General features: G+C 35.2%; 2 protein-coding genes across 2 annotated transcripts; both read left to right on the forward strand.

The window, feature by feature from the left end:
- The first annotated feature begins 9,078 nt into the window (after window positions 1–9,078).
- On the forward strand, window positions 9,079–27,641 carry LOC138702139 (uncharacterized). The gene is made up of 5 exons (XM_069829751.1): window positions 9,079–9,198; window positions 13,031–13,108; window positions 14,021–14,279; window positions 18,882–18,925; window positions 27,361–27,641. The coding sequence occupies exons 2-5, from the start codon at window positions 13,045–13,047 to the stop codon at window positions 27,438–27,440; spliced, it is 447 nt and encodes a 148-aa protein (XP_069685852.1). The 5' UTR covers window positions 9,079–9,198; window positions 13,031–13,044; the 3' UTR covers window positions 27,441–27,641.
- Window positions 27,642–48,217: 20,576 nt separating this feature from the next.
- Window positions 48,218–65,679, forward strand: LOC138702126 (uncharacterized). The gene is made up of 5 exons (XM_069829725.1): window positions 48,218–48,374; window positions 50,939–51,039; window positions 55,963–56,281; window positions 63,606–63,655; window positions 65,517–65,679. Exons 2-5 carry the CDS (start codon window positions 50,964–50,966, stop codon window positions 65,549–65,551), a joined length of 480 nt encoding a protein of 159 aa, XP_069685826.1. The 5' UTR covers window positions 48,218–48,374; window positions 50,939–50,963; the 3' UTR covers window positions 65,552–65,679.
- Window positions 65,680–66,219: the final 540 nt, after the last annotated feature.

Below are 66,219 nucleotides of genomic sequence, written 5' to 3' on the forward strand. Positions count from 1 at the left end.
TCACCTGATGGACGTGAAAGAGTTTGGAGAAGGAGGGGAGAACGATTTTCACAGTGTTGCATTTCCGAAAATGTGCCGTATGGAGGTGGTGGAGTGATGGTTTGGGCAGGAGTGTGTACGGATGCTCGTACAGAGTTGGTTTTTGTTGAAAATGGAAGACTAACAGCTGATAGGTATATAAATGGATGTTTGGCTGATCATGTTGTGTCATTTGGCCAATTTGTAGGCGATAATTTTGTTTTAATGCATGATAATGCACGGCCACATATTGCCCATGCGGTCGGAGATTATCTCCAAGAAATGGGAATCCATGTTCTTCCATGGCCAGCAAGGAGTCCAGACATGAACCCAATTGAACACGTGTGGGACATGCTGGGACGGCGTGTTAAGAATAGACGGCCGAGACCAGAATCGTTACAAGAGTTGAGACGAGCACTTGGCGAAGAATGGGAACTTATTCGTCAAGAAGACATTGCTAACCAAATTGAGAGCATGCCAAGACGTATGGATGCAGTTAGTCAAGCCAGAGGGGGTAATACCCGTTATTAAAAAGAGTTTTTAATGTTTAAGGCACCATAAAATGAGTAAACAGTTAGATCAAATGATGCCATAGTTATATGCCCTTTGTAATTTTTTGTAAATTTTCTCATCAGAGATTTTTTTTCAAATGTTGTCGTATAAGGTGCTAAATGAAACATTATTTTGTTTAAATGGGTTTTGTTTCATTTTGAAATAATAATTGGCAGCAAAATACAAGCAAATATAGAAGTGTCCGTTTTTTTTTTGTCCCTGAGTGTATTATAATATTTTTTGCAGTTTTTTAATTGAATTTCGGAACGATGCTAGTAACAAACCAAACAGCCTGAATTTAAGTAACTCAATATTCGTTATCTTGTGTATCGATGCTCTGGTCTCCGATCATGCGCAGTGTCTCACATCTGAGACTTAGGAATATTCAATCGTCTCATCCTTTTCCAGGGAAATTGTACATCCCAAATATTTGAAGCTGTCCAATTGCTCTACTGCCTCATTTAGAATTCGAAAGTTTACCTTCTTTACTTTTCTTCCTATGACCATGGTCTTCGTCTTGTTAGCATTTATCTTCATCCCCTACTGCTCACAGCTGTCATTTAGCTCCAGTAGCATATCCCTTAGTACAGGGCTGGGCATCGGGAGCGGATCCAGACTCTAAACGGGGACGCATCCGTCACTAAATGAACGCTGCGCGGTGTTCGGCTGGGAAGAAAGGGGATGAAGAGAAATCATATGGCTCCCCGTGAGAGAGTGGAATCCGCTCTTGCTGCCCAGCCATGCTTAGTATCATCTCTTCCAGGGGCGGCCCGTCCTTATGTGCAACAGTGCTACAGCACAATGACAATTTTTGCTCAAATAATGTATTTGTAATACCATAATATTGCTCTGTCATATGACAATTTCCCGTGCTTATGTTCATGACGCGTTATAGGGTATTTAGTCATAGCTCTTCTACATGAGAATGTAGACAATTATACACATGTGCGAAGCTGAAATCACTGCTCTGATTGGTTATTCTTATGCGGGAAAGTACTGTAGTCAGGTTCAGCACGACATAGCTTGGAGATTGCAAAAGTAAAGCGTGACGAAAGATTGCTTGTTTGTGGGAGAACTCGGAACTATTTACAATGTACTTGGTAATTCAAGTATCCGACTGCTGCTGCCATCTACCTGTTTGGGGTTCCTACTAAGTCAGTCAGCAAACGACGGAAAATGGAATCCCAAAAAATTGAAGCCAAGGAAGTATGTGATTGTATAACTCAGGAAGCTACGCACCGTTTCCAGTCTTTAAGCTACCTAGACGCAACGAAATTGAAAAACAGCAAAATGTTTGACAATTTTTCGCATAATTTTCCCGAACGCGAACTTGAAGTTGCCGTCAACAGCTATACTGTACTGAACAGAAGAGTGTTAAAGATACAACTTGGAGTTCTATACTGAAGACCCGACTTCCGAAATATAGATGGCTGTTCAATTGTTACAATACATAGTCTCCAACAATTTACAGAACCCATTCTGTGAAGTAACGAAGTTGTTAAATATTTTGGTTACAATACCAATGACCACTGCTGACCCAGAAAGATATTTTTCTTGCTTGAAACGTTCTAAAGGAACACTATGTCCCAGGATCGTCTCATGCTCTACCAATACTGTCAATAGAAAAGAGTATGATGTCGAAGATGGAGTGGTTTAACACCAGGGTAATTGACAAGTTCTGTAGTAGGAAGAAACGTCGCATGGACTTCATGCTTTGTTACTAGGCGAGTCTCAAATTAAGATAAATACATGTAAGTGTATACAGTAGACCGATATAGAGATTGTAGCACACTCATTATTTTGACTACCAGCCGCTACTGATCTCTTCCACTAACACCACCACATCATCAGCAAATCGTATGCACTTTATTTTTTTCCTCCTACTATCACTCCTTCCATGTTCTGAAAACAGTTCTTCACTAAATCCTCCAAGCAGAGTTGAACAGGGTAGATGATAAAGGGCATCCTTATCGTACTCCTCTCCCTATTTCACTTTCACTAAAATATCAAAAGCATGCGACATGCAGACGATACAGTCATGATCTTAAATCCATCATACAATTACTGTGACGAATACCTGGGTTTACGCGTGACGTTTCTATAAATCATATCAAAAACTGTTTCCAAAGACGCTGCCAACCAAATCCCCTAACAGTTGACAGACGTAAGACGTAAATACTAGAAAGGGAATCCCCTGCAAACACAAAACTTCTGGAGATTGGACAAATCTCTTACCCCTGAGAAGACCAGCCCCTGCAATTCGCGCAGTCTGAAAAATTAAATGCAAAATCATAGCCGTTGGAGGATTTTTGCTAAAAAAAACATAAATGTTGTACGTGTTTTATAAAAAAATGGGTATATATTTCATGTTTCAATAGAAGATGAAACTACTTGTAGATACCCAGACACTACGTTCATTGATATTGATATTTTGTCCACTATTCTCTATCGTCCACGTAATATTTATGTCCACTATGACTTTCAGTCCGCAATTATTGATGTCCACTACAATTTTGTCCACGTTATACCAACCACAAATGCATTAGTCCAGTCAATATTTTGTCCACTCGTAGATTTGGTCCACTTGTTTCTTATGTCCACTTTTTTTCTCGTCTGCGATAAACCTGTCCACTTTATTTTTCCGTCCATGACACATTTCCGTCCACATGCAATAATATGAGGCATGTATTTTAAATAAAATAAAACGTATTGAAGGAAGATTTGGTGTTCATTTCGTCGGTTTACAAGCAAAACGCATTAAGTCAAAATTGTTACTTCTGAGGAAAAGGCATCTTCTTCTGACAAAACTGAATCCTAAAAATATTATTTTTAGTAAGTTGTTTCTGTTTATGTGTATTTAATATTCCAATTCTAAATTTATAAGCATACATTATGTTCATTACATAAGACTTTTTCTCAGAAGTAATAGTTTTGACTTAATATGTTTTTGCTTGTAAACCGACGTTCTATTGTACATTTAAAATTGTATGCAAATTCGTTTTTTTAAACAGCTTTTTGATACCATGTCCTTAATCACTATCTTGACTTCTTCGGTGTTCAATTTAATTTTATAACTTGTTACCCGAAGATACATATCGACATTGTTTCCATAATAATTTTCATATCAATCAACAATATGTAAGATGAATATGAAGTTGAAGTTGGGCTATTTGTATTGGTGGACAAAATACCAGTACGTTTTTTGCTTTATGAATGAATTGTCTTTGGACATAAACCAATGGACGAAAATTTTTGGACCAACATTTTGTGAACGAAGTTGTCTAGTGGCCGGTTTTCACAATGGGTGAAATACCTGCGGACTTTTTTTCCGTGGACGAATAGTCAGTGGACATATAAATGTGGACGAAATGTCTGAAGGACAAAATTGAGTGGACATACTGTCCTGGAAGCGATACCGGATATGAAAAGAAGAAGAAATCGCTATGTATCGACAGAAAGATCGTATATATCCCTATCAATTGACATTATAGAGTAATAATGTTTGTAATTTTGAATCCCAGTTGTCAACCTTATTTGAGAAAGGATGATTTTGAATAAAAGTCTTAGTAGTAATCTAAATAGTGTGGTGGCAATAACTATAGCCGACAACATAACAAGTTGTTTCAACATTGCATATACGTATTTTAACTATGTCGAACCTACAGTATCTATATTCCCAGGCACACTGGCATCGTACAAAGTATTAATAGCTGTTCGGTTCCAAGTTATCACCCGCTGCCCTGCAGGCAACTTGCGAAGCACGACAGATAAAAAGGCACTATCACTCATTTTCAGTCAAGTTGGTCTAGAAGCTTCCGCAAATTGCAAGTCTGCCTGAGTCACGAAGCCTACTAGTCATATTTAACTGACGTTCTTACGTTTAAATCACTTTTCAAGGTCGCCCATATCAGTCGAAACTCCGAACGATGATAGTTGGCTGTGGCAAATGTTTCCTCATATGAATGAAATGCGCATTTTCTAGTATGTTTCCCCTAGTAACTAAAATGGTTTTCTTGCACCATGTTTACTGCATGACCAGGAAATTCTGCTACTTTCGGCAACATTTTCCTTACTAACAGGCAAACATTCTCAGGGGGCAAAAATAAAATAATAATTTTTTCTTCCACCATGTTATAATGTCAAAACAAGTGCTCATACAAATTTTGGCCACACGAGCGCAATTACGAGGGCCCCCAAGAAAGTAAGAGTCCCTGCCTGGGAAGGAAACTTTTTTTTGTTCCTTATTCAAATTTATTCCCAATACTTTTCGATTGCTGCGATATTTTACCACTTAACTTATTATTCCCAGAACATAAATTTTACCAGCAATCGAAAAGTATTGGGAATAAATTTGAATAAGGAACAAAAAAAGTTTCCTTCCCAGGCAAGATTCGAACCACGAAAGTCTTAGTTACCAGTCTATCGTGCTCTGGAATTAACAAGGCTCTGAAATCAGCTACAAGGGCCGGTCAGGTTTTTTTTGCCACTACAATAAGACTACACACTTCATCACTTTTCAACATAGTCTCAACTACGTTCAATGCAAGTGTTCCTGTTATACTATGTTAAAAGTGATGAAGTGTTTGTAGTCTTATTGTACATATTCAATTAATAAAACAATTATTAAGGTTACTTTTTTACTCTCCCTCGTATTTTGAATCGAAATAGGTCTATTACATAATATACGTATATAATTAATGGCCTTACTATTTTTATAGATCATGTCGTGCTGAATTCTATCCACTGTCGAACACTGAATATTTCGATCCCAATGTATTTTTTTTTAATTTTAGTTGGTTATTTAACGACGCTGTATCAACGACTAGGTTATTTAGCGTCGATGAGATTGGTAATAGCGAGATGATATTTGGCGAGATGAGGCCGAAGATTCGCCATAGATTACCTTGCATTCACATTACGGTTGGGGAAAACCTCGGAAAAAACCCAACCAGGTAATCAGCCCAAGCGGGGATCGAACACGCGCCCGAACGCAACTTCAGACCGGCAGGCAAGCGCTTTAACCGACTGAGCCACGCCGGTGGCTGATCCCAATGTAGGATCTCACTGTTGTATTCTGTAAAAAAATGATGTCATAAATTTTATTATATACGTATTTCCAAATAATGGGATTTCCCCGGAATGAAGATAAAATGTTCAATATTTACCTTTTCTTTCGGAAACGAAAGCAACATTTTCCCCCAACAGGAATTTTTTCAATCACTTACCATCACAGTATCATAGAAAATTTACAACAATAATGAGTCCTGTTACTAGAGAAAGGATCACATTTTAATTAAAAAAATAATAGATCAGAAAGTGAACAGAATTCAGCAACAGAAAGATTGTACAGACAGGCTACGGAATTAAAATTTGGAGCGAGTCTTGATGGTATGTAGGCAACAATTTCGCACGACTGTCCACAAGTAGCATATACAGTATACAGGGGCTCTGGTTTACTGCACATGCGCAGTGTGTTGTAAGCAAAACAACACAATAAGGGAGCTTCAAATTTTATTTCCGTATCTGTACTAAGTTATGCCTTAGATAAAAATTGTAGTCCCTAAAATAAGACGGAAATTACAAAGAAAACTAAGGGAACTGTTCCCAAAACAAACCACGCACTAACACTAACTTATGAATGTAAATCATAACCACTAACATCCACATATTCCAGTAGGCCTTACTTCAAGAACCGGAATGAGATATATAAGATGGAATGTAAAACAAAAGTGAACTCGGTTCTGGCACCCCGGAATACAGCAGTGGAAACGGCGAGGGTAGAGACATAAACTCTGCTGCATAAACGAGGCTCCCCAACTCATAAATGTCAGACTAAAACCACAGTGTAGTATATACAGTCACGAAGCTCAATATGTAATAAATATGCATCCATAGATTGTTGCTAACCACTAGGATCGCTACTATCGCCTCATTACAGACAATGCGAAATAGTACCTGCACAGTCTATTGTTCCTAGCAACCTCATCAACTCAAGCTTCGTGACTGTATATACTAGACTGTGCTAAAACCGTCCCGATAACCCCATTCCAATTTGCGCTGACGCAATTAACTCGATTACTGGTGACCTGGAATACAGTATCAGGAATGACTTGAGAAGCGGAAAGCACTCTTTTTCTTCTTCTTCTTCTTCTTCTTCTTCTTCTTCTTCTTCTTCCTCCTCCTCCTCCTCTTTCTATGCCCAAGCTTGCGGGTTCGATCCCGGGCCAGGTCGATGGCATTTAAGTGTGCTTAAATGCGACAGGATCATGTCAGTAGATTTACTGGCATGTAAAAGAACTCCTGCGGGACAAAATTCCGGCACATCCGGCGACGCTGATATAACCTCTGCAGTTGCGAGCGTCGTTAAATAAAAAAAAACATAAAACTTCTTCGTCTTCTTCTTCTTCTTCTTCTTCTTCTTCTTCTTCTTCTTCTTCTTCTTCTAGACTCTTGATAACGTTCCACCCCAAGTCCATCTCAAGTCAAAATTAAATTACTCTCCCTTAATTCCTGCTAACTCCCATCCTATTTGAACTGACGGGGCTGAACTCGGTATCTGGAGACTGTGGAAGAGACAAACAACTCATAAAAGTCTGACTAAAACTGTCCCGATAACCCCATTTCAATTTGCGCTGAGGTAATTAACTTGTTTACTGGTGACCTGAAATACAGTATTAGGAATGGCTTGAGAAGCAACAAGCACTCATTTCTTCTTCTGCTTCTTCTTCTTCTTCTTCTTCTTCTTCTTCTTCGAGGCTCTTGATAACGTTCCACTCCCACCCATCTCACGCCGAATTAAGTTACTCTCCCTTAATTCCTACTCTCTCTCGTTCTATTTGGGCTGACGGAGCTGAACTCGGTCTCTGGCGACCTGGATTACAGTATCGCAGGTCACTTCAGAAGAGACAGACAACTATTGTCTGTTCGAGTCTTTGGATCAGAACTTATACTCAACTCATCTTATGTCAGAATCATCCCGGTCGCCTATCTTAAGGCGAACTGTATTCTGGGCTATTAAATACACACCAAGAATCCTATCCTTCACTCCCACACATTCCCAAACTTCGGACTTTGCTTTACGGAAATGGACCGGATTTGGTCAGTCCGACATTCAGCCCGACAGATATTAATAAGCAAATGAATCACTTATGCTAAAACAGATTAATAAATACATTATTTTAAATGTGTGTTTTATGAAGATCAAAGTAGAGGTTCTGAAATGAATTGAGACTGGGAAATAGGTCTGCTAAGATAAAGAGTAGAAAAGTCGAAAATCTAACACACATCACGCAAAGTAGGAAGTATGAACAACTTCAACTCATAATCAAGGGAAAGGCTGAGGGCAGAAAAGCTATAGAACGAGAAAAGTTGTCATGATTCCGAAATGTGACACAATGGATTCGATTGCACTTACTTATTGGCTTTTAAGGAACCCGGAGGTTCACTGCCGCCCTCACATAAGCCCGCCATTGGTCCCTGTCCTGAGCAAGATTAATCCATTCTCTATCATCATATCCCACCTCCCTCAAATCCATTTTAATATTATCTTCCCATCTACGTCTCGCCCTCCCTAAAGGTCTTTTTCTCTCCGGCCTCCCAACTAACACTCTATATGCATTTCTGGATTCGCCCATACGTGCTACATGCCCTGCCTATCTCAAACGTCTGGATTTAATGTTCCTAATTATGTCAGGTGAAGAATACAATGCGTACAGTTCTGTGTTGTGTAACTTTCTCCATTCTCCTGTAACTTCATCCCTTTTAGCCCCAAATATTTTTCTAAGCACCTTATTCTCAAACACCCTTAACTTAAGTTCCTCTCTCAAAGTGAGAGTCCAAGTTTCACAACCATAAAGAACAATCGGTAATATAACTGTTTTATAAATTCTAACTTTCAGATTTTTTGGCACCAGACTGGATGATAAAAGCTTCTCAACCGAATAATAACAGGCATTTCCCATATTCATTCTGTGTTTAATTTCCTCCCGAGTATCATTTATATTTGTTACTGTTGCTCCAAGATATTTGAACTTCTCCACCTCTTCAAAAGATAAATTTCCAATTTTTATATTTCCATTTCGTACAATATTCCCGTCACGAGTCATAATCATGCTTTGTCTTTTCGGGATTTACTTCCAAACCTATCTCTTTACTTGCTTCCAGTAAAATTCCCGTGTTTTCCCTAATCGTTTGTGGATTTTCTCCTAACATATTCAAGTCATCCGCATAGACAAGCAGCTGATGTAACCCGTTCAATTCCAAGCCCTCTCTGGGATTCGATTGCACACTGTGGAAAATTTAGTACATCAAGAAATCGACACGAAATGGAAAAAAGGCTATGGTTGTAAATATCCCTTAAAGGTACTATTCAGAAGACCGTAATGAAGTCCTGAAATTCGACGCCTGCAACATTTTTATTACCCCAGTCAAGATAAATTAACGTTGACATACCCACCTACAAATTTTTTTCTTTGTTATCAGCTTAATGTCGGGAAGTTACCTGTAATTTATACGTAGGTTCCAAGGTAATGTTCGTGTCACTATAAAATAAAGTTGCAAAGACTCCCGTCCTGTCAGTGTATGTAAGAAAGCGCAATTGTTACCAGCTATCTGCTACTGCTACCTAAGGTAGGTACTGCATTCTATGAGCTAATTTGCGGTTCTAGTGTAAAAGAATAACTGCAGTGTGAATGTATGAATAACATTAATACTTTTCATTTACATCACGCAAAAAACTAAAATTGAAGGGTTCACAACTATAGTGGGCCAAACGCCATTTACCAACACCGTAGAAAGCAAGGGTTAAAATGAAGTTCCACAATTCAAAGGAAACATATAGCAAGTAATACAGGGACATCATTTTATTTTTACTAACATTTCTAATATTAACCTAGCTATACCTTTGGATTAACGGTTGAGGACCGGAAACACCGTTTGCTACCAACTTCCACGACTGGAGTTCGATGATACTGGCGTAAAATACAAACAAATCACTTTACTAGGTATAGGAGGGAAGAAAAGCAGTTCATCCATTTACGTAAACTAGGAAATATTGCGATTTTGAGTTTGATAATTTTCATTAGGTTTTTCTTTAATCAAAATAACAGTATTAACAATGTGTTTTACTCACGAACTGAGCTATCCATTCGGACGTATTCATTATGCAGTGTATATTATACTGCCTACAGCATATTAGCGTACAATATAGAGAATGAAGTTAAATTTAAAAATCAACATAATATGGATGTTAAACACATTTTTGAAAATGGTGGCCGTTCATGTCGATACAGAATTCAGTTGTTTTGTGCATATTATCGCACTACAGACTATTGTACCTAATTCCAATTACCAGTTTCGTCCTTCGCACTAGTAACTCATGTTGAAATAATTCTGTACCTACTCTATAAAAGAGTACCTTACGTACTGTAAATTCAATCTTCACTTCTGCCCGATCCGAAAAGATAAAATTACTCAGACATGCTATCTACTGTCCGTCCCAGTAGTTTTGTCGCAGAGTCGTAGAAGTCACGTGACAATTAATTACTTAACGAGGCCCTTTTATTTAAGTTATTTTAAACAGTTGTATAATATTACGTAGACGTCCAATTCATACCAGAAATTAATGTTTTCAGAAAAGAGCTAAGCCAGCCCAGCCACTAGCCTTTACAGAGGGGCGAGCAGAAGCGGGTGGGGAAACCGGGATGCGACGTAGGCAAACGGACGACAGTACCTGTGCGAAAATATGATTCCATATTGAAAGCTCTTTCGTCACTGGAAAACGCGAACATATTTCTGGAACGTACTATACTCACTAGCTCAGTACTGTTCAGGCGTCTTTTACTGCATACGCGGCCTTGGTTCTGTGTGGTGGACGGTTGTAACTTTACTAGTAGAGGGGGTGGGAGTGAAATACATCAAAAAACTCAGATAAAATGAAAATTGAAGCAAAAATAAAATGATGTCCCTGTATGAAATATATGCATTAAAACTAAATGATATGTCAATCTTCATTAAACTATGGTATTCGCTTAACTTTAACTCTTGCTTTCTCCGTTTTTAATAAATGGCGCTAGGCCCACTATGGCTCTAAACCCTTCAATTGTTCATTGAAGAACCATGCGCAAATAAAGTAATCTACAATAATTAATTAATGGCTAAGGTTTTTTAAAAACTTTAATACGTTATGAGTAACTACGGCTGGGTACTAGAAGTCCTGTCGAAATAAAATCAGATCAACATAACCGGGAAGTCGCCTTGGTAGCTCAGTTGGTGAAACATTGGCTTACGAAGATTACGGATCCGGGTTCGAACCTCGGTGATGACAGAGTCACATTTGGATGGACAAAGCCAAGATTCTTGAAGGATTTTCTCAGGGTTATGGTCACACTTCAATTCAATAGGCCTATCCATATCACCCAACTCGGCGCGCGTGATATATTGTGACTGGTGCACAGATGGCACCAATCTGAGGAGGCGTCGTACTACGTTTTCGGGGGGGGGGGGGAGTGAAAGGGTACTTTAGTGGGACCTACATCGCGGAACTGAGATGGCAGCACATGAATGTTTCAAGATATCTACCAAAAATGCGACCGTTCGGACTTCAACAATGATTTTTAAATTAAGGAGTGGTTCAAGGCTGCGGTGCTAACTTTTGGGCCTCTACTCCGTACAAAGGAGCAAAATTATTAACAAAATATTTCATACTATTTAAGAAACTCGTACCTATAGACTGAGTAACTGTGAAAAACATCAGAACAACACAATTGAAGAGGGCGAAAATTATTAATAAAATATTTTACACTGTCCAAGAAACCCATACTTTTGTACTAAATAGCTGTTATAATATCTTTGCTTCAAGATATATTACATTGTTACTAGTTAACATAAGCTTGTTTTGTTCAGGACGTATCTACGATACTTTAGATCTGTACTTCATTACGTAACTGATCGAGTTTCAATCTAGCACTTTCGAAAAAACAGCCAAAGTTGCGAACCAACGTATCGCAGTGATATTCGTATATATAAACCATTTGTATGTCCTTCTTGGAAAATCTACCCTACTGTCTGTGTTACATTAAATACATTTATATTATGTGAGCGCTTAATACAACTGTGCAGGTTAAAGGGGGCAATAGAATATGTTAAGATAAATTTAAAAATCAAGGATAACAGGACGTTATCTCTTGAAATAACGGACAGTAGAATACTGCATAGATATTGCAACACCGAACTTAATGCACGAGGAGTCTTGCGGTCCCAAACAATAATCAATCAATTAACTTATACATTATTGGGGCACGGAGGTGAGGGATAATCAAAACTCAAAGTGTACGCCGACGTTAACCCAATGAGTGGGACGATAATATGTTTTCCTATACGTGCTTTCATCCTGACTGAATGGAAGAGAAGACCATCAGGCCTCGCCAGGAAAAAAAAAGAAAGAAAACAGACACACACACACACACACACACACACACACACACGCACGCACACACAGTGAACCGTAAGTAATTTCATTAATTTCAGGGGGTTATTCTTGTTTGAGATATTTCGAACAAAAAAGTTTAATACAATTTTGCTCGTTTTTGCTTCCTTTTCGAGATAAAAATAAATGTTTTACATGAAACATTTCATTGTATATTCTGGGCAAGTCAGTGATTTAATTCTCAATGTGCTCAGTCAGTATAAGAGAGCAGTGTATTATGATAATAAATGCTTGTAAGAATTTTAGTTTTATCCTTAAAATGTGCAAAAATTTGATCCGAACAAATGCAACAGTGTAAAATACCTTCGCAGAACGAAAATTTACGTTTGTTCGGATGAAATTTCTGCACATTTAAAGGGCAAAAGTAAAATTCTTTCAATCATTTATTATCATAATGCACTGTTGTTCTCTTAAATTAACTGAGCATAGGCTATTGAGAATTAAATCACGCCATATCTCGAAAAGGAAGCAAAAACTGAGAGAAATTGTATTGAACTTTTTTTCTTTGAAATATCTCAAAGAATAACCCCCTGAAATTGACACACACACAGATATATATATATATATATATATATATATATATATATATATATATAAACGAATTTTGTATGAGTTCTACGTAATCTCATTTTCTTCTGTTCTTAAATTAGGTAATACGAACTTATATTTTTCTAGTTTTATGAACTTGCGAGTTCCTTATTGTATTATTGTTATTTTCACTTGTTTTATTGGTGAAGTATTTTAATTTAATTATTTTGTTCGCAAACATGAAAGTTATTCAGATATTTTAAGATAATCTCACGCAAGAAATTGAAACACATTCCGATATTTTGTTTGGTTATATTGCCAAATTTCCTTGCATAGCATAATTACAATAATTATGTATTTTTTTAAATTATAGCAATAAATATAATAATAAAGACTAATTCGATGTGTGATTATATTTGTTGTGCATTTAATTCTTTTATTTTTCAGCTAACATTCACAAAATGGCGTCCATTAAAGCCATTTTTGCACTTCTAGTAGTTACGCTGCTGTCCTACTCTACACAAGGTATGTTTACTGTGCCATTATAAAGTAAAAAAAAAAAAAGAAAAAGAAAAAAAACACAGATTTTTATAATTCTTTATTGAATTTGAGCCTCCATTTTATTAACAGCCGATTTATATTGACTTTAGATCTGAACCACTAAAAATTATGATGCGAAAACTAAAATGATAAGAAAAATGGTATCTAGATATAGGCCTAAGCTTCCAGAAATCGCATATACTATGTGCACTGCAACAAAACATTATCTTAAGATCGGTAATGATACACAAAAATTAACATGGAGTAAGTGGGGTTTTCATTTCCACTTACAGCATTTGAAACAGCCGCCTTAGTGCAGGAAAATGACGGAATTGGGATGTTCTTGCCTCCCACATAAGCAGGACACATTAAAAAAACTACTTTCAGCCCATAACCCAATTTGGCCAAAAAAAAAAGGAGTTAGTGGGTTTTTGATCTCACTGCTTCAAATTTATTATGTAGGTTTCAACTTACATCGAATTTAACACTTCCCAGCAGTGATTAATGTTCACACTGAACTGAAATGAATTGTGTTCCCTTGAACACTGAAACCAAAATTATAAGGAAAAACGAGACAAAGAAAAGGTTACCAATGTTTGTGTTCTCATTCGATACAACAATACGGAATGTGCGTCCATAGAAGTTGTAATGCTATGTAAAGCGTCCAGCATCCACAGACCCAGAAACAAAATTTAGGCCACACTGAGCATGCGCAGTATGTTATTATAACTGGAACTTAGAAAATTCAGGTAGCCCAAATTTTGTTTCTGGGTCTGTAAATGTACTGTATATGGATTTATTATTTATGATGCCCAGAAACTGTCTCGTAAATTACGGTTCATAATAATGAGACACTAAGTAGACTTCTATGAATGTAGTCACTATTATTTTTTCCAGGAGCAAGTATAGCAGAACCCAACGGACTGGAACCATTTGGACCTCTTGGCCAAATTATTTCTAACTTAGTGAAATTTGAGTCTGAAATATTTGGTAATGCCTTCCGACACATAAGGGCAGAGAGGGCCAAATACAATACAGAGACCTGTTCCGAGGCCGGTAACACAGGACCCTGCCTATACGAGGGCTTGGAAAGAGATGTTATCAACAACAATGCGACCTGTTTTGTGTACACCATGGGACAGTGCTCTGTTCAGAGGTAAGAGCCTAAATCTCTGTAAGTCCGGGATAAAAATAAATAGCTCCACTTACCTTTCTCCATGGTATCACTTAAACCAAATAGATTCTGATACAGAACTTTAACCATCTTACAGAGGTTTTCTCCGGGCACTCAGGTTACCCTGTGACATCCCAACAATTCTCCGTCATCATTTGTTTCTACCGCTTGTGGTGCACTTTGGATAGTCTCTGACGAACTAAGTGGTCTATACTTCTCGACACTAGCGACATCTATGAGCACGTTCGTAGAGTCGGGGCGAATAAGGCAAATTAGGGACCCTACCAGAAAAAAAAAAAAAAAACTGACATTCTTCTCACCTAACTACTTGCATTTCTTACGACATCTAATCCAACCCGGGAATTACTATTTTAAAATTAGGAATATTCACATCAATTTTTTTGACAAGAACGGAAAGTGCAATGTTATAGTTAAAGTAAAGTAAAGGCCATGGAGACCCAAAGGCTAAGGCTACCACATTTGTACACAAATGACATTAGTAACAGCACGGATGTCGGTCGGATGTTTGCCTCCTTTACCTCCAAAGAAATAGGCTACCCCTGGTACACATTTTTGTTAGAGGCTAAATGAACTCCAGGGCCATAGTACGGCCTAAAGGTTAAGATCAAAGGAGAAAATTCAGATACCATCGAGAATCGAACCCGCAGCGTAATGCCTTAAGGCTATGGATCTGTAAATTTTTAACTTCTACATTTTTACACCAATTAATCTGAAACTTCTACCACATATTTCTTACACATATGTGTATATGCAATACACAAATTTGCACTTTGATATTCCAATTAGTTTACTCATAATTAATTTTTGTTGTTTTTTTTAATACTAAAATTATAATTGTCCCAATTTTCAAAGTTTACATAATTTTTTAAATTTATATTTAATTTATTTCTAATAGATGTAGGTAAAATATGACATATGCGTTTCATATTTTTCAAATTACTTTTTGAGAAAAACATATTTACCCTTTTAGTTGTTAATTTTTCAATATTTTTAAAAACTTATCACAATACTTTCAATAGCAGAATAAGACATGTGTCAATTTACTTCACATGCTTCTGTGGACTTCTGTACAAAATTTCACTGAGATTGGAGGAAAACTGCATTCATTAGAGCATTTTAAATGTTACAAAATGTTGAAAATCGGACAATAGAGAAAACGAGTATCAAAGTACAGCATGTATATGATATATGACATATACTATCGATAGCCTACCTTCCTATACAAGTCTGCCACACACTTTTGTCCTACATAAAAGCGCGAAATATGAACTGAATGAAAAGTAAAATTAGTTAGAATGAATAACAAAGTCTGTCGGAATGTCAGCTGAGTGTCAGTTTAAAGGCTGCAGCTTCACACACGCGCTGGCCCCTTTAAATTCGTCCTGAGGGGCTTTATATTATCATAGAGTCAAAATAAGCACAGATTTAGAAAACTGAAACATCAACATCATTTCATTTTTTAGAGTTAAAAACAAAATTTAATTCCCCCCCCCCCCACCGATCGAAAGCCTTAACAGCGACCGTATCGCGCGCTCCCTGATTACTGTAGCTAATCTAATCGAAAATAAAATCTATGCCTATCTATTGTAACAATATCACTAAAACTCTAAAATTGTGCAATACCACTTACTGCCCGTCCGAGTGGTTATGTCGCATCTCGGTTTGCCCCACCTGTGTCTGCTGACATTTGTAAAGGCTTGTGCCTGGACTGTCTTAGCTATTTCCTGAAAAAAAAAATGCTGTTCGGAACTGAGACTTCTACGTAATATCACACAACTACTTAAAATAACTTAAATAAAGAGCCCCCGTTAAGTAAGTAACTGTTTCGATTACCCTGCGGACATAAATACTCCAACAGACAGTAGAGGAAGCAACGTAAGGCTTGAGTATTGAATATTTCCACTCACCAAATGTACAAGAAGAGTTCACTTTTGATAAGAAGAAATTTCTGTGGACACTCTCCTGTGAGGTGGGTCTGTTGCAGTATGTGCCCAGCCCTTAGGCAATCATCTGCGAATCGTTCAGCAGGTCCATAAATTATTAGCAACATCAGCGATTACAATTTGTTAGTTTTCATTCGGTTCCAGAGTTTGGTAGGGCTATTATTCATTACGCTGAAACCCCTTTCACGACGTTTGTCTCATTGCAGAAAGATTTTTGTGTCCAACCGGAAGTATCTACCGAACAGTGACACACGAGCGGATAAATCTCACCCTCGGCTCTCTTTACTGCGCATGCGCGGTCTTTTAAGGTATGTGACAAAGTTAGTGGGTTAGTTGAGGGAATATCTAAGAGACGTGAGGCCGAGGAATATGTGAAAAAATTTCAATGATTTAAGATCCTCGACTTCACGTCACTTAGATATCCCCTCAACTAACTTACTGACCTTGTCACATGCCTTGTAAAAGACCGCGCATGCGCAGTGAAGAGAACTGAGGGTGTCGCTGTATGATACGTACTCCCGATGAATGTGCTGTCCTTTTACAAATTCCCTGCAAATTAGCAACTACTGTACATCTGAACTAACCCAACTAGATGATTGATCGAAACGTCTTCAGAAACACCATTACTCATCGAAAAAAGACGCAGTGTTCTGAGTAACACATTCTATAGTTAATAACTTTAACTCAACAATATCATAACGAGTCAAAGTTAGGATAGGAGAAGATATGTCAAAGGGAAGTAGAATAGGGAGAAGAGTACGACAAGCATGACCTTTATCACCTACTCTGTTCAGTATCTACTTGGAGGATTTAGTGAAGAACTGTTTTTAGAACATGGAAGGAATGATAGTAGAATGAAGAAAAATAAAGTGCATAAGATTTGCTGATGATATACAGAAGAGGAGATGATGATACTAACATAAGGAATATGCTACTGGAGCTAAATGACAGCTATGAGCAGTATGGAATGAAGATAAATGCAAATAAGACGAAGACCATGTCACAGGAAGAAAAATTGAAGAATGTAAACTTGCGAATTCGAAATGAGGCAGTGGAACAAGTGGACAGCTTCAAATACTTGGGGTGTGCTATAAGTAGTAACTAATATGAGCTGCTACAAGGAAGTCAAAAGAAGGATAACAATGCCAAACAAAGCTTTTAATAAAAAAGGAGCATCTTCTGCGGACCTCTGGAAAAACAACTAAGGAAGAGACTAGTGAAGTGCTTTGTGTAGAGTTTGGCATTGTATGAGCAGAAACGAACATTACGGCGAAGTGAAGAGAAAGACTAGAAGGATTTGAAATGTGGATATGGAGAAAAATGAAGAATATGATATGAAGCTGTGCTAGAAAGAGGTGAAGAAATAATAATGCTGAAACTGATCAGGAAGAGAAAAATAAATTATTGGGTAGGCCACTGGCTAAGAAGAAAGTGCCTACTGAAGAAAGCACTGGAAGGAATGGTGAACGGAAGAAAAGTTCGGGGCAGAAGAAGATATCAGATGATAGACAACATTAAGATACATGGATCATGTTCGGAGACTAAAAAGAGGATGTTTTGGATCTCCCGACGAGAATCGTCACGAAACTTTCTCAAATGGACAAGCATGAGACCAAAGGAACTGGCGCAAAGTGCGGCATTTCGCAGTCGCCTGTAAACCTTATGACATGGCTTATGAGTGTGGTCTGTAATGTTTGCAACCATAAAGTGTCTATCACAATTTACCTGTGAGATAAGAGACATGTGAATGACGGGAGAGATTATGTACGACGTCATAAGTTACAGCGCCGAAAGTTGCCCAGTTTTTGCTCTTAATGGATTGAGGGGATACCCCGGAGAAAAATCTCAACCAGGTAACTTGTCCCAACCAGGATTTGAACCCGGGCCTACTCGTTTCATGGTCAGCCATGCTAACCATTACTCCACAGCGGTGGACTATTATTACAGTTATTACTGTGTTATTATTACGAGTATTATTGTTATTATTATTATTATTATTATTATTATTATTATTATTATTATTATTATTATTTATCGCCATTAAATCCCGCGATCGTATAGGTTTCAAAATGTAATACAGATTGTTATAGTAGGCTAATTTTAGAAATACAGGAAAACTTAAAGCAAGTTAGGCCTATTATGTTTAAATCAGTAATCACACTTTTTAAAGAAATGAAAACCCCTCGTCTTCAATATATTCGTAACATTCACACAGTTCATTTAGTACTTTATCAATGACACCAAAAACGCTTAGGTAATTGTTAAGTGCAACTATAAAGCAATCATTTATAAACATTTTGAATGGTAACGTGTACTGTTCAATCAAGTACTTACAGAGATTTTCTCGAATAAATCTCTTCTCTTCCTTTAATTAAAACGTTCATTAACACTGAAAAAAATTATCTGATCACTTGACTGTTCGCAAACAACAGTTCTTCTCATTTACATCAACATTGTTATTAATCCTTTTGACAAAAAAAAATCCTTTGATTTGAACAAAGGCATCCACATATCATAAATATTGGATTTGAAAATTTTCAGGACCGTACTTAGTATTAGAATTATCTTGTTGTATTCATTTCAAAGTTGTAATAAACGTACTTTAAATGTTGTTTTTCAGGTGGCTAGATATGGGATGTGTACAGAAATGCAGATTGCCGCCAGGTAAGAAAATGTTGCATCTAATATATTACTTACTTAAAAATGGCTTTTAAGGAACCCGGAGGTTCATTGCCGCCCTCATATAAGCCCGCCATCGGTCCCTATCCTGAGCAAGATTAATCCAGTCTCTAGCATCATATCCCATCTATCTCAAATTCATTCCAATATTATCCTTCAATCTACGTCTCGGCCTCCCCAAAGCTGTATCTAATATCACGTTGTTTAAATAAGTAGTTTGCTTCAATGATTTTGTAATGATATTATATCTATACAGTATATGTGTCTATACATATATATTCAAATACATATAAAATGCTGTACGGGCGAGTGGTCATGTCACATCTCGATTTTCCCCACCCGTTTCTGCTGACCTCTCTATAAAGAGTAGCAGCTGAGCTGTTAAGCTCTTTCCTGAAAATATCACTGAGTACCGGTAACAAATTTTAACTTTTTTTTTTTTTTTGTGCTGGGCATATGATATGTTTTCTATATGATTTGAGCCTCCTGAATACGAATATGACTATAAAAAACAGTTGTTGGTTACGGTTTTTGAGAAATGTTCGAATTTATATCTATTCAAAATACTGCTTTATATAATGACAATAAGGTTAAATATTCACTGTTCAGAAGATTACAGCTTTCTCTTTCTACATTTTCTTTTATACTGGGCATCAGGTAAATCACGAGATAAAGTTCAACAATAGTTTGCTAGCTTATTGGTACTCCACTATTCTTGGTATCTTTTTTTCCATACTTGAAATTTCTTGATGAAGGCGCTCACCATGCTCATCACTGAAATCGTCACAATTCTCGTGGAAAAAGTCAAGATGGAAGTGAATTTTCAGGCACATGTTGCAACTCAGAGTTTCATACGTCAACAATGAATTTTGCACTAGTTCTTCATAGTTCTCACTTCTACGGTTACCCAGAAAATTTAATACAACCTCCTTGAATGCAACTCAGGCGATTTTCTCTTTTCCTTGCAACGAAGATTCGAAGTGATTGTCCTTCATTATTTCTCTAATTTGTGGTCCATTGAAAACTCCCTCTTTTATTTTCGAGTCACTAATAGCAGAAAATTTTTCCTGGTTATGTTTAAATGCTTCAGTTTTATGATTAATCCCTTTAACAAAATTCTTTACTAATCCTAACTTAATGTGTGAAGGGGGTAAAATTACTTTACTTTGAGGTACAAGGTGTTGATGTATAATATTTTTCTTCCCTGGCTCTAGTGATTTTCGTTTTATTTTATAATGCTTATCTCGAGCGCGACTCTCCCATTCGCACAGAAAGCAGCAGAATTTTGTGTAGCCCAATTGCATTCCAAGAAGCAATGCTACAACCTTCAAATCCGCACATATAAACCATTCGTAATTTGAATATTATTATTAAAGCACACTTTAAAGGAATACACGTCTTACACAGAATACTAATACCATGGAAATCTCCTGGTAAACAGAAGCGATTTCATATAGCGAATCTGTTTCTCCCCCTCCAAATGGAACCGAAAAGGACAATAAAACAATTTCCGCTCCTAGAAGTCGTTTTGACAAGGTGGTCTATTGCAAAATATAAACTACAGTAATGTCATTAAAGCTCACAGTGAAAGAAATGCACATCTCAAGTAAAATTAGGTAAACTCATGCAAATTCATACCGCGAACCTATTTCCCCCCCTCCAAATAGACTCGTAAAAGAGCAATAAAATAATTTCCGTTTCTACAAGTGCTTCTAACATGGTGGCCTACTTATACTAATATTGTTTTCACATAATGGGTCATCACATTCATAAAACAAAATAGTTACATACGAAATACAGTGATTTTTTTAATAGAATGCATAGAAAATTAATTATATTGTGCATCTCGAAAACCCGAACTGATGGAACATTTTGCTTGTTATTTTTTAATTCAGAAGGTCGAAATTAGTAAGAATTTGTTAGTTTTATGTCTGACGCAAAATGGCTGTTGGCCAGTGTATTTACTGTTCGGAATTGGAAGTCTACGTAATATTATACAACTATTTAAACTAATTTAATGAATACCTGTAAAGCAGTCATGTCAGCATCACCCCGCGATGTGTTCTTCGACCGCGGTGCAAGCACTCGTGCTCCCGGGCGCCTACACTCTTCTCTTTCGATGCAAGAGAGTGGCAGGGATGAATAAGGTCACTGATAATACGAAATACAGAATTTCTTGCATTAACGACGTTTTCGACTGTATAGATCCAAATCCAACGTAACCAACAAATGGCAAACAGATTTTGCTTACAGGCCTCTATCAGGAACAGGTTACGTTTATGCGTCCAAATCTATGACTAGGAATCCAGAGATTCTTCTTTTCCGAAGGAAGCCAAGCTAAAGATTTTATCGCCCTTCTAACTCCATAGTTTTGACCGAGTCTTGGTTCCAACAGCTAAAATGGTAACCACTCTAGGCGAGGACAGTTGTAAAAGTAGTTCCCTATGTTGTCTAATGTGGAGACCCGATTCTTGCTGATTCCACGTCACAAAATTCCCATATGTATATATCTATGTTGTAGGGCTTCTGTTGCATTTTAGTAAGGGCTGATAATTTTTGAGGAAGAAGAAGAAGAAACGACGAATTAACGAAATAATCTCTCAATTATAGAGTATGTCTTACATTCTCTAATCATCTGCATCAACATCATCATCACCTTTGTCGTCTTTGTTTTCACGTCATATTTGCTGTCGTCACCGTTTTCATCGTCATTGCAGTCATAATCTCTTTTGTCGTTCTCTTTTCGTAACCATGTTTGACCTCATATTTTCCGTACTCATCGTCTTAATAATAATTATTATCATCAGCATCAACATGACCTCCATCAACTACAACTCCATAGACGTTGCCCTCGGTGCACCATGGGAGGCAAACTACATAGCATCGCATGTTGATAATTATTAGTGGAATGTCGGTAGAAGAAACGGAAGTACTGGCGAAAATCTACCACTAAACACCTTCTTTGTCCACCACAAATTATACTTGTATCCGCCAGGATTGGAACCCAGATTACCAGCACGGAAAGCTGACTCTCCAGCCGTTCGGCTAACGGTGCGCAAGCAGCAACAATATAAACAAACCAAATCTGAGAGGATGTGATGCACCGTAGGAAATAAGAATTGAAATAATACTAAACAATTATATCAGCCAATATAATAAATTGTGAAAAGATAAAAAACATATTGTCTACAATATAGCCTAGTTAAAACAAGTTGAAAGAAAATGATAAATGGAAAAACATGGCTGAAGACTTGACAGTTCTTTACAGTGGTGCCTACCGAGTGCTCCGGCCTGTAACTTTAGGTGTCTCTGTCTGTCTCTCCCGCTAGCAGTTTCGCAACAGCGTAATAGTGCTGGCTCAGTATTGGCTATCTTCTCCAGTATCACGTACCCATCGTCATATTTCTGGAAGGCGACGGTTGCCATTCACAGCGTCACTTCGCTCTAAGCTTCTAATTGACTACTCTACAGTTGCCATAATGGCATGTCGATTTCTAAAATGTACACCTCTCAATGGCCCTTTCGTGTTAAGGAAAAGATCGTAGTCGCAGGGACTCAAATCCGGAGAATACGGAGGATGCTCCAGAATTGCCTAGTTCTACCTATTATGTAAATATTAACCACTTGGCCAGACACATGACAATAAGCACTATTATGAAGTACAATGGGATGTTACTCAAGAGATTTCGGTGCTTCCGGCGCATTGCTGGACGTAAATGGTGTTCCAAAAAAGTGGTTTAATGTGCAGCATTCACGAGCATTCCAACTGGAAAAGAATGAGTGATTAATATACCTTCGTAATCATAACAATAAAACATAACGCCGCGAAACCAAGTGGCCCGGGTTCGAATCCCGGTCGGGGCATGTTACCTGGTTGAGGTTTTTTCCGGGGTTTTCCCTCAACCCAATACGAGCAAATGCTGGGTAACTTTCGGTGCTGGACCCCGGACTCATTTCACCGGCATTATCACCTTCATTTCATTCAGACGCTAAATAACCTAGATGTTGATAAAGCGTCGTAAAATAACCCAATAAAATAAAAAAAATAAAACATAACTTCGAGTGGGTCCAGCTCATGTTTACATTTTTTGGCCTTAGGTTGTAGCAGATAACAGTTTTCTTATTACAATCACTGCATACACAGTATATGAGATTGTCACCTTATTCCTTTCAAATAACACAGATCAGGCACCACTCCGTCACATGCTACCAGCTTAGTCACCTCTAGGGGAGCTGAATATTAACAGTGTTACCACTATTTTTCAAATGACGTAAGTATAATTTTATCACCTGTCAAAAGTCCCGGATTTATCCATTCTTTTGATCAATGGCCTCTTGCTCATACACCTTCACGCAAATACTATATTGCCAAGACGGGCAATATAAATTATTCTCGTTTGAAAAAGCATGATCACAAATTTATGACATTTTTTCATGACTTAACTTACCATTTTCATGAATAAAACTGAAACATAGGTAACTTAAGTTAAATGTTTATAAATATAAATATTTAAACGTACCATTAAAATTCTAGCACGTAGTCGGCCTCGGTAGCGCAGAGGGTATAGCGCTGGCCTCCTATGCTCGAGGTTGCGGGTTCGATCACGGCCCAGGCCGATGTCATTTAAGTATGCTTAAATGTGACAGGCTCATGTCAGTAGATTTACTGGCATGTAAAAGAACTCCTGCGGGACAAAATTCCGGCACACCAGAGACGCTCGTATAACCTCAGCAGTTGCGAGCGTCGTTAAATAGACCATAATTTTTTTTTCTAGCACGTTAATATATTAAAATAAATTAAGATTCTTTTGTTAAATATTCGGACTATTATTATTCACATAAAATTATTCCAGTAATATCCATAAAATCTAAACGCTCCTGCACCCTCCCTTACAATTTACCGCTCCCCTGAAAACAAAAAAGTACAACTTGAGAGGAGATAACGCCCAGATTGAGAAATACTGATTTAAATCTAAACAATCGAAACATGTCCAAACTTTTTTTGTTGGGTTTCCTCTTTCCCCATTTCCGTCTGGGACAATATTAGAACTACCGAAGAATTCGTGAATTCAATATGTGGTAGTTATCATCATCAGTAGCAGTATGATCTGCTATTTTTGTGTTCCTTGCTCTTCTTCTTGTTTCAGCCTTTGAATTTCAAGTCTGCTGTTGCTCCAGTTTCTCAAGTCTTTAGCCGTGTTTTTCATTTGTTATTTTCTTTCAACATGTCCCAACTATATTGTAGATGCAGACAATATGTTTTAATCTTTTCACACATTATATTGGCTGATATCTTCCCTTCGTATTACTGTATTTCAATTCTTACATCCTACGTTGCATCACATCCTCAGAGATTTCATTTGTTTACATTGTTGTTGCGTGGTACCCCACGTTAACCGAACGGCTAGAGGCTCGGATTTCCATGCTGGTAATCTGGGTTCCAATCCTGGCGGGTACAAGTGGAATTTGTGGTGGATATACCGACATTCCACTATTTCTTCAATAATTATCATCATGCGATGCTATGTAGTTCGCCTCCCATGTTGCACCGAGGGCAATGTCAATGGCGGCAAAAAAAACTACAAATGAGCAGATGGCGCAAAGTCAAGCACTCGTCATTTTGTAAAAAAAAAAAAAAACTGAATATGTATCTAACCTTGAAAGCCAAATAGGAGATGTTACCATTATTTCCACCTGTTGAGGGTATCCATAACCATAGTGGTATCTACTATTTGCCCTTATAGTTACATAGGGGATACGGCACCGTTATTTCCACCAGTTGAGGATATTCATAACCATAGCGGTTTTTACAAAGGCAAATACAAAATATGATTGATGTTTAGTCAACTGTCCGCGGTCAGATTTGAACCTCACATGTGATACCAATAAGGTATCACTCATCGGGTAACTAAACCAGGAGATAACGGAGTAGGGTGGCCAGTTTCTTTCTGCCTCCATTGCATACATCGTTGATTAGCTACATATTACACTAATCAAACTTCAGATGTAAGTTATACAAACAAGTGTTGTTCTTCGATACATATCGTCAAGTGAGATGTACTGCCTGATAATAGATGTACGTATCAGCCAAAAAATAGTATTGTTATTATTTCTACCTGTCGTGAGTATTCATAACCATAGCGGTATTTACTGTGAAGTTCATATTAGGGGGTTTTCGCTATGACACTAGACGACATACGATGGGATTCCCGTTATGTGGGATCACCACGTCGCCAGACCTCCACTAAGACAACACAGGACAGCATAATTTTAGCAGCTAACGTGCAGAATTTAAACTGATGACCACGATTTCCGATCACCATATTTGTTACAAACTTCGCGAGCGATAATAATCCCTTTTGCTTCCTGTGTTAAAAACCTTGGAGTTTACTTTGATACGCATTTAAACTAGAATAACCAAGTAACTTATATTATCAAAAAAGTGCTTTCCACACTACATCCCTTAAACAGCATTCGAAAATTTCTCCTGTTATCACTCAAAAAAATACTAGTGGAAACACTAGTAATGCCCCACTTTGATTATTGTGATTTTCTACTGACTGACCTCAATGTCAACCAGTCGCAGAGATTACAACGTGTTCATAATTCTTGTGTTTGCTTCGTCTGCGATATCCGTCGCGTTGACCACATTACCCCATCCTTCCAAACTCTAAACTGGCTACGGCTTAACGAACGTAGAAATTTTCATTCCCTTGTTCTCCTTTTCCAAGTCCTTCATACCTCTACACCTACCTACCTTGCCTCCTGTTTCAGTTACCTGTCATCATATCATAATCTCTTCACACGCACGCAAAATAGCCGCATACCAACACATAAGACATCATCGTATTCATCATCATACACAATCTCGCTCTCGCGCTTGTGGAATACCTTACCCATTGACATCAGAGACTGTCGGAATTTAGTAGCGTTCAAAAACAAACTTATTAAGCATTTTCTTACTACGTAGAGTAGGTTTAATTTTTACTTCATTAATAAAAAAATTTTCTCTCTTCTTAACTTTTACAATAAACTATCTTACTTACTTACTGGCTTTTAAGAAACCCGGAGGTTCATTGCCGCCCTCACATAAGCCCGCCATTGGTCCCTATCCTGAGCAAGATTAATCCAGTCTCTACCATCATATCCCACCTCCCTCAAATCCATTTTAACATTATCTTCCCACCTACGTCTCGGCCTCCTCAAAGGTCTTTTTCCCTCCGGCCTCCCAACTAACACTCTATATGCATTTCTGGATTCTCCCATACGTGCTATATGTCCTGCCCATCTCAAACGTCTGGATTTTATGTTCCTAATTATGTCAGGTGAAGAAAACAATGCGTGCAGCTCTGCGTTGTGTAACTTTCTCCATTCTCCTGTAACTTCATCCCTCTTAGCCCCAAATATTTTCCTAAGAACCTTATTCTCAAACACCCTTAATCTCTGTTCCTCTCTCAAAGTGAGAGTCCAAGTTTCACAACCATACAGAACAACCGGTAATATAACTGTTTTATAAATTCTAACAATAAACTGTCTAGCCTTTATTAATCTTTTAGTACTTTGATTTTTATTGTATTTGTAAATTTAATATTAATTGTAATTATAATTGCAACTGTATTCTTAATATTGTAGTTGTAATCCCCTGGTAGAGGGGAAGAGAAGGCCTGATGGCCTTATCTCTGCCAGGTTAAATAAATAAAAAATAAATCAAAATAAACACACGAATAAATAAAAAATGGACATTTATCTTTCTGCTATGGAACTGAAAGTTTGTTCCTTGCCTTGATCGTCCTATGTTATATCTCAGCGGTAGTTCTCGTCTTGCAATTACGATAGAACGCAGTGTCTATGTTGGATTGGGATTTCCTAAGAATGAATGAGTGAACGGCAACAACCGTTAGAACAGCAAAAAGAAATAAGTTGCTTATTATATGCAGTAAATAAGTTAATAATTACAAATACAAGTACACAAATAAATGTAAAAATAAATAACAGCTGAATACATAAACGGAAATGCGGAAATAAATTATTAATGACATTGATTCAATCAATTTGATTGCTAACATCTTCTAATATGTAAATTAAGAACTTCTTTAATTCTGCTAGCCTGGGAGCGTGGGAAATTCCTTTCCTGGAGTAGGAACACCTCTAATGAGGAACTCATAATTTCCGAACATAGGTAAAAATTACGCTAGAACAATTAAATTTTGACGTGAGCAAGATTGTTCCAGTAAACTATGTCTGAAGTCAGCGACAGGATTATTTCACAGCAGGGACCTTCCAACCATAGTTACCTCACAACCAACATTGTTTAAAGAATTTTGCTGCTCTTAAAATTTCATGATCGTCAGTAAAGTTTGAGCATGGAAATCCTGAATATAATGCAATCACCACTAACACTTAATTGTATTTCATTTCAGCCAACACCGAGAAACCAAGTGATGCCCCAACTCCAGTGGACAATCCAGCCACAACCAGAAATCCAATTACAACAGCCTAACTGCACATGTGAATAGACAGTTGTCATGATTATGAGCAGACCTGTATTCAATTATCTCACTTAATTTCACATTCACTTTGATTGTATATATTCAAATATATGTAAATGCAAGCTCTTATTATGTAGTACTCTAACCTCAAAAATGTATTAATATGCTTAAAGTAGAACTAGGAACAGAAATAAAGCATACATTTTGCAATCCTTCATTTAAATTTATTTACAAACATAGACATCATTGACAGACGATAAGATGTTGATACCACAGTCTAGTATATACAGTCACGAAGCTTAATACTTACTAAATATGCAAACATAGACAGTTGAAATATGCATCCATAGATAGTTGCTCACCACCAGGATCGCTACTATCGCCTCATCACAGACTCTTTCCCTAGCAGACCATAAAATGTATTGTACTTTCGATATCGTGTTCTTTTGAAAAAATTAACACCTTCCTTCCACTATTGAAATATGAAATGCATAAGGTTTATATATTATATTCTATAAACTCACTTCCTGGATCTTTCGGAAGAAGGATAACTCTAACCTATTTTTCTTACAATTTATAGTACTACAAACGTCTCCTTGTCCCATATTATTATTCAAATTATTGTATTTTAGCCATTTACAGTTATTACAACTGATAACGAACATTTCACAGTTTACATTATCTTTTCACAAGAATGCGAAATACGGCACAGTCAATACTTTTTCGATCTAGACCAGGCCGTAATGTTTGTTCGGGTTTTCTATTTCAGTGTATGGAGCTCAGTGAAATATTATATCATAACTTTATTGCTTATCATTGCTAAGCTTTATTTAGTGTAATGTGTCCATAAGTTCCGTTTACTCCTTGTTGCATAATATGTTGCAGAAATAATTACAAAACTGTGTTATTTTAATGTAAAGAGAATTTTACGAATCGTACATGTTAACATAATCTGTTCGCGTCGCGTCAACATTTAAAGTTCAGAATGGAAGCTATTTTGAGGTTTAATAAAAAAGAATTTATATTGTGATTTCAATTTAGCACATCTACCTTCCTTCATTTTAGACAAAACATTTACCATACCACTCCTATGAAATTAGAGTACGTACAATTGTGTTACTTCGTCTCTTAAGTAGTAGATAAATACAATAATTCAGTACTCAATTGTAGTATTAAAATACAGACAAATTGAATGTCCGGGGTATCATACATGACATTATGCTTAATGCATTGGAGATCGCTAAATTTAGACAGAAAGGGGCAACTGGTACAGTAAACATATAATTTCAACATATCTAAATACCCGTGCGGTGCAATTGAAAATTATTGAATCGTGCATAAATGAATGTACAGCTGTCAAAAAAAAAAAAAGTGGCCGCACTCGTGAACAGCGAATATTTTCAAAGTCCACTTCGGGTCGCGGCGATGTTACACGATGCATGTGCTTGTACAAGCAGTTCCGGAACTACGAAAGTGTTCCATATCTGCTCCTCGCAGACCAGCGGTAGAGTGCTTGTTTAATGATTCAAAGGTTCTGGGTTCGCGCGTTCTTCAAGTTTTCGTTTTATTTTTTAATCGTTCTTTAGCGATGTAAATGATATTCAAATTATCATTTATATCCACTTATCGTTCTTGATGGATATCACGTTATTTATATTTTGTTATCGTTCTTTAGAGATATGAATAAAATTCAAGTCATCATTTGTATTCTGTTATCGTTTTATAACGATATGAATAATAATTACTATTGTAGCTACAGTATCTCCAATGGGGGTTAGCCCTATTTTACATATGTATGTTAGAGCTATAGTTTTATACACAAAAAAGATAAGCATAAAGAGAAATGGAAAAGAAAATTAAATTAGCTTACGCGATGTAAACAAAACATAAATAATCCGTAAATTAGGCAATGCGATTGCAAAACAAATATCAGTTATCAATTTGAAACATACAAAAACATTAACAACACACATACGTAACACTTCTATAACACAAATATGCAGCTTTCCGTACCATACATCATAAATTAATACACAATAGTCGCACAAACACAATCAAACTATAATTACGACATTGCGACGACATCAAGCATCCCATAACTGACTCACATACATAACAAATCAAGCATCCGTTGCAACACATACACTTCAACACAGTAACCACACTTTTAAAAGTTACAAATTTGGCTCCAAAAAGAATAAATAGGACACTGTTACTAATTACTATTCTTCTACAATTTCTTAAATACATCTGTAATAAATCTGTGAAATTCCGATATGAATAATATTCACGTTTTTTATATTGTTATGGTTCTTTAGCGATATAAATAATATTCAAGTTATCATTTATATTGTTTTCCTTCATTAGCATTATAAAATAATATTCAAGTTATTTATATTGTTACAGTTCTTTCGCAATATAAATAATCTGAATGTTATGTAGGTAATTATCAGGGAACGGATTTATATGGACTAAAAATATATGAAATATGTAAATATATATGTAGTTATTTTTACCAAAATATGGAATTAAATATGGATTTTTACCAAAATATGGAATTAAATATGGACTTAAAATTATAAAAAAATGACTATGTACGTTAAATATTGGTACATTTTAATCAAACTAAACAAAAAATATAATGGACGTACCTTATCTTCCAATGTAGTTTCAACAAAACACAATTTTTATTGTCTGTTACCATAACAATAGGTTACAAACATTTCTTTCAAGTGCTGAAAAGTGAATCTTCTTCTATTGTCTCTGAGGATAGATTTATACTGACTAAAAGAGCGTTCGACGTCACAAGAAGTAACTGGTACATAATTCAATTTCACAATGTCTGCTGGGGATAAGTCCAAGTTAATCTTCACTGTTGATTCACCACTCATCACAGCAACAACCTTTTGTAGTTCTTCATATCCAGGGTTTTTTGAAAGTACAGTGTCCACCTTAGCTCTTACTGCATCTGCAACTTTACCTCTACCACGATTCAGTTGTTCCACAGTACTATTTATAATTTCAAAACTTTCAGATAGTGAAAGGTGCCTATTTTGGAGACTTTTGAGCGTTTTTATGATGCATGAAAATGTATGCTGAATGTGAGCTAAGTCATTCTTCACACTTATGTCACAGGTAACTGTTTTCGCAGTATCAATTGAGACTGCATCTTCAGAGTCCAATGCAAGGAGAACATTGTTAATAGAGTCTATATGTTCGGCATAATATTCAACTGCTTCTAGCCATGTACCCCATCTAGTTAAAATTGGCTTTGGTGGCAATGGAATTTCAGGGTACATTTCTTTCAACACGTTAACTCTACTGGGAGCTTTGAGAAATACTTTTTTCACTGATGAAATCAACAAATCTACTTTAGGGAAATTGTCTCTGACCACTTCTGCCACACGATGAAATGCATGCGCCACACAAGTAAAATGAGTCAATTTAGGATATACAACAGATAATGCTTGTCCAGCTTTGACCATATAAGGGGCAGCATCGCTAATAAAGAATAACACATTATCGTACATAATACCCTTTGGCCACAGGATACCCATAGCTTCGTTGAACAGTTTAACTATAGTTTTGTTATTGCACTTTTCTAGAACATCACAATGTAAAAGAATTCGTTCAGAATATTGTTCACTTAACAAACCGATAACTACATTACCAACAAGTCTACCTTCTTTGTCGGGAGTCTCATCAATGGAAACCCAAATTGAACTATCTTTAATTTCATCTCTTATCTTCTGTATTGTCTCATCGTAGATGGATGGAGCATACGTCTTCCTAAGTGTTGACTCATCCGGGATTGTATGTTGAGTATATTTTTCAAGGAATTCCCTGAAGACCTTATTCTTTAGTTTGTAGAGAGGAATATCAGCAGAGATGAGAGAACGGCACAGGTCGATGTTAAACTCAGATCTTACATTCGATGTTGTTGGTTGTGTTAAAAACAATTGTCTCTGCTTGGAATTTAGTTGTTTGTTGGCCTGATGTTTACTAGTTGTACTGTGTTGTTGCACCAGGAACTTTTGTGTAGATGATACTGCACACTGACACAAATTACAAAATAATATTTTATTGTCAGTTGATAAACCATCTTCTTTAAATTCTGAAATGTAACTTGTTAGTTTTGATTTTAAATTGACTGAATGACGTACTTTTGGCATATTTACCGTCTTTATAGTATGATTTACAAAACTGAACCTATGTGTACTCTGACTGGCATTTAACTGTTGAGCTGCACAACTGAAGTCTGTTAAAAATTTTAAATTAAATTAATACAGTTTTGTAACTTACTTTCCCATTGTTGATAGGACTGCTAATTTTCAAATAACTCTGATGTTAAAGGGATTACTGAACATGTGTTTAAATCTCTATTGTTGAAATGTATTTTTAAAAGTTAATGGAATTTTGTTTTGTTTTATTGTTAAACCTAATATAATATGGACTGTTTTATATGAAATATGGAAAATATATGGAAATTAACGAAAATATGTACTAAACTCTAAAATATGGAAAAATATGGAAAATAAAAGTAGGATTTTTCAACCCTACACATTGTGAAACATAAAGATAATGCAAAATATAAATCATATTAGCTTTATAAGTAAATATGTATTTACATATAAATCCTTTCCCTGGTAATTATTATAACACAAATAAACATCTTTATTTGTAAAATAGGTTATTTTATTTAGATAATTAAATACGTATTATATAATATCTTATATTAACTAAAAAAACCGATATTTATCATTTATATTGTGTTATCGTTCTTTAGTGATACTGTATAAATAATATTCAAGTTATTTATATTGTAATCGTTCTTTAGCGATATAAATAACATAAATTTAATATTAGGTTTGGAAAAATCCAGTTGCATAATACTGCTATTAGTTTTTTCTTTTTGTATTATTACATTATACTATCTTGAACCACAATAAAATGAAAAGGAGTAACGAGGAATTGAACCTGAGACGTTGACATCTAAATTCCGACGTTCGTCCGCTGAGCTACGAGGGCAAAAGTGTGGAAACATTTTCTGAAAAATTGGCACAATCACACTCTAAGATTTTCTGATGATTCGTAGAAGCTAGTCCAGGATGCGGGGGGCAAAGGCTAATTGAGATTTCCCGATCTCTGATAGGGTCAAACATCCTGATAGAATTAATATTTAACCTTTGCCGTGACTTTCGGTGAAGTCTGGAGGGCCCAATTAGTCAAATCCACTCTCCTCATCTCCACGCTTGGGCCCCCTGGAATTTAATAAGATGCGAAAGAGATAGTGGTGTGCGGAAAGCAACGGGATGTTAACGCATTTAGGCCTATCCTTCCCAAGAAAAACTGCAAACATGAACAAAGGAAGCTTTAAATAGAAGAAGAAGGATCTTCTACGGACCTCTGGAAAAAGAACTAAGGAAGAGACTAGTGAAGTGCTTTGTGTGGAGTGTGGCATTGTATGGGGAAGGAACATGGACATTACGACTAAATGAAGAGAAACGAATTGAAGCATTTGAAATGTGGATGTGGAGAAGAACGGTGCGTGTGAAGTGGACAGATAGAATAAGAAATAAAATTGTGTTTGAAAAAGTGAGTGGAGAAAGAATGATGCTGAAACTGATTAGAAAGATAAAAAGTAACTGGTTGGGTCTCTGGTTGAAAAGAATAATAGACGACATTAGGATATGTGGATCATATGCGGAGACTAAGAGGAAGGCAGAAAATAGGAAAGATTGGAGATTGCTGGGTTTGCAATGAAAGACCTGCCCATGGACAGAACACTTATGTATGTATGTTCAGAATGCCTGGAATATCGTGTCTAAAAACAGTCGCTATATGCAAAGACTAGTCAATTCCATGCCCACTCGACTGCAAGATGATCGAAATAAGAGGAAGATAGACTAAATATTGAATTGTGGCTTTTTGTTTTGTTTTTTGAACACTTAATTGTTTGAATGTTTTAAGGCCGACGCCAGTAAATTTGTTTTGTTTATGCCACGAAAGATATTTTTATTGAGAATAAAATCTTTTTTCTTTCCATTTGCAGCCACAATATCATAATGATAAAGTCATGGCATAATATATTAATGAACCTGATGTTAATTACTAAAATAATCGTAAAAGAGAAAGGAACCATTATGTATAGTTTGTCTCTCTCAAAAACAGAACAAAAAAGAACATAAAAAGCACGTGGTTGTAGTCGAACGCAGAACCTCATGAATAAGAGGCCTGAACGCTACCATTATGCTATCGATAACACACAGAATACTTCAATTATAACTGTAGATATCAGGCAACGTGGTCCAACAACATGTAACATCGCCTGTCTCCGAATTGTAGCGAAGATACCCGAAGGGAACTTTGTTTCAGGAGAGCGGCCACTTTTTCTTTTGACAGCTGTACACGAATTTCGCAATATTTAATAGAAATAAAGGCAGGTATTACACATACGAACAACGTAATTTTCACACCATAAATAATATTACATCTTAACCCGCAAGCGAATTATGTCTGAAGTGTCTCATAATCATTGTTTTAAATTTTATTAATGGAATTACACTACATTTTAGAGAAACATATGTTACTGTTCATGCATTCCAACTAATTTATATGGTTGAAACGCCGCCCTTCGTGATCGGGTTAAGCGAGTTACATGATCTGCCTTACGGTCTGTATTAGATCACGATGGCTGTGGCACAGTCTATTGTTCCTAGTGCCCACAGCGCTCCAAGTGGCTAGCAACTATCGCCACAATTGCAAAAAATCATCCCAAGCCGTATCTATATAGTAGACTGTGTTGATACCATGACAAATTGAGCAATAATTATTATGAAACGAGAATGGCAAGGAGAAAAAAAGTATCCGGAGAAATAAAGTTTTCACAGTTGCTTGGTTCACTATGTATGAATACTGACTCAGGACTTTGACAATTTAATGTTTAAATACTGTAGTCACAAAGTTTCATTCAACACAAAATCATATAGGCTAAGCCTATATTTTCACTCATTCTATATAATTTATTTCGACGTGCTCACGGCGGGCATATAGACCAGTGGGCGCCCAGTTCAATAGGCGGGCGGGAGCAGGAACCCTATTGTAAATGTAAACAGACACTGTCGCGCACTCAAACCTATCGTAGCCAAGCAGTAACATCGCTAGAGGTTTGTAACGTGAATAGGTCCACGATATTTAGAATAAAATATTGTTAATAGCGTGGATAGGTATTGACACAGAACAAGTACCGACACTACATTTTAATTGATTCAGGATTCCCAATGGGAGGAATTGTTTTTCTTTGTTCAAGCTGGCGAACGCATCAAATGCTTATGTGAACACACTGATAGCAAAAAAAAAAAAAAAAAAAAAAAAAAAAAAAAGAAGTAAGTTGGGCGACATTACAATGCCAGGCACGCCCTACCAATACTGTTGTAGATGAATGTATGAAACTAATAGAAAATTTAAAGCAATCCGTTGTCAATGAGGTAAGCTGTTTTAGGAAAGTAAAGTATTGTTAAGAAAATGCATAAAACAAAATCACAATAAAATTTCGTTTACTCGTACATAATGTAAAATAATATATTGTAATAGCAACTCTCTAATTTGAAAAGGCAAATTGAAATGAAGTAATTAAATATTGTCAAAAAACATAAAAGTAAATCATAAAGCAAAATATGTTGCTGTGTGGCTAATGTAAATATATTATAAATATAACTCTCTAATTTGAAAAGACATATTGAAATAAAGTGATAAAATATTCTTGTCAATCCCATTAGAACAGTGTTCTTAACTTTTTTTGAGTCACGGACCCTTTGAAAATCTGGTGAAAGCTATGGACGCCCTCCCTAGAAAAGTGTAAAAAAAGTGACAATTTTAGATACGCTTCTGTTTTTGCGTTAAAATAATATAGTGAATATACAAGTTAAATAGTTATGTTACTGCATAATCCTTGAGGACTCCTTCAAGGACATCCACGGAGCACCAATGGGTCCATGGACCCTAGGTTTAGAATCGCTGCACTAGGAGATTAGCGACAGAGTGGCCGCCACTGAACTCTTCTTGCCTCATTAAAGGAGTAGTCCCAGATAAAATTAAATTGACTTTAATCAAACACGTTTTGCAATCGAAGTCAGACCTGCAGAACTGTAGCTCCCAAGAGCGACTGCTTTACTCTCCTTTCTTACCCCACCCACCTTTTCTACCAGTGCGGTCATCACGTTCTAGTTACGGTTGGCTGCATCAACATTCGTTCTCGCGGCGGCAGGTATACAATACGCTATCGAGAATTACAAATGAACAGATAATAAAATCCTTAGGAACATACCTTTAGAAAGTAAGAGAAAAATAAATGAGGGAAATAAATAAATTAAAAGACATGTAAAATAAATTTTAAAATGTATGTGTGCATATAATGTAAAAAGGTCTACCTATGTATATATCGTCCTATTACTAGTAAAGCCGATTAAATCCACTTTTTGTGTAAAATAAGTTAAGTACAGTCCCCGACTTGTCTTTCCGTGCTCTATATTCTACTAAAATTAAATAAGTCCGAAATGTTGCATGCAGGCAACAAACCAACTACTTTATTTGAATAATTTATTATGATTTTTCGTGCATTAATAAAGTTTTGATTCCTGTTCTTACAAAACTTGTATTACTGGTCTTAACTGGTTTTACTAGTAATAGGACGACAAATAAATTGTACGTTGATAAGTGAGTGATAGCTATATGATCGGATGTCGATGCTGTCATTCAACATTGTAACGCGCTCCAGCCAAATAAATAAATTAACAAATAAATAAATAAATAAATAAATAAATAAATAAATAAATAAATAAGCGTACTGCAGTTTAAAGAGAACTGAAACATGGCAAAATCTAAACCCGTGAAGAAGTACTACTTCCAAAGGAAATGGGAATATGATTATTTTGTTATTGAAAACGAAAGAATTGCTTGTTTACTGTGTCCCATCCAATTTATTTCTACTCGTCATTTCAATATTACACCACATTTCAACAAAGCCCATATTAAGAATTATGGAATGCACAAACTTTCGGGTAAATTCAATATTACGAACTGTATATTGATTATTTATTTATATACTGTTAAATTAAGGACGTCACTCGTTGTGTTCATTTTGAATTGAAATTAATAGTGACTTTCAAGGTTCATTACTTATATGCTATAAATTTATGTTTCCGTAGGTGATGATAGGAGGAAAGTTTTCGAAAATCTAAAGCAGGTTAAGTGCAAAGAAATCTCAAAGAAACTACCGATAGGAAATCTAGCATAATTGTAAATCTTGAAACGAGATAACGAATTATTTATTACAATCCTTTTTGAAAATTGCATGCCGCCAATGATGACCCTTGACGGCCACAGAGCTCTACGCGGAAGTCGATCTTCCCCAATAGAAGTGGAGTGAGGCTGACGTCATATTTCCCCTACTTACGAGTTCTGCAGACCTCATCTAAGTAGAATGTAATTTACTGCATGTCAATGCGAGGCATGGTTCTTGAGTTACTGATTCCGCACAAATACCTATGACGTCATAGCCACTGAACTGGTGTGATTGCGTAGTAGACCGAGAACATCTCCGAGTGCAGTGCTTTGTATTAAATAATTAATCTTCTCGCACCGTAGTACACGTGAACACAATTTGTTTCGGACTTAGTTGTGATTGTGTGTAGTCATATTTTGCTTTTCATTTAATTATAAAACAGCACATACCAATGTTGTGGTTTTATGTAGGCTATTTTCTTTTATACGAACGATTTTGAACTACAGTAAATTAAACAGAAGAAATTGTATCGTAATACAGTTTAAAATGCCATGGTGTTGTGTTTTTTCGTTTTCAGAGAAAACAACAAAAGCAGAACATGGCGAAGGGATATCATTTCATGTATTTCCGAAACAGAAAGTAGTATAGGGAGCCAAAAAGTAACTTTTGTATTCTGGTCAGTGTTACAAATTTTGTTTCTCTTCTGTAATATTTGTCATTCCCCTGTTACAAATATTCGGTAAAAACAATAGGAACATTGCTGAAAGTTAATGCAATGGAGTCCGAACCGACGTGAAGCATAGCAATGAGTTCAGCGTTATACTTGTGCGGTGTAAGATACAAATTGTTTGGAAATTTTTCAAAAACTTTACAACTATGTTTCAACGGGAAGACAACATTTTATAAAATAATTTCAAAATGTATAGAACCAACAGTCAGATTAGTTATTTTCAGATTCATAACAACTTATCAATTCCCTAAAAGATAAAAACGTGCGAATCGTGGTGATGGCCAATTTGACTCAACTGATTACAGTGCAAAATATGTGACTTTGCAAAATGGCCTAATTATAGGCGATCTTGAAAAAGCAGCATGCGAAAAAGTTCTAGATCGCCTAAAAGAAAAAAAATGAACATTACCCTCTTTCTGTCGGACCGCCATAGAGGAATTAGGAAATTGATAAGGACCAAATATGAATGGATGGACCATCGATTTGGCACATGGCAAAAAGCTTATCTAAAAACCTTAAAGCCGCCGCAAAAACATACGATAAAATACAAACGTGGAAAGACAGCATCATAAATCACTTATGGTGGCCATGTGCTACATGTGAAGGCGATTCTGACGATTTAGAAGACAGATGCATTTCTGTATTAAATCATGTTTGTAATATACACGAACCAGACATATAAAAATGTGCACACATTTACCCATACAATAGCGAGAGGGGAATGGATCGAACCTGGATCCAGCGATTACAATGCTCTGAAAAATGTTGTATGCAACCCTGCCTTTTTAAAAGACCTAAAGCTGATTAATATTTATTACATATAATGAAACTAACATCTGTCCATTTTTATTATTATCATTAATTTCTCTAAATAGATTTACAAAACCTCTAATGGCAATTACATTAATATTCTCATTATAGAAATATATTATAGATTTAGATTTATGTATATATATATATATATATATATATATATATATATATAAAAATCTAAACCTAAAATATATTTCTATAATAAGAATATTAATGTAATTACCATATATATATATATATATATATATATATATATTGTTTTTTCCCCACTGTAACATAGTTCTAGTAAGCTTATATTATATTAATTTTCATCATTTTACTAGCTATCTCAAATCTCAAATTAATTATAACTGATTGAATTAAATTAGCTCATAAATTAGGTTACTACTTTACCTTATAGGTTTATCTAAATTTAAATAAATATGTAGTCTACTAGTCGTTAAAACTTAGCTGAAGAATATTGCTGGAGAACCTTTCAAGTGTAGTGTAAATATTCGTAATTTAAATATGTATTGTATTGATTAAGGCTGGTTGAGTGGAAGAGAAGGCCTTATGGCCTTAACTCTGCCAGCGAAAATGAAACATTATTATTATTATTATTATTATTATTATTATTATTATTATTATTATTATTATTATTATTATTATTATTAAAGCAGACTAATCAGTTTTGTCACACCAGCAAACTTGAATCATACCATAACGACAGTCTGGTTTACACCCTTAAGAGAAAACACTTTCCATATGGTGGAATGATAACAAGAACTATGATTGCGATAATGGACCATAATTACAACGTGAAAAGAGGTGTAACTGGCTCCAGACTCCAAGCCACTAAACGATGTGTGGAAAAGAAAACATATAGCGGGAAGGAAAACGCGTGGAGAGAAGATATACAGAAAAATATGTTGTAAGTAGTTCGTGGTCAACTAGTACTGCAATTCGATGATCCACATGTTTTAGAGGTTCCCCCCAAACATAGCATTCGTGCCTAAAGCGTGTGACTCAACAACTATTGTGCAATAGAATAATATAAACCATGTATTTCCTTGAAAATCTCTAAATCCAATTTTTGCAAGACCTCTTTTTCCATTTTATCCTTTGCACGAGAAAGTAACGTTAAAAAAGTCGTATGGTAATAAGCTATTCACATTTAAACATCAAGTCAATATGCTGAATCGTCTTTGTACTCGTTCAACTACAGTATTTTCAAGATAAGTCGTGTCGGTCAGTCGGTACTATGCGAACAATAATACTCTATGCTCCCAATGATTGCTTCTAAAAATGACTAAACGACAAACAACCTTCAATTTTGTATTCAGTGAAATGATTTAATATTGCTTCATTGAACAAAAAACAAAGCTGTGTCTTTGCTCTGTAATACCAATATCTCTGTTTTTAATGATAATACTATGCGATATTGTCCCACATAAAAATTTCGATATTTATTTTTAGTCTGTTATTTAACAACGCTATATCAACTGCTACTTTGTTTAGCTATATGAAATTGATGGATAGCGAGATGGTATTTGGCGAGATGACACAGAGGTTTCCGCCATGGATTACCTGACATACGTCTTATAACTGCAGAAAACTCGTAGAAAGCCAAACACATAAACAACCAAGCGGGAATCGAACCCACGCCCGAGAGCAGATCAAGGTCAACAGGCAAAGTATTACCGTCTGAACTACGCCGGTAATTCAAGAATTATTTTTCAATGACCGAAATGAAATAAAACGAGTGAAAGAGCTTAAAATCACAATTACAAAGACTACATTAAATTCAGAAAATCCGTTCGACAATGAAGCAATATAACAACTGCGTACCACAAAATCTATCTTCCGTCACACAGAACAATTTTTCCCTCGAAATTATTCAATTATATAAAATGTTTGTGGAAATTGCAGTACCAAGAAGGATGCATGTGACTGAAATGAAATTGATACCACAGATTAGGTACATGACAATACACAAATGATTAGAATTACAGAACTGTATCTGATCTGTGATCGAGAGATTTCAGTATAGTGTGAAGCCTACATGCGCTGCAATCAGAACTTCTAAGCGTCGTGTCATGGAATCAAAGAGGGCCTGGATATGTTCCTGCGGAATCTCCCTCCACGCAGTTTGTATGCGAGTCTACAAAGCGTCAAGAGTGGGTGCTGAAGGGTCATGACGAACAAGTTGTCGACCAACAATGGCCAATGTTGCCCCAAACCATCATATTAGGCATTTGTCCACTATGCCGCTCAACAATGCAGGCTCTCAGATTGCGTTCACAACGGTAGTAAAGTTGCCACGTTCAATTAGTAGGCTAGCGCTGCCAAAGAGGACGGAAGCTTTCTAGTTTCAATACTTTTAATTATGTCGCGCTGTCCATTGTTGTCGTCAAGTCTTTCGAAGGCCGCTCCATTGTCGTCGTCAAGTCTTTTGAAGGCCGCTCCAATACTCCACGCGGAGTGTATAAACCATAGTTGCAAATTTTAGCAGTGTGTCTTGTTCTAGTTCACAGTGAAAATTAATTATATTACTTTATTTTATTGTTCATTTATTCTATTTAATTATTTCTTTAAATAATTCATTTAAAATAAATAATCTAAATAATATAAATAATCTTCAAATTAACTCATGCTTTGAGCAATTAAGCCTAGCCCATATCCATGTTATATTAATATATAGCAGCAACAAACAAGACGTGACAACGTCGCATTTTCATGTTATTATCGGTGCATGCAATAAAGACCTACAAATCTTAAAAGGAATGCCGCTGCCTAATAATTAAACGAGGCAACTTTATCTAACACGTATGCGGCCATCATTGTAGGACAAGTTGAAGCGGGACTCGTCCGAAAACACTACATTTTACCACTCAGCACGCCAATGACGGCGTTCACGTGCCCACTGCAGTCTGAGGTGTTGGCAGTTTCTGGACAATGTAAGCCGACGCAACGGCATGCGAGCCACTAGTCCAGCCTTCAAAAGACGGAGATGAACCGTTTACGCAAACATGTCCACACCCGTTGCAGTACTTCACTCCAACGTCGACTCAACACTATGGATGAAGCTGTATGGTCCGTCACGGCCATGGGTGGGCAACTCGTGCTCTCAAAGTGTCAACACAATCTCAGTGCAGGTAGAACGGACTCTGTACTAACTGTACTGTCTGTGTGCGGTTCTTTCAAGACACAAGTTCGATCGCGTCTGCAGTCAGTGGTGGCTCGTTTTAAGTGAAAAACAATATAATTCCCAGATCATTTCCCTTTAGTTACGAGTAAAAAGATATTTTTTATTAAGGAGAGAGGTAAAGCTTGTATTCTATTACACTTTCTTACGCATGACATTTTATGTTACAAATAAACACAGTGAAGGTTTTAGTAAAGAAATACTGTCCAGATCTGCTTTAGAACAGCTAAAGGTAAAAATGAGATATCAACAAGGTGAGACAGGTATCAAATATCATTAGCACGTTGTGCGTGCGAGTTACAGAATTGCACGACATATAATCGAATAGCTAAGAACATTTATGGATAAATTTGAAATGTGATAATATCAAGTAGAATATAGACAACTTCACTTTCTTTGACTATAAACTATCTTGAAGAGTGATAAGAAAATCTTCTTATCAAATATAAGACCCTACTTCAAGACCTACAGCAGAATCGAAATTTTTCTGAAATCTTTTTGGCTTACGCCGATAGAAAATCCTGAAAATTTATAGCTTGAATTAATAAATCTACAGAACAGCACGCCACTCAGATTGCAGCAAAATCAGGTATCGAACTGTTCATAATCTTGCCTAAGTCAGAATTTCCAAATATACTCTTTGCTTCTATATATACTGTAGGCCTATGTGCTTGAGGCAGAGTTTAATACAAGAAAAAAGTGTAAAAGCTCTCAAAGTAAAGAAAGAGCTCAGAAGTAAGCTTATTTCATCTGCCGTGACATGTAAAAAATACTTCCTTGAATTTGTGATTGCTTACGAATACAGATTATTACCTTTCTGAGAACAGAGGAATACGCTTTAATGTATAAAGACTTGTAAATTCTAGCGTTCCACGTTTCAAATAAGACACATAATAAGAAATATTAACAAATATTGTATAAGTGTTGCAGCTATAATTGTTGTATCTTGAAAAGGTTGTATTCAGTTTGTGTTTCCAGTACTAAACTAATTTACAAAGCTATAAAATAATATAATTTTGTTATGTGTTCAAGTATAGTCTGCCTAAAATTATTATAATTACTGTACCATGCGTCATTCTGAAATTCAAATCATGGAATAGATATCACGATCACCTGCATGAGCCGCCAGAGCACACCGTGGCTTTTGCAGCGAAACTACAAACAACTTGTAACTGCTTCGGCTGGCTCCGTCTGCCTTTCCCTCTTTCAAGGTTTTTTAGCACTTTGGGAGCACGAGTTACCATCCATGGTCACGGCCATGTGGACAAGATGGCGGTCATTCCGTACTATGATCACATTATGAGGTCCAGTACCCGCTCGTCTCTGCGTACGACCTCTTCTATCCACTGATTCCACTCACGCATCACTGTCATAGCAGCATGGCCTGTATGAGCCCAAATGTCACGGTATGACAAACCTGCTTCCCGGAGACCAACCATTCTGCCCCATTCGAATTCACCCACGTGCTGATATTGCGCCCTTCCCTGTCGACGAGGCATACCTGCATTAGCTTTCACGTTTCCATTTCGTTTGGAAGCTCTGCACTGACTGAGCAAGGCATAACACTGACCTTGCTGGTGACACAAGAGACGTCACTTTTGGGCCTATGCCATATCTCTGAAAACGTAATCAATTATTGATTGTACATTGTTCTACATGTTTCCCGAGTTTGGAGTCGTTTGGGCCATTCTTTCTGGGTGTTGCACTTTTCAAAAACAGAAGTGTTTTTCAGTGACAGAGAAAGTTACGAAAGCTATGGTACGTGCTTCTCAATATATATATATTATTTGACAGCCGTAAGGACAATTTCATATTATTTCATAAAAGCCTTCAGTTACCACGAGTAGATTTCAAATAATTGGAATTCTATTATTTTGGTGCACAGTAAATTGTGTACATCTTTTAAAAATAACAGGTACAAGAAAATAAAATAAAGCAGGTAGTATCATTTGCAACATGGTGAAAGAACGGAACGTGTAAAGCTTATGATGAGTAAGCATGAGTAACCTTCTTGATAGTCCTCTTTTTTTTAACCTTGTAACTGACAGAGACATCCATTTCAAAACCAGTTTCAATGACAGCTGGTGGTGCAAAATCAATGGTTGGTAGGAATAATGTTTGTCTTGTCATGTTTTCAAAATACGGGTATTCCCAAATTTCTATCTTATCACTGCATTATCCATCAGGAAGCTTTATTTGCCGACATATTAAAATTTAATCATATTATGACAGCAAACACCCAAATTATAAACTACATAATCAGATCTATCTCCACACGTCATCGCTTCTTTCAATAATGTTGATGTCGAATACGGGGATGTATTCATTTATGCTATGTAGAAATACTTGGACTTCTCCAGATAAACTGACACACAACTAAATAGATCACATCTTGATAGATAAACGATAGTAGACATTCGAACAGGGGCGGCTTTTGGGGTAGTGCCAGTGTGCCATGGCACCGCCAATGAAATAAAGAAAAAAATAATATCCTAAAAAGCAGTTGTAATAGTTTATTTATACACATTTTATTCGTATTTTATCTGAAAGAGCGCGCGCACAGATCGGGACGCACTCTTGCAGCGTTTTTCCGAATGTTGGAGCCACTTCTGTGTGGCACTGCCTACGACCATATAACACTGTACAAAAGACTACTGATTTTAGTTTATATACGTTTCTTACGGCAGACTTTGAGCCGAATTCAATTTGACTCAGTAGTTAATATTCCGCCCGCTAGAGCACAGTAATGCAGAAATTTCGCTAGATGGCAGGGTTGTTGGAGATGTTAGGAAGGGAACCATCAACCGCAGACTTGCACGAAAACACAAGTTAAAGTTCCGCGCCAAATATTAATGTAATGTTGCCAATTCAAAACTAAAGCACATAACTTGGATTTGAATGTGTAAAGTATTATCCGTTTAACTATATTGAATGCAGAGATAGTCATGGTTCTTTTTAGAAAGATAAATATTTATTTCATATTATGTAACACTGTTTGTTAATGTTGTGTAATATATTTTATTTTATTTTGCGCCAACTAAATATCGCTACACTGTTGCTATAGTATTGATGCTTCTGTTAACGATACATGAGATCTATGCAGGACATGAACATGTGTTATTGAGGCCGCTGCCTTGGATTCATCGGCCTGTTAAATAAAGTGCAAATGTGTTCGTTTATTATCTATATCACTGCTTATCTCGTGTTTTTTCCAGTAATTTTATTAATTATAAAATTTATTTGTATTTGACTAACAATACTGCGAAAGTTTTGCATTATCTGTATCTGTAAATTTCGTTATTAGTTTCGGAAATGTTATTGTAACTGTTACTAGATGCATTATTAACTGCACACCTGGTAAAATAGCTGGTTTAATTAATGTGTTTCATTTAACATAATGCAAACGTGAGCAGCGATTATCAGTTTCACTAGGGTAATTTGGCACCACCACCAGAATGCCTCACCGGCCGCCACTGCATTCGAACCTTCAGGGGGGGAGCAGACTGTAATTCTGACCATTAATTGGTAATTGGAGAATTAAGACAAAGACTATCAGCAGCCAAGCTAGTAGAGCAGCAAGTCAGTATTAGGAGATTCAATGTTCCGAAATTAAAGGACGACGAAACTAGGCAACATTAGCAGGTAGAAATTTCAAATAGGTTTGCCACTTTAGGAAGTTCCGACGAAGTTGAGGAAGAATTAGGTGTTAATAGCATATGGGAAAATATCCAAGATAATATCAAAATTACAGCCGAGCAGAACAAAGGTTATTATGAAACTAAGAAAGAGAAGATTGTGGTACGGCAGAAGAAAGAAGGAAACTGGCAAAATTGAAATTCTTACAGGATCCAGTTGAGGCGAATAAAGATATTTATTTCAATGAAAGACGGGAAGCAAGTCGTACACTTAGGAATAAAAAGAGAGATTACTTGAAGGAAGAACTCAATGAGGTAGAAACAAATAGTAAGAATAAAAACATTATAGATTTATATAAGGGCATAAAGGAATTTAAGAATGGATATCAGGCAGGGGTAAATGTTGTCAAGGATGAGAATGGTGACTTGTTTGCAGATTCTCATTCCATCCTGAACAGATGGAAAAACTATTTTGGGCAACTACTAAATGTACATAGGCCAAATAGAAATGATCGGGAAGAAATTCGTATACAAACTGCTAAGCCATTTATACCCGAACCCACACTTTCCGAAGTCGAAATTGCGATAGAAAATCTGAAAAATTACAAGTCTCCAGGTATCAATCAAATTCCAGCAGAATTAATACAAGGGGGGTGGAAGCGCATTATCTAGCGAAATTTATAAGCTTGTACTTACTATTTGAGAAAAGGAAACTGTACTAGAACAATGGATGAAGTCCACAATGTACCTATCTTTAAAAAGGGGGACAAGACTAACTATAGTAACTTTCGAGGAACATCACTTTTGTTGGCGTCATACAAAATTTTGTTCAATATTCTTTGAGAAGATTAACTCCATATGTAGATGTAATTATTGGAGGTCATCAGTGTGGTTTTAGGCGTAAAAGATCGACTATTAATCAGATTTTTTTTATTCGACAGATATTGTAGGAAAATGGGAGTATAAGGGTACAGTACATCAGTTATTCATAGATTTCAAAAAGGCATATGATTCGGTTAAGAGAGAAGTTTTATATAATACTCTTATTGAATTTAGTACTACTCCCAAGAAACAGTTCGATTAATTAAAATGTCTCTCTGTAAAATGTACAGCAGAGTCCATATAGGCCAGTTTCTGTCAGATGCTTTCCCAATTCACTGCGGACTAAAGCAAGGAGATGCACTATCACCTTTACTTTTTAACTTTGCTCTAGAATATGCCATTTGAAAAGTACAGGATAATAGAGAGAGTTTGCAATTGAACACGTTACATCAGCTCCTTGTTTATGCGGATAACGTGACTATGTTAGGAGAAGAATCCACAAACTATTAGAGAAAACACAGAAATTTTACTTGAAGCAAGTAAAGCAATAGGTTTGGAAGTAAATCCCGAAAAGACAAAGTATATGATTATGTCTCGTGGCCAGAATATTGTACGAAATGGAAAAATAAAAATTTGAAATTTATCCTTTGAAGAGGCGGAAAAATTCAAATATCTTGGAGCAACATAAATAAATATAAATGACACTCAGGAGGAAATTAAACGCAGAATAAATATGGGAAATGCCTGCTATTATTCGGCTGAGAAGCTTTTATCATCCAGTCTGCTCTCAAAAAAGCTGAAAGTTAGAATTTATAAAACAATTATATTACCGGTTCCTTCCTGAAATTTGACCAAAATTTTCATAAGTGGATATTAGTAGGTGTGTGGTAGTTTTCCTACATTATTTTCTGCTATTTACAGACTTTAAAAGAGCCTAGGCCTAAACCAAAATATTACCAAGCGAGGGGATCCTAAAACAATTATTCGAATGTACAAGGTTAAAATTTCAAGTGAAAAAATTTCAGATCCAATCCCAAATAATAAAGGAGTGAGACAATGTGGGCCATCACCAATATTGTTTAATTATACAGGTCGGGAGTGCAATAATCCTACAGACTGAAAGGGACGATAGGGTACACTTAAATTAATAGAAAACTTATATTACGTTTTCTGATTAAATGCCCGATTAATTAAAAAATTGAGTTGGAAGTTTCAGCAGTCTGACAACACTGCAGCTAACACACCTCTCTTTCTTCTCATAATACAGATGTAAGAGGTCAACGAACTCAGATCTGTCTGCCTTAGTGAAATACCTTCCATCTCCCTTTCTGGCTGCAATGTTGCAAGCTGGTAGCATTGGTCATTGGCTTTAAATTATTGGTTTTTAAATCAAATTTATACGAAAACCGTCCAAGCTATTGAATTACGCCAGAGGTATAAATGATTCTTTATTAGATTTTTTATCGATATGGACAAAAATCGCGATCATACTCGCAATAGTTACCGAATAAGAGGGTGTTAAACATTTGGGGAAAAAAAAATTCTGAGAAAACTACGGACTTTCCAGCAATATGGTATTACACTTTTTTTTTGTACATACACCATGAGCTATTTGCACTGAAAATCTACAAGGTTATTTTACTTCCACTCTGTATATTAACAAAATCATAAACGACTATAAGGAACTAATTCAACACGAATCAAAATCTCAAGCAGCAACAAAATAATAATAATAATAATAATAATAATAATAATAATTATTATTATTATTATTATTATTATTATTATTATTATTATTATTATTATTATTATTATACTGTATATACAGACGATTTGGTTATTTTCTGTGCACCAAAAACTGATCTACAAAGGGATCATTCAAATTAATAGTAGGCCTATCACCAAAAAATACAATATGAAAATTTATCTTGGAAAAATAAGTTTAGGGTTGCCAACTACTTTTGAAGAAAATACGAAAGAAATAAAATTAGAACAGTTTTCAAAATATCGGTACTTAAATTGTTGTTAGGTTTCGAATCTAGTTTCCATATGTTAGGATTCGGCTTATATACCTATGTATAAAATTTTATCGAATTCGGTTTACACATATTCAAATTATTTTGAAGGGACTCTCAGACACATGCAAGGACAACTTACTTCAATTTTTTAAACAAGCTTGTAAATAAAGCGGTTCGAAATTTCCCAACTATTCGTACAATTGGATGATAAATGTGAGCAATGGCACCGCTTTATACTTTCCGCATGTAGAATAACACAAAAAGCCATGAGTAGTACCTAGTAGAACATTTTTCCGTACTTCGTATGCCAGTTCAGGTTTTCTCCAAGTGTTATCCGTTGTTATCACTTTGTTTCTGTTGTGCAACCGTATGACTAATTTACAAGTGTGTATAAAAACAACGTTTCAAGTACTTACCAGCAATTACAGTTTTCAAGTGGGACCGTCAACTATTCATCCAGGTAAACTTACACTTCAATAAAATAGGAATACATACGGTAGCCTACATATAATTTAAACAACGTAGATTAAGGATTGAAAAGCTATGTATTACGAGTGATCAAAACAGGGGTTCACAAAACGTACTTATAAAAAGGATATACTTAAGTAGCACACTCATCATCATCTTGAACAATTTAGGTTCATTTGAGCTCGTTCCCATGCCTCAAGATGCTCTTGGATTAACTGTTCAGATCTTCCTCTATATCGATAACCCTTTAGGTTGATATTGAACTGCTCTATGTGATAAGCAGATTGATTCCATTCTCTGTAGTGATTCAGTTCATTCTTTTGATATACATACACATCAGCTGCTACAATTTGAACTTTTAATTTCTATCGAATATCTGCATTTCTCTTTCTGTTCATCCTGCTTAAACCTAAAAGTGGACGTAAAAATAAAATTTGGGTCCCTTGTTGTTTGGCTTTATATTTGAATTTCAAGATCCAGTTTTCCCTGCTATATTTAAGAGAGGTTCTTCATATGTAATCAAATTTTATTAGTATGAACATGTTTTTCGAAATTATGTTCAATAATACCCTTTACACTGTTGTACTTCTGAAAATTTTAGATCTATATTACTTTTTATATCGAAGATTGACCAAGGTAACTAAATTCTCACACTTCTTACCCCTCTTAAATTCTTCCCACACACCCCATAACTTATTTAGGGTTGCCAACCCTCCCGTATTTCCCAGGATCTCCTGTATTTAGCCCTAATTTTTAAGTCTCCCAACTCCCATATTTCCCTTCTCTTCGAGAGTTTTTCTCCATTATTTTTGCATAATGTAAAAATGTATTTGAAACATTTAATCTTTAAGTAATAATAACAATAAACAAATTCTAGAACAGATAGAATAAAATTTTCGATAATACAATTTCATTTGTTGAAAAGTAACGAGGATCTTACACACGAAGCTAATAAAACAAAACAAAATGCCATGCATTTAATGTAAGATAATACAAGAATATGGAAAACTCTTGGATAATTGCCTCTGATGTGACTAGATTATGGAGTTTAAAAAACTTTAATTTTTTACCCTTAGTTCTTTTAATGTAAATGATTACTTATATTTCATGTAGATCAAATACGCACAAATTCACAGTAAAGACTGGTTACGAACAAAATTTGCCTAATAGTTTAGAAGAAATCGCAGGACAAAAACGGGTAAACGAAAGGATGTAAGAACAGCCAGACATACTAAAACCATTTTTTACGTTATCATGAATGACCGAAATCGACCTGCAATACTTTCTCTTTATATTTCATAATATTAGAAATGAAAAACAATAGACGAGGTGAAAAGAAAGCAAAAAAAATTGAAGAATGAAAAAAAAAATTAAAGAAAAGGGAAATGTATTTTCATTTCGCCACTCTCATTAATACATATTTAAATTATGTAATATTTAGTACTATTTGATTGAGAGAAAATATGAATTAACATTCCTATCTTAATATTTGGATGGTGAATCCCTGGCACAGTGAGAAAAATTTGAAATAATTTCCTGATATTGTGCTAAAGCTCTTTCTCTGAAAATACAGTTTTTCTTTAACTATTACAACATAAAAGTACTATACTCGTACCACTCTAAGTCATACATAGTGCCATTGCATTTTCACTCTAAACATGCCCTCACTTCACGTAACTACCTAACAAACAAATGATTTTCGTATTATTGACATATTTGTACTTCGAATGAAAAGGTAATACTTATAAATAAATAGGTAACAGGCAAGATTATATTCATCATATTAATACTGTGAGTTTATTTCAACTCAAAAAAAAACTATTCACTCTCTACAATTTAACTTCACTCCCGTCAACAATGGGATTTGCTCTCCGCACAGCAACACAGCGTTCGTTATTGCACTCCACAAACGACAATGACAATTTACTTGGACTATTACGAACAACAATGAACTGTTAATCTTAACTAATATTTACAAATCAGAACTGTCAGTTCTCAGTTCACAGTTCTTCTAGCTCAGTCACTCGAGTTCACAGTATCTCGTACCACACACCTTCAGAGACAGTCCACTGTACTCGAACTCAGGTCCCTCCAACTGCGGTCCACTGCACTCGAACTCAGGCCATCGGATGCTGACACAGTTGCGGACGCACACTCGAGTCGAACTCCGGTACACAAGACTGGCTTGCTTGCTCTGGCTTACTCACTGAATGGCTGAATAAATTGAAAACTGCCCAAGTTCGCTCGCGTTTCTTCTTTTATAGCAAAATCATAGTTACGAGAAATTTCTACGGGTGTCCTCTTGAATTATCTGGATATCTCCACTTCGGACGGACTTCTCTGGAAGATTCGGGAGGGTCCGTTCCCCCCTTCACTCCGCAAGTAGCAGCTGCGCGCGCAGCCTCCCCTCGCGCGTTGACGTAATACACCCCCTCTGCCCTTCAGCATGCAGATGCTCCCCGTACCAGCGTTTCGTCTGCCGAGCGCCCTGTCGGACGCGCGTTCGAACCCCGTTGTAGCTGTCACAATATTTCAGTATACCTTTTGTGTTTGCAGATCAAGTACAGAAGAAATATCGAAGATGATGTTTCACAAGGCTACCTGTTCGTTCGCAGTTATTTTAATTGCTTGTTTTGCCTGCAAAATCTCAGCTCAAGGTACAACTAAGTTTATTATTATTATTATTATTATTATTATTATTATTATTATTATTAGTATCAGCATCAATATCATTATTATTAACATTGTCACCATAATACTAACATAATTCAATTTAAATCCTGTCCAAATTCAACCTCGCAAATTTCAAGTGCAATAATTAACAACAGATCCCTATTAGAAACAACAACCAAATTTCTTGGCTTAAAAATCGATAATGTGTTAAATTGGAAAAATAATATTAAAGAAATTACCTCAAAACTAAATTCAGCACGTTTTGCTATTAGATCTATGCAAAAGATAGTAAATATCAATGCCTTAAAAACAATATACTTTGCATAGTTCCCCTCGGTAATGAGTTTTGGAATAATATTCTGGGGAAATTCCACAGTTAGTAACAGTATATTCCTGCTACAAAAAAGAGTAATTAGAATAATAGTAGGTGTCAAATCTAGGGAATCGTGTAGGACTATTTTTAAAAAACTACAAATAATATGCCCATGGCTTGTCAGTATATTTTTTCATTAATAATCTTCCTCGTATATAATCGTGAAAACTTTGTAACTAATTCAACCGTTCATAGCATAAATATACGTCAAAAAAATGACTTTCATACTCCATCGGCAAGTCTATCGTGCTATCAAAAAAGAGTGTGTTATATGGCAGTAAAAATGTTTAATAGCCTCCCTATCGATATATAAAATGAAACTAAAAACATAAGATTATTTAGGGCCAAATTAAAGTACCGGTACCTAATTTCTAACGCCTGCTATTCTGTAGGTGAATTCATGATATTCAACAATGCTTCATAAAATTCATACTAAAACTTTGTGTTGTACTACTAGACTATATTGTAAGCCTCGTCTGTATATATTTCATCTAGACTGTGACCATAAATTAAGACTATATAATAGTATTAAGTTTTTTGACTTGTTCCATATTCCAAGCTGTGAAGCAATGTACGAATACCATGGAATGTTAATAAATACAATACAATACAATACACCACCATCACCATTATATTATTATTATTATTATTATTATTATTATTATTATTATTATTATTATTATTATTATTCAAGACGAACAGCAGAGATAAATTATACCTTTAAGATTCTGTCAAAATTCACAGTGACCTCCTCAGTTTGAGGGTTGTTTTTAGACGAACTGATCTTTGAATGCCTGCTATTTGTTGTCCTTGTAATTGACTATGTATTTTTGGAGTTATTTTAACCTTTCATAGTATTTTGCTGTCAGTCTTGACATTTTTATTCATGTAATTAGATTTTCAAACCGTATTTTAGGCTCTTTCGTGAACATGTTTCTGTCTTAATGTATACAGTCTTAATGTGTCGAAGGTAAACAAAGAGGAAGAAGACGAGCCTACTACAGAAAAAAACAGATATTCCACTTATATTATCGGGTTCTGAAATGGGTACTATCATTAACTTACGGAATTAAATTCAAAATTAGCAGTAATTTATTGGTTTAATAATTTCAGTCTTAAACGCTTAAAAAAATACCTCTTCACGAAACTAATCTCCACTTAGATTTTGAATTCAAGTAGTGACAGTTACAAAGGAAGCATATTCTCTTCAACTTGTAGTTAGCCGAGCTATTTAGTTCACTAGACCTAAGAGACGCAAAAGAAGACGTAAGAATTCAAATCTCAACCGGTCTTATTTTATTTTATTTTGTTCAAGGCATCAGAATAGAATTTAATTCAAAATTAGTACATACAGTATACACACACACATAATGTTGTTGTTTAGTCAACTGTCCGAAGACAGGTTTGAACCTCACAAGTAACACCAACAAGGCATCACTCATGGGGCAACTAGCTCAGGAGATAATGGGGTAGGGTGGCCAGTTCCTTTCCCCCTCCAATGCATTCATCGCCGATTAGCTACATATTACACTAATCAGACTTCAGATGCCTACAAACAATTATTGTTCTTCCTCTAACACATATCGTCAAGTGAAATGTATTGCCTGATAAAGGCTGTGTGAGGTATCTTGTCTCACTGTGAAAAGAGAGAGAAAGGAGATATGTCTTACTTCGTCTGTATTGTTATGGCGATGGGGGGAGTGGAGCGATGCCGTCCATCCATTCAGTGGCGGAAGGGACTAGTTGATACATTCTGTAGCGCAAAATAAAATTACAAAATATCTCTCTTCGCGCTGTGTAGTTCCGTCACTGAGCTTGTCTTTCAAGAAACTGAGTTCCAGTAGCCTGTACAATAACAAGGTTTTGAAAGGAATCCTGAAAATTTACAACCCTCCTATAATCTCCACGCTCATTTGAAGGGACTTGGTTTTATTGCTACTGAGACAAGATAAACCTTACCAGGTATAATAATAGATATACATATCAGCCAGAACCTCAATCAGAGGTAAAAAAAACACACACACAGAGATATATATATATATATATATATATATATATATATATATATATATATATATATATATATATATATATCACACTAGGTGAAGTCTTCTGCGAATATTAAATCGATGTTTATATCATAAGATGAAAGAACAGTTTGGCTTCAGGAAGGGAAAAGGTACGAGAGATGCGATTGGACTGCTACAAATAATCGGCAAAAGATACCTAGAGAAGTATGAAGAAGCATATATAGTATTTGTGGACCTAGAAAAGGCGTTTGACAGAGTGAATTGGCATAAACTGATAGGGATCCTAATTGGCGTGGGTTGACAAGAGAGGAGACTGTTCACTAATCTTTATATGAAACGAGTCAAATTCAGGATAGGAGAAGAAATGTCAGCAGGAAGTGAAATAGAGAGAGAAGTACGTCAAGGATATCCTTTATAACCTACTCTGTGCACATCTACTTGGAGGATATAGTGAACTATTTTCAGAATATGGGAGGGTGATTGTAGAAGGAAGAAGAATAGCATCGTACTACCAATCTACCACTATTCCAGCCTACTGTTGACCAATTGAAAGAACAAACATTTACACTGTTGAAAAACACGTTCTGTAGCTTGTACTAGCGTCATTTGTTTACCTAGGAAGGAGTTACTAGTAGCTGCATTATGTATTACGTTATAGATTATTCACTTAGCCATGCGATATTTATATTTAATTATGAATCACTCTGTATTATTTAGTTGACTCTATTGTTTCAATTTGCAAAAAAAAAAAAAATTGTATTCAAATGGCGAATACAGACAAGGGAGATTTGAGGAATTCTTGTGCATACGAATTAATTAAAGTACCAATAATGGGTTTTATTATACTCATTTATGTGAACATATTTCTCATTTTGTTTTCTATTTTGTCGATTGCTGACTGGTGGATGTCTTTTAAACAATAAGGATTTTAATTCCCCTACTCCACATCTTGTTCCTTAAGGGTTCAGCAATAAGTTGGCGAATTTATAACTTGTAACATGATGCTTGTGACGTGGAAAACCGAGAGATAACAGAGCATCATTTCCATTGCAATACTGATAACTTAAACTGAGAAAATTTCCTGCAATTTCGAAACTCGTCTTCTGCCATGTCATCATTGCGCAGTTCCCCAGAGCCGAAGTTCCAGATCATGGTCTAAGTTAGCCTACTGATTAATCATCTATTGCTGATAAGATTTACATTTTTCAATCTTGGGTAAAACTCAAAATTTTTTTGACATTATGTTTGAAGATAATTTGTGTGTAGTTCTCGTCATTCATTCTTCAATATTTTGATGCTAAATTTATTACTTTTATCATGTAACCAGTGTGTTTTAACCCATGGGCGAACCCAGCAGCTGCCAGAGGCACGGGTTACAAGGGGGCCTCAAAATGATGATGACAATAATAGTAATAATAATCGAAAATCGTCTGTAGCTGCATTAAGATTGGCAACAGGCCATGACTGTTTGGCCAAACACCTGCTTAGAATTGGAGTATATCAGTCCCCTAACTGTCCATTGTGCAACTCAAACCAAGAAATGGATTCGGAACACCTCAAAATCTGTGCTTCAGTGGCTGACCATGATCATATCTTTGAAAAATATTGGAGTGTAAGAGGTCAAATGACTTTATTGTCAAATGCCTGGCATTAGAAAACAACAACAACATAATAATAATAATAATAATAATAATAATAATAATAATAATAATAATAATAATAATAATAATAATAATAAATATAGTGTCAAATCAAGTACCTGTGTTATCATTATCATTAATAATGAGTCATTTTGAAAGTTGCTATGCTAAGCGAAAGAAACCCGAGGAACAAAAAGAAAGTAAATAAGGAAATTTCTAACTATTTCAGTTTCACTGCTAACAAAAAGGATAATATTGAAAGTTATATAGTAATATACTGGCCCCTCATTTTCGAGTTGGAAATTGCTATTACAATTTTTCCGACATTATTTATGACTAATGTATCTGCAGAACGTTTATTTTCAAAGTTAAAATTAATAAAAGATTATTTTATTAAGAAAATAGCATGGCACAGGCATTTAAGTTTGTATTTAAGTATGTATTTAAGTTTGATGATTATTGAACATTAAATTTTGGTAGGGATTGATTTTGAAGACACAATTTCCGAAAAGTTCCTCTCTAGAGTCTAGTATTTAAGGAAATAGTGCTAATAAAAATGTGACTGAGTGAAATTCGTGCCTGTGTTTAACATTAAAGAGATCAATTTTTTATTATTATTATTATTATTATTATTATTATTTTTTTTTTTTTTTTTTACTCAAGAGACCAAATTATTACTTTTGCTGGGGCTGATATCATTCTTGGTTCAACCCTGCATGTAAAATTCTTAAAATTATGTCAGATTATCATTATCACCACCACCACATTTCTTTCACAGACACAGTTTTCTTTTAATGCTACAAAACTGCATCTGAGGTATTAATTATTGTACTTTATGTAAAGCTGACATAATTATGTTCACAGATCCAGCCCATGAGACTCCAGTCTCTGTTCCAGCAGGCACAGAAGAGCCAAGAGCGGGCCTAGTAGACTTATTACCTTTCTTTTCGTATTACTATAATACATTCATTGGCCAGTTACTTGCCAAATTGCTTTCACAATTTAACTTTATGTGGATGCAAGGCATTCTGCATAATAGCGATGAGAGCAAATTTAGTGAAGAGAACTGTCAAATGAAGGAGAACGCTGGTGACTGCATATACATGGGAAAATATATTTCCAATATTAATGGTAACACGACTTGCAACATCTACACAATTGGTGACTGCAATATTACCAAGACGTAAGTAGCTTTTTTCATATACATCAACAATCAGTAAAATTATTTTCTTTTGTCTTCACCAAGCAATATTATTATCCTTCGGTTTAAAGAAATCATTGTAAAAATTAATTTTGTTACCAATACTCTATAATATACAGGGTGTATCTAAATTGGTGTCAAATATTTCGGGGACATGTTCCTAACACCAAAACATTACAGAAAGTTCATATGAACATTGGTCTCAAAATAATTTATTTCAGAGTTACAAGACAAAATTTAATGTTACAAAAATTGCTCGGAGTGGCTTCCTCCTGCTTCGATGTGTCCCCCTAAACCTGCGTTACATGCTCTGGCGTGCTGTGTTGAAAATTCCTGGAGTGTTTCGTATTTCGTGAAATCCAGTTTGGATACGCTCTCAGAATATCAACATTAAGTACAGGAGTCGCATAAACCAGGGACTTTAAATGTCCCCAGACGAAGAAATCCATTAGATTCAAATCAGGTGATCGAGCAGGCCATGCAATGAATCCCCTTCGACCAATACATCTTTGGGGAAATCGATCATTAAAAAATTACGAACTATCAGACTGAAATAAGCTGGAGCAGCATCGTGTTAAAACACATTCGTTGGATGACGTCCAGAAGCACATCTTCAATTAAATGATGCAAATCATTTCGTTCTGTTCACTCACAGAATACATTTTCTTCTGATTTCTTCGCTCTACAAAATATAAACAAACAAAAAACCATCAAACAATCAGCGGTCAATGAAGGGACAAATCCTTTAATAACCCTCTAACAAATGGTTTTCAGACCCATGTTCTTATTAACTTTTTTAATTGTTTTGATGTTAGGAACACGTCCCCGAAATATTTGTCACCACTTTAGATACACCCTGTATTTATAATATGCCAAAAATCAAGATGGATAGGCCAGAAATGTATTGCTGAAGAGATCAAAAAAGGAAGAAGGGAAGAAATTGCTCAGTTCTTAATAACTGTAGATTATAACGATTATTATTATTATTATTATTACCATCATCATCATCAATTCACGGGCTAAGCTGTTAAGACTTTTTCCGGTCTCACAGTTTTCAGTCAGAGTTGTGTCCATTAGTTTCTTGGCATGCCAATACTTCTCTTACCCATTGGTTTATGATCTAATATTATATGTGGCATTCAGTCATTCTTTCAACATGTTGCTTCCATTTCTCCCTATATAACTTTATTTTGTCTGTTAATTTACAAATATTTAATTAACTCCTAATATCTTCATTTCGTTTTTTGTCCAAAAGGCTATATCCCACAATACTTCTTAAAAATTTCATTTCAGCTACTTCTATCAATTTTTCTTCTTTTTTTTGGGGGGGGGGGGGGTCATATTCCAAAATTCACAGCCATATAATAGTATAGGAACAGCCATCATCTCGTAAAACTTCAATTTAGAGTCTCTTCTAGTGCTTTCAATGACCTCTTTATAATACCACATATAGGCTATAACTGAATTTTTTAAATTTTATTAAAGATGTCTTCATTTTTAAAATAAGAAATATTACAGCCAAGCTAGTTAAAACAACCGACTTGTTCAATGGTCTTTCCTTGTACAATAATTTTAGCTCTTAGAGTTTTTGTTCCTTAAAAAGCTAAAACTTTGGTTTTATCTGCTGATATATTCAGACTATATTGTTTAATTATATTACCTAAATTAAATAGTGCCTTCTGTAAATTAGCTTCTGAACTAGATACAATGACCTAATCATCTGCAAAGAGTAATGTCTAAAAGTCTGTTTTTAATTTTAAAATGTGAGTTTAATTTTATCTGCCAGTTACTTACAGCATCGTCAATGTATACATTAAAAAGTGAAGGTGAAAGGGGCACTCTAGTTTTATTCCTTTATTTATAATTGCCACTGCATTCTTCTCATTTTTCGTTTCATTATCACTATTTAATTTTCTACATATAAACTTCTTATTGCAGCTATTAAATATTGGGGTACTCCTTTTTGTTTCATAATGCTCCATAATTTTTTTCCATTAATATTGACGAATGCTTTTTCAAAATCTACAAACGTCATTAAAGTTAGTACATTGTACTCTTTATATTTTTCAATTATCTGATTAATAGTAAATATACTGTCTGAACAGAACCTGTTTTTCCTAAATCCATTTTGAGCTTCTGAAATTATATTTTCCATTATTTAACTCGTGTTTTCAAGATAGCTGCGCACATTTTATAGCAAGTACAGTATTTAGAATGCTTATTCCGTTATAGTTTTTACAATTTTGACGATCATCTTTCTTATAAATAGGACATATTTTTGCTATTCTCTTTTCCTCGGGAATGTGGCCGAACTTGCAACATATATTTAGTACATCTAAAAGTCGATGCTTTAATGAAATTGAAGCATATTTTAATTAGCTTGTTATTAATATTATCTAAACCAGGAGTTTTCATATTTTTTAAATTATTTATGGTAGATGTTAATTCTTCAAAAGAGATTAGATTTACATTTTCATCTATTAATGTTAAGATTGTTCCCTCTTCTTTTATTTCCGTCCATAGATCTTGAAAGTAAGTTATCCATTACCTTCTGATATTAAATTTAATTTCAAGTTATTTTTATCTTCTTTATTAAAATGTTCGATTAACATTCGATTGCATTGTTAAGAAATCATCTCAGATACGACAATACACTATAATTTCTTTTTCTCTTTCTTGCATTCGTTTTATATTCATAACAAATTATCCATGTAATATGTATTATTCAAAATTCTGTTTTTGTAAATGGTATACTCGTTACTTTGTCCTCTAGGCAATCCTTGTTTACAGGAAGTGTTTGTTGTTGTTGTTGATGATGATGATGATGATGATGATGATGATGATGATGATGATGATGATATTTTATATGTCTTGTCTTGTTGGCCAGGTAGGCCTATATATTTTTCCCAGTACTTTCTTTTGATTTTACGTACTTCTATGCTGATGGAATTAGCACTTTTTTATATGCAATTAAATTTTGATCCATTTTCTAATTCAAGTATATTAAATATGCGTCTTTCTTTTCTTTAATAAGTTTAGCTGTATGTTCATTCCAAATCTATAATAGTTTTCTTTCATAATTTTTATTTATTGTTCCTAGTGATTCTATGGCAGTCTATATTATCGTGTCTTTTATTTATTTTCATTCTTAATTAATATTTTTACTTACAGGCTTATGAATTAAATATAAATTTAAACGATACTGGTAATAATTTCTAACAGATTCCTCTTGCAAATAGATGTACCTGTACTTTAAAGTTTCAAATTAATATTACTTGTACTTATTGTAGCTCTGCTTCTTTTCCACCTAGCTATTGCTATTTTTGTGATAAGGAGATACTAATAAGAACCAACATCACAACCTCTATATATCCTTGTATCGAAGACAAAATAGAACCATTTTTCATTTACAATAATAAAATCAATTAGACTTCTTTGGTCTCTTGCACACCAAGTATACTTATGTAGGTCTCTGTGGGGAAAGAATGTACAGGTAGACCTTGTTATAAGCGGTTTCTTATATACGCGATTCATATTTGAATCCCAGTGGTCCCATCCATTTCTATGTGGAAGCAATAATACGCAATTCATGTTATTCAGTGTACTTTGAGACTTTGTGAATCAACTGTAAGAACTATTCGTGACAATTCGGAATCAATTCCAGAAACTGCTCATTCATCAACCAAGTTAAGTTTAACTAGATGTGATTCGAGTGACACCTTACCATTAAGTCTTTCTGGCAGCAGTTTAAAATTCGGATGCAATTAGAGACGTGTCAAATGTTATCACTTCTAAATGTGGCCTATACTGTATCAGTTCCAGAAGATGAAGTAGACAGTGACATCATCAGTGCAACGAGAGAGTTAGCAAACATGGCACAAGACTAAAATTTGATATGGAGAATGTGTGTGAGGTTCTGAACTTTCATTCCGAGGACTTGAGCAATTAGGATCTGATAGCTATCAGTGGGGACAATAGCAAGAAAGAAACAGAAGTCGAGGAAACTCAGCCTGCAAGAAAGTTTACAACAAAAAATATGACTGGAACTTTCTGAACGATCCACGTTGCAATGACAATTTTTGAAGACCGTGATCCTGAACGGTGATAAGTGCTAAAGTGAAGAGAGAGGTTAACCATGTTTTGAAATGATACAAAAAGCTGTATAGCCAGAGGGCGAAGAAAACTACAAGTCGACAATTAAACTTTTTTTTTTCACAAAACGATTTGACACTTCAAACTAATGTCACGCTTCCGCAAGAACACTTCAACCACAATTCAACCACAACACTGATATGGCACATCAGAAATCTATCAGAGAGAGTGGGCTGACTCCAACATCAGCAAAATATACTGATGTAGATGAGCCAGAAGCTATTTGAAATGTGAAGTAGGACTTTCAAAAATAAATGTTTGTGTATTATTTTCAGTTTCAGCTTTAAAATATATCATCAGTGTGTTATTTTGAATTTCTGCATTAATATTACATTTCAGAAAGGTAATATTGGTTGTTTCTAATATAAATATTCTATATCCCTACTGTTTAAGCTAAATTTATGAATATGTGAGAACATGATCCTATATTGTACATAGCAAATTATTCCCGTTTTACACGAATTCGGTTTATATGGCAATTTTGCAGAACATATCTATCGCATATACCGAGATCTACCTGTATTTATTATTTTCAAATTGTTGAAACTAGCAAAATCAATTAAGAGTCTTCTGTTATTGTTTATTATTCTTTCATTTTGTTATGAGTTTTCCAATAAGCAAGGTACAATATAATAAAGTTTAAAAAGACCGTCTGTGCTTATCTGATTATATAAAGTATTTACTAGTTTCTTACATGAATGTTTTCGGCACTTGTGTGTGCCATCTTCAGATGTATGAAAGATACTACATGTTAATCCTGCCAAATGGATCATGTGATATCGCTATGATCATTATGTATGCACAAAAAACATATAATATATACCCATTATCAGTTAAAATAGTAACATAAAAACGAATAAAACACTTATACACAGTTAATTAAAATCAGTTAATTAAAAACAGTTATTTAAAAACAATGTTCACTTGCTACTAGAATGTCCATCATTGTCTGATATACATTGTGATTAAGTTGACGCTTGTTGTTGTGACTATTTCAAATGGAATAAACCAGTTTTTAAGTATCAACACGTTGCCTGGTGCCACTATGATATTAAAATGTACAAAGTAAGCCATGAAATTCGTTTCTTAATGGGTAAAGTTCACTAGTTGTCCGATGTTAATCACATAAACACATAATGATGCACTTAGAGAGGTATAACATGGCATGCGAAACACTTGCTTAATATAAATTACAGCGATTGGTTATTATAATGCCTGATGTTGTTTCCTTTACATGCCAAATTCTAGATATTACATTTCCTTAAGAATGCTGGGTTGTCACTGTAAGTTACTTGCTTATTATTTATATCTGACCATCCGTATACAACATATTCTAATAGCTCAACTTTTATGTTCGTAGTATGCAAGGCTAGGCTGAAAATCGGACAGTGACAACCCAGCATTCTTAAGGAAATGTAATATCTAAAATTTGGCAGGTAAAGGAAACAACATCAGGCATTATAATAACCAATCGCTGTAATTTATATCAAGCAAGTGTTTCACACCCCATGTTATACCTCTCTAAGTGCATCATTATGTGTGTATGTGATTAACATCGGACAACTAATTAGTGAACTTTACCCATTAAGAAACGAATTTCATGGCTTACTTTGTACATTTTAATATCATAGTGGCACCAGGCAACGTGTTGATACTTAAAAACTGGTTTATTCCATTTGAAATAGTCACAACAACAAGCATCAACTTAACCACAATGTATATCAGACAATGATGGACATTCTAGTAGCAAGTGAACATTGTTTTTAAATAACTGTTTTTAATTAACTGATTTTAATTAACTGTGTATAAGTGTTTTATTCGTTTTTATGTTACTACTTTAACTGATAATGGGTATATATTATATGTTTTTTGTGCATACATAATGATCATAGCGATATCACATGTATCCATTTGGCAGGTTTAACATGTAGTATCTTTCATACATCTGAAGATGGCACACACAAGTACCGAAAACGTTCATGTAAAAAACTAGTAAATACTTTATATAATCAGATAAGCACAGATGGTCTATTTAAACTTTATTATATTATTCTTTCACTATTTTTGCCCATTACACTGACTGGTTCATTACCAACTTTGTCATTTAAATCTCCAGCTATTATTAGATAATCATTAGGATTTGTTTCTGGAGATTTTCATAAATTCTATGAATTCTTCCATTTTACCTTCTGGATTATAGACGCCTATTATTGTAATGTAATTTCGTACTATTCTTCTACTGTTTTTTATTAATATGGTACAGCTATTCCAGCTTCTGCTCTTTCCTCTTGTAGTACACCATTATACATGGTATATAATTAATTATGTAACTCAGTTGATCCCTTTAACTTCTTTTCAATTTCTGAAACTATAGCAACATCAACTTTCATTTTTTCCACTTCATTCTCTAGCTCACTTTCTTCATTTAAACTACCTCTGGCATTCCAAACACCAATATTTATTATTTCATTTCTACCTAACTTCTTGCTCCTATTCTTAGTCAATGTTTTAACAGTCCTGCTATGTCCTCTGGGTACATTACTGGCATTCTGCAGAGTAATATGAGATTGCCATCTTAAGGTTAATCATCATAAGCTCCAATTGTATCAATCCCAAGTGTAGGGTTACTTCTTTTACTCTCATAAGGGACTGTTAAGGACTTTATCCTTGTTACTCTGGAGATGGACCTCCTCATTTTCCCAGAAGAAAGGGCGCATTTAATGTCCATTGAGGCCTTCACATGTAACCCTGTGCAAGGGATCCTACGTTCAGGTATCACACACCATGTTGATGTGACCTGGAGCTAGTGTAGAAAGTGATGCTATCCCCTTTGGTGAGACTACCTCAAGAGAGTTCTCATCCAGATGACGAGAATGAAGGCTTCTGAAAAGTACTCTTGAATTACTAGTGGCATGATAGTGATACAAGAGTCAGCTTTCTACATATACTATTTGATCCCCTTTGCTAATTCAATGCCAGCTTACTTATTTACTGTTTACTTAGTTTGTGTATTTATATATTTATTTACTTATTTATTTATATACTTATTTTGTTGCATAAGAGATTGTACATTATTAATTTATCATGATAACGATGTTGACACACTGCTTTTGAATATATGTTCTATTGAACTTCTCATTTGTTTCTGATTCAGGTATGACAGTATGCAATGCATTCACAAGTGCAAGCTACCATCACCATCAGGTAAAATAATTTATTAATATCACATAAGCAAATATCGGTAAGTTTTAAATTCTATAAAAGGAAATTTAACTATACTTTTGTGTAGCATCCAAACACTTTAAAAATTACCACGTCTCTGGAAAATACATTAAATAAAGAATAAACATTCACAAAATTTCACTTATTTTCTCCCAACCACATACCTACGAATAGTCCATTTCTTTCAGCTTTATTTTATTTTCGTTCTTCGTTGTTCTATAATACACTTCTAACATTTATATAATCACTGCTTGACTTTACAACTTCTTTACTGTGTTAGGAAATTACCTGGCTGAAGTTTCACTAGGCTTTGGACAATGAAGGATAATACTCTGAAACTAGCCAGCCAGGTAATTTCCTAAAAGCTAACACAGTAAAGAAGTTGTAAAGTCAATCAGTGATCATTTTTGTTCTTCAAATCTGACATATCTGCTTTCTACGACTGTTTTGAGCTTTCTAGTCTTAATTATGCTTAATTCTTAATTACATTTATTTAACACTTATATATCATATTAAATAACTATAAAGCTATTTAAATAAATAACTACTTCGCGGAGTTAATGTTAAACTATATTGTATTTTACCTTAATGCCTAGTTTCGATATGGTGTACATCATCTTCTGAATTCCAGTTCACAAGTGTAAGCTACCACAACCATCACGTAAAATAATAAAGTGAATATGTAGCCAGTGTATCGTAACAGGTGCAGATAGTTAGTTGTTAAATGAAGGATCATAATTTCCATGAGTGCAAGATCAGAAAGGATAGAAAGTGACATAAATAATACAGTAGAACCCCTGTTATCCATGGTAATGAAAGGGGTGGACTGAGTGGTTAATTGAAAAAATCGGATAATCCGTATCATAAAAGATTTTCGTAAATTTAGTGAATAATGCTTACACTTTCGTAGTTTCCTCTATGGTCTTGTATTGAACACGCTAGGTAATGGATCAGAAATTCACTGATATAAGTCTAGTTGTTAACAACGGGATTTTAGGGAGCAAGAAAATTTCTTGTAATGGCTATCTGACGAAAGACAGGAATATTGGAGATCTCGTATTGTAGATTTAGATACTTTATATATGCCATCCTTGATTTTTATTAAATTGCACATGGTTGTGACTCCAATCTCGTATTTTGAAATGAGCCACAGTTTCTCGTTTCCCAAAACCACAAAGTTATTTGCGCTTTTTATAGCCTACTTTGCACAACATGATTTCTTTTGATACTCGTGTAAGCGTAAAGTCTTGTAATAGCCCTCTCTAGAAAAACAGGCTAAGTTGCTAATATAATGAACAGTAGCATACTCCATACATTTCTGTAGGAAAAAAGCTAGAGAAAGACAGTCAGATAATTCACCAATCGGTTAATAGGATAACGGATAATTGGGGTTCTACTGTATTTATTTTATAGCTAAGAGCCTAAATTAATCTTCCTTTATGAGGTTCAAAATTATAATATTAGGTACCTAACATATTTCTTAACAACCACTAGTGAACACAGGGGCATTTAGCATCTTCAAATACACAGGTGAGCTGCTGGAAACTCCAGAGCAAAATATGAAAATTACAAAAAATATTTAAATGTTAGTGCAATTTCTGTAGACAATAAAAAAACTACAGAGATGCTAGCACCCAGAATGATAGCTGATACGTATCTAGTGGAAACTTAATTTACCAGTAGGCTATGCATAATATTTTTCTACAGCTTCTACAAACACAAAATGGAAATTTATAGTGGAAACTGTAATAATTTTCAAATCATAAACGAAATTAGAAAGTTTGAAGTTGTATGTTTTGTATCGATGTTCTCTAAATTTGTGTGAATATTTTTATTGTTGCAGATTCCGGTGATGAAATGACAACTCCAGCCTCCTAAACTATTTCTAAACCATAAGACTGAATGATTATATACTGAAAATGTTCACCTATATTGTTTCCTAATATAATTCCGCAATTTGTTTTTAATACTTTGTTGAGGAAAATAAATAGTTTTATCAAACTGTATGCCTATGTGTAATTCTATTTATTCATTACTGGTACCTGCCAAATACAACAGACTTATTAAAATGTTGACATAGTCACTTATAAAACAGTGAATAGTGTTGCCATCATATACATTTCAAAATAAAAGTGGCGTGAAAAGAAAGAAGAAACAAAATTAATATATTTAAAGACACAAGTATTGTTTTATCTGACACTTTCGCATTAAACATGAAATAATAAGAAAAATTATCAAATAAAATACATTCCATACAAATGAAATTATTTTGTTATATATGTGAAGGGAGGAACAAATAACAAAAGAATGGAAAGTATCTGAATTCAATTACAAGCTTACAAATACCAGCTGTTTAAAACGAAATGGAAATGGCTGTCAGGGACACAGCCATGGGTTTTACGTGAATATGTATTGACAGATCTAGACAAGATCTTCCGTTTGGCACCAAAAGCAGGCACTACCTCATCGAAGTCGCGAAATATAAGTCCATTATCCACAAATTTTTAGCGCACGTCCAAAATATCGTGAGTCACCTTGGGTCCTTA

Source organism: Periplaneta americana, chromosome 1 (assembly GCF_040183065.1).
Source record: "Periplaneta americana isolate PAMFEO1 chromosome 1, P.americana_PAMFEO1_priV1, whole genome shotgun sequence".
In the NCBI taxonomy this organism is placed as follows: Eukaryota; Metazoa; Arthropoda; class Insecta; order Blattodea; family Blattidae; genus Periplaneta; species Periplaneta americana.

Bases quoted from the DNA above. Each gene is read 5' to 3' on its own strand.
- LOC138702139 (XM_069829751.1), top strand. From the start codon at position 13,045: ATGGCGTCCATTAAAGCCATTTTTGCACTTCTAGTAGTTACGCTGCTG. The intron at 14,280-18,881 runs GTAAGAGCCTAA...GTTGTTTTTCAG, and splicing joins GGACAGTGCTCTGTTCAGAG to GTGGCTAGATATGGGATGTG. The intron at 18,926-27,360 runs GTAAGAAAATGT...ATTTCATTTCAG, and splicing joins GAAATGCAGATTGCCGCCAG to CCAACACCGAGAAACCAAGT.
- LOC138702126 (XM_069829725.1), top strand. From the start codon at position 50,964: ATGATGTTTCACAAGGCTACCTGTTCGTTCGCAGTTATTTTAATTGCT. The intron at 56,282-63,605 runs GTAAGTAGCTTT...TTTCTGATTCAG, and splicing joins GACTGCAATATTACCAAGAC to GTATGACAGTATGCAATGCA. The intron at 63,656-65,516 runs GTAAAATAATTT...TTATTGTTGCAG, and splicing joins CAAGCTACCATCACCATCAG to ATTCCGGTGATGAAATGACA.